Raw genomic sequence first — 72089 nt, 5'->3', positions numbered from 1 at the left:
TTGATTGCATTCCACTAATGACACTTGGAATTTCGCTTTACATTGCATTTGATTACAACAGTTACGACTCATAGTAGTGAGGTGGAGAAGACAACTCATAACACAACTCAACATGATACTATTGACATGTACTAGCTGACTGTGGTGTCCATGTCAAGTTTTTGTGTTGTTAAGTGATGGATGTGTCTTTGAATATACTTTGTCTTCATCTCCACATAGCTTGGTGTTGTGGGATCTTCAATGGTCTCGGTCTTTAAAAGGTGGTTCCATGCATGCGTTTCTTCTCCTTGCTACTTTATGTGCTTCGTGTGTATGTTCAACTGTGACAAAGTATTTTAGCATGTGCTCCTTCTTTGTTATAGGACAAATTGACCTCTTAATCAACTTAGAGGAGAAGGACAAGATGACTGAAAGATTGACCACAGTTGTAGGCCCATAATCCACACTAATGCTCTATGTACATTGATAACCTGTGTTATAAAGCTTGTTTACAAGCATAAAGGAGCGTTAGTTAACCTGCTAACTCATGTTGTTAGACCAGAGGGAGCGTTGATGAACTTTAGTGATGCTCAAGTGGTTATGCCAATGGATTTGCCATAAAATATCTAGATATCATTTCCCTAAATTTGTGCAAGGAAAGCAAGGAAACTCCAAAAATCAATATATTTGGAGAAATTCTATTCTGGAAACAGTGGCAAATGGGAAAAAGCTGGTAAAAGAGGCAGGTTCATGGTTTTTACCCAAATGAACTACAGGTGGAGTTGGGAAGCCCTAGTTTGATTTCTATTTAAGCAATGAGAGGGCCATTGCAAAAGGGTCGGAGCATTTAGAAGGATAGTACATGGTGCTGTTGTGATATTTTCATATCCTTCAAGGAGCTAGCTGAAAGAAGGAGAGAGAGATAGGAAGAATGGATAAGGAAGGTTGATGCAGCAGGGTTGTTGTAATCACTCTTCTATTTTGAATATAGGACTGTGGTTGTGTTCCACTACTCGAAGTGTCGGTGATATTGTGCATTTATTTGTCCATTCTGATGCTTGTTGTGTTGAGTAGATAAGTTACACATTTATACATGTTTGTTACAAATTCTTTCATTAATTGTCAGAAGTATATGCTATGATTGGTTTGCTTCATTCTTTTGTGTAAGAATCGTCTTGGAGCCGGTCAGGAGGAGTTCTTCTTATTGCACGAAGATCCTCAAGCGAATCTAGAAAAGACCAAAGGTGATCCTTTCTCCATATCCTGTCAATATATGTCAGATAGATGAACATGTGTGTAATAGGTACCTTTTGCAGATAACCTTACGGTCTGTCAGAATTCTCGGGAAGACTTTCAAGGGTAGTTTTCATCTCGTGCATTTTACCCCATAGCAGAATTGGCGACTCCGCTGGGGACTATGCATTTAGTTCCCAGTTATCTGGACTCCTCTCAGATCTCTTCTCTCTTCTATGAGCTTCTCGCTTCTTCATATCCTTCTCTGATCCACCATCTAACTTGTTGCACCCTACAAAGTTGCTTTCTCTTCAAAAACCAATCCTAAAAGCCCACTTTTTGAGCTCTTTCCCTCACTAACGCAGGTTGCTGGTCTACACAGAGCTTTATAAAGCTATTTGACTGTGCACAGGGAGCGTTAGTGGCCAAAATAAAGCTCTGCTTACACATAGATAGAGCGTTAGTGACCCATTTCCATGTTTTTCAGGAGATTTTGTGGACCAAAAGGGGGGGGTGGGGAACTTGTCCTAAGGGCTAAATTAACATCTACAACAGTATCATGCTAACAAATTTGGTGTCTTAAAATTTATTTTTTAAGAAAATGATTTAGTTTTTCTGTCATAAAAGAAATTTTTGTTGAAAGAAAAGCTAATGAACTGTACATCTCCTTCTGTCGAAATAGTTGTAGGCTGCTTTGCTTTGGTTCAATAGTTGTTAGGGAATATTGAGAAAAGGAACTTTCGGTTATGCAAAGTGTTGAATGAATTTAGATGCACTGGCGAATACATGAATATGTGAAAGGATACATGTGTAGAATAAGACTTTTTTGCATAAGAAATTGAATTTTTTTTCAAGGCATAGTTCTGCACAGTTTATCGAGTCGATTGTCTCATCATGTTCATACATCAACACCCCCTCCGAAGACAAATAAAAAAGTACACTAAAATTTACACTAAAATCAATCAGATACTCTCTTTTAGAGCAAATAAACATTAGATAGATTAGGACCTTGGGATAAGAGAGTGAGTCAACTACCCAAGGTTGAAAATCAAACTAGTGTCATTGAAAAGTGAAAAAAATTTCTGCACTCATATTACCAGGACCACTCCACTCACACTGGAGCGAAATACGAGACAACATCGGATTATAATCGAAGGTAGCTTGCCTTCTTTTACAAATCCTTTGAGCATTCTGTGTAACGGGGGTCCCTTCAGGGATGTCGGAACTGAGTTGGGGACTCAGGTATCTTGCCCACATAGCGTACTGTCTATGACTATGTCCCCCCTGGTAATGCCTGTGATTTGAGATATCTCTAGTGGCCAACATTTCTAGGTACTTACCTAAGGTGACTAGGACAGGCTAACCTGGTATCTCAAATGGACGGATCTACTTTATCTTCATTTTTTGGGAGGGTGCTTGTCCTCACGACAGTACTTGGCCCCTCAATCTGAGGTTCGGGCGAAGCTCAAAAGTAACTGTAACCGTACATTTTTCCATCCTTCTATGTTACTCATTGAGAGACTGGGTTTCATCTCCAGTAATCGGTGTTTATCAAACAAGGTAATTTCACTTTATTTGTTGATTGTCATTTTTAGTGTATTTTTTCTTTTTAGGTACTTGAGTGCTATCGTTTTTGAGACTTAAAGAATATCACCTTAAAATTTATCTGATAAAATTTACCAGTCATTGTGGCTACATCTGGCCCTCACCATCAATCTAGATGGTTATTAGGACTTCCTCCACTCACTGTGGAGGATCTGCCGAGATCCATTGACTCGGATTCCTCATCTTCGAGGAATCAATCTCCTAAATCGTACACGGGATCATTCTAGATGACTGACGATTCTGATTTACCGGAGGATTTCTTCATGTAAGGATTTATTCTTCACTTTAAAAATCTGCTTACAAATCAGTCAGATCCTATTATTGCTCTCGTTGTACTAGTACTTCACTCTTCACTAGGAGGAACTCTCCCATCTATTCAATTGACACCTTAAGGGTTGTGGAATTATAGAGACACTGTGAGTCCTCTACCACTTCCCCAGTCGACGGTCATCACAACACTGGTAATGTGGAACCCCGCAATCCCGTTTTTCCCAGGTACTGCAACTCACACAACACCCTCTATCAGTGGAACCCAGCAGATGCCAGGTTCCACTCCTATGGTGCGCCAAAGCATACCTTCGACTAGTGCCACATATAGTGCTACATATAACACTCAATGTGGCACTATGGGTGCGGTCCCATTTTACCAAAACCATGGTCAACCACCAATGTATGGTTCTAACCCCCAGATTCAGATATCTGGGGCGGTCCCCAATATGCACATGGCGGTGGGGAATGTCACAGTTCCCCCACTATTCTCAGGCATGCATGGACAATCGTTGATTGACATGAGTTTTCCCTCTATCAATCAAAGCCATATGGTCAGTTCAGTGTTGATTGGGAATCCACAAGGGATCCCCACCCAATCCATGGGGGCACCCTACTCACAAGCTTAGATGAGTCAAGGGGGCTCCGCTTATACTAGGGGCAACTTCATACCCCAGTATCAAAATCCTCATGGTAATCCACTTTATAACACTGTACCACAAAGCAATTGCTACACCTCGCAGCCCATGTACAACATAGGGAACCAAACGATGGGCGAAGTGCAGAGCTCCTCAGGTCATCCGTCATCACAATGGTCCGAGTCGAGGGCACCCAACAATTTTCCTTTTTTGGCAACATTGGATATCCCCAACTTATACAAGTTGACTAATGACCCCATCTACCATAACCTACAGTGGCCGCTGATCTCGCATAAAATACTGACTGATATTCCTAAGTTCGACGGAAACCAAGGGGAGGATCTAGGCACTCACGTCACCACCTACCATCTATGGTGTGCTTCTAACTCCATGGTGGATGATAGTGTCCGGTTACGTCTATTTCCCCGCACCCTCACTGACAATGCTGCAAAGTGGTATATTGAGTTACCACGTGCATCAATGAATACCTTTGACTCTTTAGTGATGGAGATCCTTACTTTGTTTCATCAGGATACTGCCACCCACATCTCCAATCATATCCATGAATGGAGACGTCAGCGGAGGTTAGTCAAAGCTCCCATCCATGACTTCCTCTTAACAGACTGGTTCTGTAAGTAATTGCTCCCGCAAATCGCTAGAGATGTCACGTTAGGTGGTGCAGTCACGGAGGGCCAATCCATACATCCTACCCAGCACTTGGATTTAATTTATTCACAGTCTGGCACTCTCTACGACATTATCCCCTATGCTCCCGGTAACCCCAATCCCCCCACCACTCAGTACCCTGGAGCGCATGCCGACAGGATTGTCGGCGCAACCTCCACGGGCGCTGTAAGACAATTCAGTGGGTACATTGCCAACATGGCAGTGGACCCCTCTACCAAAACGACTACTCTTCCTGCCACTACGATTAACTCTGTGCAGCCTACATAGAAGTCTGGTGGAAAGAAAAAGAAGAATAAGAAAAAGGACTGCTCCTTCTGAGGAGCAATCATCTAAGCAACCCAACCCAAAACAGAAGGCTACTGTGCCTGCTGATGCAGAAAAGGATAAAGGCACCAACTATTCGTGTAAACTTTGTCTTGAAGACCACGAAACCTGGTGTTGTCCGCGGCTTCAAGAATGCATGGAGTACCTTGCCAAGAGAGATTCTGGTAAGGCACCTGTTGTCCTTAGAAATCCTTTTCCTACTCAACAGCAGAAAAATCTCATTGCCAACCAACCGCAACCCACGTTAGGGGGTAGTGACAGTTCGCAACATCCTTCAGCTAGAGAAGGATCTTCTGCCATTTACACATTTGGAACGGTAGATCTCACCACAAGAGCCAAATCTTATGGAGCTCCTATCGCTTTGGCAGCAGAACCATCCGCAGGTCAAAACCCATCGCCACCCAACGATTTGCGAATCAAAAGGCCAGTTGAGGACTTTGTAATTCGACCCCCCAAGGGGGCACTTCGACGCACAATGCACAACACATCTGCACGTGCCGCCCAACACTACAACATTGTAGAGGATTTGGCGCAAGCACTGTTGGCTATGTCGGTGCTTGAAGTATTACAAACATGCCCCAACCAAAGGAAAGCTTTGCTTTCGGCTATCGGGGGTATTGACCTTGTAGATTCCATGCCTGCCATTTTCGACATGGACAAGTGTAAACCTCCCCTTTCCCACCAGCTTGCATTTCATTACATATCACTTCGAAAGGTAAAGGTATACACCAAATTGTCATCGACGAAGGTGCTTCAACTTGTGTCATGTCGACTTCATGTTGGCTCGCCTTGGGTTCCCCAACCCTATCCCCGTCGTTAAACTCCCTTAAAGATTTTGACGGCCACACCTTTTTCCCAAAAGGATACTTAGCCAATTTTCCCATCACTTTGGCTGGGAAAACCGTAACGGTGGACGTAGAAGTCGTAGACAACAAACTCGACTATAATCTGTTGCTGGGTCGCAGTTGGACATATGCCATGACAGTTGTCGTATCTACTGTCATTCACATCTTCCAATTTCCATTGTATGGAAAGGTTATTACAGTAGATCAGTTGTCTTTCTGTACCCCTGATTATTCACCATTACCAAGTAGCTCTGTACCCCTAGTAGGAGGTGGAACTGACAGTTACGTCAGTTTAGGTATCGGTCTACTGAAGGCTTCTTCCTTCATGGGTTGTTTCCCTCTTCAGTCGCTGAAGGTTTCACAATCGATCAACATGCTTTCATCTTTTCCTCGTGAACAGACTGATCCATGGATCCTACCAGCTCCTTCAGAAACTGACACTTACGGAGAACAAATGCCGTTGTCACTAGCTGAATTTGCCTACGAAGCCATTCAAATTGCACCCAAATCTCCGGTCACTTTGGTTTTGCCCAACGGTACCACTGCCCCTCCCATAATCGCTCCTTCTTTCAATCCACTCAATCAAGTCCTATCGGTGGACGAAGCTATTAGAGAGATCACTAGATTAGAAGAGCAACCTTGGGAGGATTCACACCATCATGTTTCGATATCTGATTTGGACATATTGCCTCTTCAAATCCTGTCACCTGACATGCATGAAATCGTTTCCTCACTGTATATGACTATCCAACTTTTGGACTCGGAAGGAAACAGGGGTAATATTTCACAAACATTGATCCCCGATATTTTTTTCATGACAGGCATTGTGGAAAACATACAGAGTGGAGCCAATCACAATCCTAAGGAAATTGTGAGCTTCACCTACCCGTTTAGGGTCTTCTGTGATGCTTTTCCTTGGTCTTATGAGGAAATGCATGGCATAGACCCTTCTAATGTCAAGCATGAGATTGAGAAAGATCGAGCATTCTTTTTATGGTATTTTTCTTGCTTTTTAATCCGAAAAACCTTGAGTCTTCTTCTTTGGGCTCGTTAAACTACAATGAAGATAATAGAGAACTTTTAGGGATATTTTATTGCTCTTTAAAAAATACAAACATCCCCGAGTTTTCATCATTAAGCTCGTTAAACACTTTCTAACTATGGTAGAGCACTGTTAGGGATATTTACTCTTTAAAAAATATAAACATCCCTAAGCTTTTGTCCTTGTGCTCGTTAAATCTATGCAATGATAAATAGAGCACTTTTGGAGACATTTTATCGCTCTTTCAAAAATATAAACACCTCCGAGCTTTTGTAGTAGAGCTCGTTAAACATATATACCATAATCCGTAAAGAACTTTTGTGGGATATTTTATCGCTCTTTAAACAATATAAAAATCCCCGAGTTTTTCATCATTTGCACTCGTTAAATATATGCAAACGATGCTCTGAGCACTTCTTTTTTGATCTAGTTCCAGCTCACGAACTGAAAAAGACCAATGGAGCATCCTTTTTAGGCACTTTTTTCTCGCTCTTTAAACTGAAAAAATCTCGAGCTGTGTCTTGCTGCTCGTTAAACATGCTAAAGATGACCCGAGCATTCTTTCAGGTACTTTTTTCAAGCTCGTTAAAAAATGAAAAATCTTGAGTTTTTGTTACTGAGCTCATTAAAGTGTCACGACAAAACACGAGTTTAGTCCGCCGCCTTCTACTTGTAACAAAATGAGGTCGACATCTATTGGAAAAAGGTTTCTCTTTATACGGGTCTAGTAGATTAAATACAGAAAAGTAACCGATATAGGTATATTATTAACCTTTTGTCACACCCGTTTAACAACTATGACAAAGGGACCACCATGGAGTCTCTGTTTACGATCTTTTTAGACTCTCTAAAGATGAAAAGATCACCAAGTTGTCTAGTTTGGACTCTTTAAATACGCAGACAAGATATAGAGTCGTTCTTTTTACGATACTTTTCAGACTCTTAGAAGATGAAAAAATCGACAAGTTTTCTTGTCTGGACTCATTAAACTAATTAGATAGGGCAAAGAGTCATTCGTTTTTCAATCCTTTTCAGACTCTCTAAACATGAAAAGATCGATGAGTTTACCCGTCTGGACTCATTAAAAATCAGATGGGGAAAAGAGGAAATACAACCGTATTCTAAAGCGTGGTTTGGCAGCAAAAGTTCCCTTGAACATGGCACTCCCTTAGATAAACCATCATTTTGATAGTCTCTCAATATGAACCCTACCAACCTATGACTTTTTAGCCTATATACCCTGATGCCATTGCATCTCTGTATCTTAAAAACTCTATAGTGTTCATGAGTCTAGTGCTGTCTGGTTAAAACTGTTGTCGTGCCTTCTATTGTTCAAGGGTCCCTACTTTTTTCCTCGATCAACTGACCCTACATATCCTTTCATCATGCCCGCCTTTGTTTAGACTCAAAAGCTCAAAAGTTTCTTCAGAAAAAAAAAATATCATCCTTGTCCGATTTCGTGTCAACTGATATAGGACACGTCATTGCCTACCTTTCAACAGGTTCCTTCCTATCGACTTCAACACTCTATCTAGGAAGATAACCCAGAAACACATTCAGTGCCTTGGTGCTTGCAGACATTAGTGGCAGGTTACCTCGTGCTTGATCACAGGTTTTCATCATTGGCTCCTGGTTAAGCGATTCTACGAGTGTTCGACGACAAAAAATCTTTCACACTCACTAGTTTGCACTGTGCATCTTGGAGACCATCACCATTATCGATGGCCTTCCTCGCATCTGTTAACAGTCTCCATTATTGGATGGTAATCAGATGATTTCGTGCATGTTTGACGTCAACTCACTTTATCACATGTACCGATCTATGTTGTTCGGTGAAGCAGGAATCAAGACCTTGGGTAGAGGCTTGCATCATTCAGCCTTGTTTCCTCTCCCAAGTTGTGATATTTTTCTTTGAAGACAGCCATTTCAGGATAATCTATTATGACACTGGATCTGCTCTGTGCCATATTGATGGCCTGAACTATTATATCTCTGAGGAGAAAGTTACTTTGACATAGCTACTGAGCATGGGAATGCTTGAATCAGGACATGATTTTAGCAGTTCATATATATGTACTTTTGTTGTATCAAGTTTTCCTTATCACCGGAAACTTCTCTCTCTCTCTACAAAGATTTTGACAGGAAACTACAGTATTTTCATAAAGTATTTCGGCCATCATATCTGCCTTTGATCTCATACTTTATGGGGGATCTGTTATAGGACAAATTAACCTCCTAATCAACTTAGAGGAGAAGGACAAGATGACTGAAAGATTGACCACAGTTGCAAGCCCAGAATCCAAACTAATGCCGTCTATACATTGATAACCTGCTTTATAAAGCTTGTTTACAAGCATAAAGGAGCATTAGTCAACCTGCTAACTCATGTTGTTAGACTAGAGGGAGCGTTAGTGAACTTTAGTGATGCTCAAGTGGTTATGCCAACGAATCTACCATAAAATATCTAGATATCATTTCCCTAAATTTGTGCAAGAAAAGCAAGGAAACTCCAAAAATCAAGATATTTGGAGAAATTCTATTGTGGAAATAAAGGCAAATGGGAAAAAGCTGGTAAAAGAGGGAGGTTCATGGTTTTTACCCAAATGAACTACAGGTGGAGTTGGGAAGCCCTAGTTTGATTGCTATTTAAGCAACGAGAAGGCCATTGCACAAGGGTCAGAGCATTTATAAGGATAGTACATGGTGCTGTTGTGATATTGTCATATTCTTGAAGGAGCTAGCTGAAAGAAGGAGAGAGAGAGAGAGGAAGAAGGGACAAGGAAGGTTGATGCAATAGGGTTGTTGTAATCACTCTTCTGTTCTGAATATAAGACTGCTGTTGTGTTCCACTACTCGAAGTGTTGGTGATATTGTGCATTTATTTTTCCATTCTAATGCTTGTTGTGTTGAGTAGATAATTTACAAATTTATACATGTTTGTTACGGATTCTTTCATTAATTGTCAGCAGTATATGTTGTGAATGGTTTGTTTCGTTCTTTTGTGTAGGAATTGTCTTGGAGCTGATCAGAAGGAGTTCTTCTTACCGCACGGAGATTCCCAAATGAATCTAGAAAGAACCAAAGGTGAACCTTTCTCCATATACTGTCAATATATGTTAGATAGATGAACATGTGTGTAACAGGTACCTTTTGTAGATAACCTTACGGTCTGTCGGAAGTCCTAGGAAGACTTTCAAGCGTAGTTTTCATCCCGTGCATTTTACCCCATAGCATTCTCCGTCCCATTCATCATCCTATTAATGTACCTATTCCTGCAATCACTCATGACGAGATGACATCAAATTTGAAATCTCCTAAGCTACCATGATGCGTTGCCTTTCGGTTCGTGCTGTAGGTGACCGGGAGAGATGATAAGGCTCTAAAACCACACAGAGCACATTTTAGGTCTGGATTAGAAGCTCCAGGGAATTGTTAGGGAATTTTTAGGAAAAAAATGCATAAATGTCACTGGGGGGAAGATTTGTGCAATCTGGGAAAAAGTGACAGTTGCAAGAGAGAACCCAACTAAAAGGTAGAACTACGCAGTTCCTGGGAGGAATACATGGTAGGGTGTCTAGGGGACTGCTAGATAGTTCTGGGTAGTTTTCAAGATGAGGACTGGGCATGTCATCATGGTCCAACTAGGAATCGGCGTAGATTCTCTATGGAAGATAGTGCAGGTAGAAGGAAGCACTAGCAGGAAAATCTGCACAGCTTTGTAGAGGAAGGCAAGATTAGGCTGTGGGGAGCTGTTGGTCAAAACTGTGTAATTCTGGGAGATAGTTCAGGACAAGCAGCAGGGCCTCTCGAACATAACTGCGTAGTTTCTGTGCTGAGTGCAAAGCGGGGACGCAGGGCAAGTGCTAGTCAAAACTATGCAATTTCTGGAGGGAGAGTAGAGCAAGCCAACAAGGGGCGATCTAGTCAGATCTACGCAATTTCTTGGGATAGTTCAGTGATAGGAAACAGAGGCCTGTATCAACATGTATGGGTAGTTTTTGTAGGTAGTGCAGGGTTGGTAGTTGGGAAACTTATGTGAAGTTTTGGGATGTAGTGTAACCTCTGGTAACATTACAGTTCATGTTTTTTGGCTAACCAGAGGGAGGCTTGATGGGTGATCTTGCGGGAAGTATAGACTAGACTGGACTTTGGGGACAACTTCTGTGTAGTTCTATGAGACAGTCAATTGGATCACTTCCAGGATTGTGAAGTGCAAACTACCTTGGAGGATAGCCTCAAATCCTGCACAGGTCTGGACAGCAGTGCAGGATCACTGAGAGCTGATACTGTGTAGTGCAACTCAGTCAGGGTCCAGTTGAAGGAGGGTTGTCCGTCGATAGATTTTCAAGAAAATGGCTACATGTGGGAGCAAGTGAACTTGTGCATACATGACATTATGATCACACACTTAGCATAATTCAATGATAAGACACCTCAAACCAACAAGACAAACATGGAAAAGCATGACCCTCTCCGGGACCGCCTAATGGTGAAAGCAACAAGTATGACACTTGGGAGAGACCTTTGGACAACCATCATGACACTTGCAAGAAAATGCTTACAACTTTGTGTGTGAGTGTGATGGGTGTTCACATATATAATAAAACCCAAACACATAAAGAAAAACCTTTGCAAACACTAGAACTAGATCACAATCATGACATAGCAATCAACATGCCAATGACGACAGTTGGCTCAACAAGAAAAAATGAAGCAAGACAGGTAGGGGAAACACATGGAATGACTCTCAATGCTTGTAAAGATGGTGTCATTGAAGACAAAATGATATGATGATGATCAACAGTACTTCAAGTTACACTAAGAGATGTACTTCAGAAATATGTACTTTACTTACCATACTTACCCTCCAGATGGTTATGCATCCGACGGAGTTTTCATGCAGTCCCGATCTCATCATAACTCGGTTCCTTGGTTTTTCTCCTCAAATCCTTGAGATTCATCTGGCATGTAATATTTACTTGTGGTTACTGAGAGATAGATCTACACAGTTTCAATGGATAGCGACTATTGTCGGGATGATTTGCACAATTTTCCAAAGCAACGTTGGCTACCTTCTTTGTGTAATTTATGGGAGAAAGATTGTTGCCCTACTCTGTGCAGTTTTCCAGAGTAAGGCTGGGCCGCTCTATGCAATTTCTGGGAGAAAAGTTGTTGGCCTACTCTGGAAACTTTTCTAGAGCAAGGTTAGTCCCCTTCTCTCCATAGTTTCTGAATAAAGTGTAGCCTAGGTAGCTGAGAGGCAATATTTTGCAATGCTGCGGGATGGTTTTCAGGAGGACACATCTCTATAGTTTCTGAGTGTAGTGCAGCCTAGGCATCTGAGAGGCAATACTGTGTAGTTTTTGAATGAAAGGCGCTGTTGTAGGATGGGTCTCCAGAGGACACATCTCCACAGTTTCTAGTTGCAAGATAAAATGCACAGATGAGGGACAATACTATGCAGTTTTTGATGACAGTGGGTTCCATTTGGGAAAGGAAACTAGAGGAAACTACTACATAGTTTTGGATGTGAAGGGGGGCTGGGTTCCCTACATATTGTGTAGTTTTAGTAGGCAAGGGAAAAATCTTGAGGGTTGCAGAAGCAAAGTGTGTAGTTTCAGAAAGTTGGGTGAGGCTGGGTTGCTTAGGAAACCAACTAAAAGTAATATGAGTGAAACCAATGTAAACAATGGTAGAACTTGACTATGATCACACACGAACACTTATTTATACAACATAGACCATCCAGAACATATAAAACATACTTTGCTTGATGCAACAACCTTCGTGACAAGAGTGCGTGAAGTGAGTGTGAAACATGTCTATGTGATGAGAAAAACCCATACGCACGAATATTCCCCTTAAAGCATAACAACATCCCCTTTGCATGACAAACAATAATCCCTATGCCCAAAGATGAAACATACTACATAAAGATGAGAACGTGAATAAATATTAAGATTAAGGAGGGGGCTTGAGATCATCAACTTACCAATAAGTGACCAAGGAACAATCGATCTCAGGATCTGAGGTAGCCTCCGAAATTTGCATGCAAGCGAAAATTTTGGAGGGTTTGTAGCCGCTACAACATTGGTGACACACTGGTAGAACACCAGCTCTTTGTATGGACCTTCTCTCTAGGAAATTGAGTTTAACTCTTCTGGAAGTATTGTTCAATTCTTTGATCATCATCGATTCCTCACTAGCTTCTGTGAAAGAAGTAGTCCCTACCATTCTCTTGATCGGTTACCACACATTCCAAGCCAAGTCAACTAAACTATTTCAATTAGGGATGAGGGTTATATTTATGCACAAGTATTATAAATGGCAGTCTTAGTTTCATCTCTGGTGTTTCTCTGCTACCAGCAGGCCTAGACAGTACCACGGCAGAGTCACGCAGGGACACGAGCATCGCTCCGCTGCCAGCAAGCCTGGTCAGTACCCCGACGGAGTTACTTTCATCACCTCTCTACATAGGAATCCTTTCTCTTCTTTCACCTTATTCATTTTTCATTTTCATTTATTTTTTTTCATTTTCAAAGAACCGTGCATAGGAACTTATTTATTTTTCATGAGGTGAAAGAGGGATCCCAACTTATTGGGAGTAGAAGAGGTTGTCCCTTCAGGTAAGTATGTTATATATACCTCTGACATATTTTTTAAGGTTTTTCACCCTCACCTTACTCCTTTTGACTGAGCTAACAAGGGTTAGCCAAAAAAAATGATTAGAGTAGGTGGTACTAGTTAACATTGCAAGTGTTGTGTTTTCACCAAGACTCACTCTGAACAGAATGTATTTTTCCATTAGGGTATCATTGAATGAAGAAAAAAATGTATTCATAAAGAGAGAGGATAACGTATAACCAAGTGTTGATAGTTGTACAAGTCCTCTTATATTTTCCCAGCTTGTCTCAAGAGCCAAACACTGTTTCATGTGAGACTAAACATATGATTATAAACAAGAAAACAAACAAGAAAGAAAAGAGTAGAAGTAAAGTGAAATCAAATGAGTAAGAAAATAAAGAAAGAAAGAAAACGAAATCAAGTAAGAAATAAAACATGCAAACAAAAAAAAACAGGAAATCAAACACTACTGCTACTCCTAAACTAAACATCGCATGGGCATACTCATGTAAAATGATATTTCCAATGCAGCCATCAGCGCATTGGTTGACCCATGATAGTGAAGGAATGGTTCATGAGAAAAATAACTATGTACAATAGCAAACAAAAAGGATATAACAGTGAAGACCAATGCACTCTGAGTTTAAAAGCATACACAAAAAATAAAAAAGTAAAAGCACAGGATAAGAATTTTGCAGACATATCATGGTTATGTAACACAATGTGAGTAGACAATAAACATGCACACTCTTTAGACAATGAAAAATGAGAAAACATGACAAATAAAGAGAAATTGTGTTTTGCAAGTGTGCTCGTTATGTATGATTCCTCCAATGCGTGAGCGATGGGGTCGGTTGGTTCAAGTGGAGGAAGCGAAATCTATGAACTAGAATGATCTTCAATGCACACAGGAGAATGATGAGGAGCCTGCGGTGTTTCAAGAGATTTTTTATTAGGAGTGGAACTAACCTCAGGATAGTGATGGCCTGACATAACCATCAGCACAACCTGAAGTTCCTCGACAACTTGAGGGGTTTTCACTTCATTAGTGGGTAGATCATCAAACACCATTGGCTTATAAAGAATAATAGTGAGTGAATCAACATTGTGATCAAATGAAGGAGTACAGAGATCACAAAAACCGCGATCAGAAAATTTGTGATGTTCATCAACGTCCTAATGATCTAACAAATCATGAAGAGGGATTGATGAGAAACAATAATGTTCATCCTCTGCATTTCGAAAAATGACATATGAAAGATGGAATGGATTTTCAGAAAAATATGTGTCCTCTGCATAATGCAATGATAGGCTGACATCTGGTGTGTCCTGTGAATGGTCATAAGTAGAAACATTTGACGATAATTTTTTACACGGGAAAATCAGAAGTAGCAGAATCACAAGGGATGTCAAGATAATGCAGATGAGGCAAGGATAGAAGGAGTACATCCTTCACCATGGCTTATTCTCTAGATTCCCATGCACACTCGTCAGGAATGACAACGAAGGTTGGCTGCACAACACCAACTTTGTCATCAACTTGATCCACATGAACACAAGATGTGGAGTCTGGAACGGGAGAACACAACACAATACAATTCGGAGGATCAATAGAATGCAGGGACAGAGGTTGATGAAACAAGTCCATGTGACAACCAACAATATTGTAGGCCAAATATACACAGATATTAAGAGAAGGTGGGGTGGGAGGATGTGACAATTCAAAAAATGAGTGTGCCCCTTTTCCCACCTTGCACTATGGAGCTAGAGTTGTTTAATGAGAAAAGGATGAACACTCACTTGTGACAACAACCTTTTCTATCTTAGATTTGGCTACTCTAACTCCGAGTTATGGCGGGAGGGGTTCGAATGATTCTAATATTTTTGGATTTTTGAATATGTGAAGAAGATACTTAAATCATCCATCGAGAAATTCCCAATCAATTTCATCTTCAAGAAATTGAAATGTGAGATTACGAAAGTGTGTGTGAAATTATTCAATAGATTCATCAGGTGCTTTCTGTAATTTTAGAATTTCTTTATTCATTTCTTTACGGTCAAAATGATGGAAAGAATCATCTACCTCTCGAATGAACTGATGAAGAGAGTGAATGGATTATCAGGTAGTGTGACACACCATTGTAATTGGTGTCCTCGAAGCGTGAATGTGAACAACGTGTAGATCATGTAATCCTCAAGGATTCCATACCTTTGACAGAGGACTACAAATAAAGCTCTATGTACCATCCAGTCTACTTCGCATTTACGCTTATATTTTTTATATGAAAAGTAATTCTAAAGCTCCTTTGGGATTTTAAATTGATTTCCATAAGACATACATCTCTGAGGAAAAACTTTAACATAATTCATGATAGATGCACAAATATTCAACACAAATTTTGAGGACTCATCTTGTCATCTAGCCCTCCTTCTAGAGTGATAAATGTTAACGGTGCTGGACCCACCAACATGTCAGGAAATCTCTATAGTAAGAAGTCCCAACTAGACCTCAGTTCATTTGGAGTATGAGTCCCAATAGTGGGTAGTAAAGTTATGCCTTGACTGCAATAGTGCACAGATATAAGCAAGATATCCTTGTCAGAAGCAAGTGTGTGACCTTGCAGCAAGTTAAGAGAGATGCATGGGGAGGTTCTCACATAAGAAGGGGAAAACAAGTGTGTCCCTTAGAAGCCTGCAATAGTACGCAGCTTGGAAGGAACACACGAGCTGAAAGACATCACAAACTAGAAAGCAAAATAGTCAACAATCCAAAGTGATGATTTAAACCAAAAACATGCTTTGATAAGATTCATACAATCACTTACGGAATAGTCCATACATAAATGCATAAGTTAAAACTACATACATTGCTAAAGTAACCAGAATAGGCAAACTACAATAACAACATATGCATGAAACATGATGGCTCTCTTATATTGTATAAAGTGAAAGTTCCATCCATACATACAACCATGACAACCACTAGCCCCAATAATGGAACGTTATAGTCAACACTTTCTGCTCCTCTAAAGAGATGTACTCACTCTACACTGTGGAGAAGCCAAGGCTCGTCACAATACCCTCTAAGCCCTCTCTAAGAAATGCCTAGCAAAAGCTTGGCTCCTAAAAGCCCTTTCTATGAGTTATGAGGTTCTATATATATCAAAAGGTGGGGTGACCCTTTACATTCCCCTTTGTGACTCTTGGACTACCCTCATGACTCTTCAACTTCATTACATATAACTCTTCACATTAGATATGACTATTTTCATTCCACTAATTACACTTGGAATTTCACCTTACATTGCATCTATTTACAACAGTTACAGCTCATAGTAGTGAGGTTGTCATGACAACTCATAACATAACTCAACATGACACTATTGACATGTACTGGCAGATTATGGTGTCCATGTCAAGTTGTTGTGTTGTTAAGTGATGGTTGTGTCTTTGATTGTACTTTGTCTTCATCTCTGCATAGCTTGTCGTTGCGGGGTCTTCAATGGTCTTAGTCTTCACAAGGTGTTTCCATGCATGTGTTTCTTCTGCTTGATGCTTGATGTGCTTCGTGTGTACATTCAACTATGAGCAAGTATTTTAGCATTGACTCCTTCTCCATCTCATTCATCTTCGCACCTTGTTCTATTGATGTACCTATTTCTGCAATCACTCATGATGAGATGACATTAAATATGAAATCTCATAGTCTACCATGATGCATTGTCTTTCGGTTCTAGGTGTAGGTGATGAGGAGAGAGGACAAGGCTTTGAAACCACACAGAGCACATTTCAAGCTAGGATGAGAGGCTTCAAGGCACTATCGAGAAAAAATGTGAAGATGTCACTAGGGGGTAGATTTGCGCAATCCAGGCCAGTAGTGACAGTTGCAAGAGAGAACCCAACTGGAAGGCAGAACTACACAGTTCCTGGCAGGAAGACATAGCACGGTGTTCGGGGGACTATTGGACGGCTCTGCAAATTTTTCAAGAAAAGGACTGGGTAGGTCATCTGGGGGTCCAACTAGGAATCTGTAGAGTTTCTCTGGGGAAGACAATGTGGGAAACAAGAAGCACTGGCAAGAAAATCTATGGATTTTTCTAGAGGAAGGCAGGATTGGGCTGGGGGAGCTACTAATCAAAACTCAGCAATTTTGGGAGACAGTCTGGAACAAGCATCAAGGCCTCCCAAACATAACTGTGTAGTTTCTGGGCTAAGTGAAAAGTGGCGCATCAGGTCAAGTGCTAGTCAAAACTGTGCAATTTCTAGAGGGAGAGCAGAGCAAGCCAGCAGGGGACCTACCAGTCAAATCTGCACAATTTATTGGAACTGTGCAGTAACAGGCAGTAGAGGCGTGACTCAACATGTCTGCGCAATTTCTATAGGTAGTGCAAGGCATGAAACTAGGAAACTTTTCCCAGTTTTGGGAGGCAGTGTAGGCCCAAGTCACAGTACGGTTTTGGTTTTTCAGCCGACCAGAGGGAGGCTTGATGGGTGATCTTGCGGGAAGCGCAAACTGGATTTGACTTTGGGGACAAATTCTGTGTTGTTCTGGAAGACAGACAGTTGGCTCCCTTCTAAAATTTTGTAGTGCAGGATACCTTGAAGGACACCCTCAAGCCCTATGTAGTTTTGGGTAGCAATGTAGGGTCATTGAGAGCTCAGACTGCATAATGTAGCTCAGTCAGGGTTCAGTTGAAGGAGGGTTGTCCAGTCGATAGATTTTTGAGAAAATGGCTAAGTGTGCGAGAAAGTGAACTTGTGCATACATGACATTGTGATAACACACTTAGCATAACTCAACAATAAGACACCTCAAACCAACAAGACAAACATGGCAAAGCATGACCCTCTGCAAAATTGCCTAATGGTGAAAGTGACAAGTGTGACACTTGGGATAGACCTTTAGACGATCGTGACGACACTTTCACAACAGTTCTTACAACTTTGTGTGTGAGTGTGATCGATGTTCACATATCTAAGACAAAGCAAACACACAAAGGCAAACTGTTGAAATCTCCAGAACTAGATCACAAGCATGACATACCAATCAACATGCCAAAGGCAATAGTTGTTTCAACAAGCGAAAATGAATCAAGACATGTAGGGGAAACACACGGAATGACTTTTAGTGCTTGAAAAGATGAATGTCATTGAATATATAATGATATGATTATGATCAATAATACTTCAAGCTACAATAAGAGACATACTTCAAAAATATGTACTTTAATTACCATACTTACCCTCCAGATGGTTATGCATCCAACGGAGTTTGCATGTGGTCCCGATCTCTTGTCATAACTCAGTTCCTTGGTTTTTCTCCACAACTCCTTGAGTGTCATCTGGAATGTCATCTTTCCTTGTGTTCACTAAGAGATAGCTCTACACAGTTTTAGTGGATAGTGACTGTTGTCAGGATGATCTGTGTAGTTTTCTAGAGCAAGGTTGGGTGCCTTCTCTACGTAATTTCTCAGAGCAAGGTTGCTGGCCTGCTTTGTAGTTTTCCATAGCAAGGTTTGGATTCTCCACACAATTTCTAGGAGCAATGTTTGTGGCTTGATTTGCGCAGTTCTCCATAGCAAAGTTAGCTACCTTCTATGCGCAGTTTCTGAGTGTAGTGCAGCTTATGTAGCTGAGAGGAAATACTATGTAGTTTCTTAGTGCAAGGCACTACTGCAGGATGGGTACTGAGAGGACACATTTTCGTAGTTTTGTAGTGCAATGTAGCCTGGGCATTTGAGAGGAAATACTGCATAGTTTCTGAATGTAAGGAACTATTGAGGGATGGGTCCCAGGAGGACACATCTACGTACTTTCTGGTTGCAAGACAGACTGAGCAGATAAGGGACAATACTGCGCAGTTTCTTATGACAGTGTGTTCTGGTTGGGAAAGGAAATTGGAGGAAACAACTATACAGTTTTGGATGTGAAGGGAGGCTAGTGTCCCTGCGCATTGCACATTTCCAATAGGAAAGAGAAAAAGCTTTAGGGTTGTAGAAGCAAAGTGTGCAGTTTCAAAAATCTAGGTAAGGTTGGGTTGCTCGTGAAACCATCTAAGTCTGATATCAATGAAACCGATGTAAACAGTGATATAACTTGACTATGATCACGCACGAATACTTAGTTATACAACATAGACCATCCATAACATATAAAACATACTTTTCTTGATGCAACAACCTTTGCGACAAGAGTGCGTGGAGTGAGTGTGAAACATGTCTATGTGATGAGAACAACCCATACACACAAAGATTCCCTTTCAAGCATAACAACATCCCCTTTGCATGAAAAATAATAATCCCTATGCCCAAGGATGGCACATATTGCATAAAGATGAGAACATGAAAAAATATTAAGATCAAGGAGGGGGATTGAGATCATCAGCTTACCAATAAGTGACCAAAGAATGATTGATCACAAGATCCGAGGTAGGCTCTGAAATTTGCATGCGAGCCAAAATTTTGGAGGGTGGTTGTAGCCACAACAACATGTGTCAGTTCTCATAATATCTATGATTTGTGCCCACTAACAGATAATTCCCATTCGATTCACATTTCAAGTGAACAACTCTTTAATCTAATCAATTGGTTGAGTCATCATTTATTTTTTAAACAAAATGAAATATAACAAAATTTTATAATAACTACACTATCAGGATATTAATGTACATGAGCAGCTAGAGGAAATCAAAGTATTATTTATCCTCGAAATAAGTTTTCACCTAATTCACTAAATACAACCTTAAAAATTCATTTCAAATGTATAGATCCATTTGCTAAAGTATACTTTCATTTTAGGTGCATAGATCCATGTCTGATGTTAGATCAAATTCAAACACTTGACAATGGTGTATGGAGGATTGTTCGAGTTGTACCTCTTGCCCATGTGTTGTACTTTGATATCCTCTGCTCATGTTTCTCTCGAAGAGTGATTCAACAATGGATGGGAAAATCATTGGGTGATATTCAATTGGAAGAAGGATGAGGGTGAAGCAAGGGAATGGCTTCACACTGCTAGAAAATGGAACAGGGTCACCCCAATGACAAAGGGATTTAAACTTATCTAGATGCATGTTTCTTCTCCATTTTAGTTGAGTTGACAAAGTTTAAAAACAACGATATATAAGACACTTGTTCTTCAATTTTTTGTCATGAATGAGCATAAACTTGACAGCGGTGGTGGATATGGGAAGCTATTGAGTGGTGATGTTGATCAAAAGAAATTTGGCGAAGATGCACCTTACAACATCATGTTTGGTCCAGACTTATGTGGTTATAGTACAAATAAGGTTCATGCAATTCTTAGCCATCTTGGAAGGAACCATCCTATTAAGGAGGAGATATACTGTGAAACAGATCAGCTTACTCATGTTTATACTTTTATTATTCACCTTGATGCTACTTACATCATTCTCATTGATAACAAGGGGAAATATTCTGGAAGTTTATACACTAATAGGTATATTTCGCCACGAAAACAAATTAAGGATTTTGATGCCTAAACAAAACTTGGTCGTAAACGACACAAATTTGCACGAAAATCATGCAATCATATTATAAGTATAACATTCCAATGTGAGTTGATAATATTGATATTTTTGTGGAAGATCTTTGAGATTTAATTTGATTTTAATATTTTTTATAGTGGATTATATCCATATGAGGTGTAGAGCCCAATTATTATCTCTTCTTTTTTGTCTTATAAAAATCAAAATTAAAGTGGTTAGTACTTTTGATTTTAATATCTTTATATATGCAATTGAAATGTACATATTAATTGATTATTATGTTTGAATTCAAATTTCGATGCACTATAGTTTGGAAGATTGAATAGTAATTGGGGCCGGATCAAATTGAGTTTCCAGGATGTCCTTGCTTTGATTGTAAGGTCATTGAGGCTTGCATAGATTTAAATAAATCGATTCTAGGATATATTGATATTTTTTGACTTCTGGACGTCTTCTTATTATATGAAAATGGGTGACTTGATATTTGTGTGTAAATTAGTCTAATATGTTTCTAAAATGTATCTAAGGAAGCCTGGAAGAGATTGGAGCATTTGAATGTGCTAAATAGCATGTTGTTTGAATACAAATTTCAATAACTTTCAACTTTGAATGTAAGCGTACACCATTGTCATGCGATAGGATTGATGAAAGTTTAAAATTTTACAATGAACAAGAAAAAAAAAGCATGATCTGGTCCTCTTATTCATTCTAATTTCACAAGATTCATCTTGATGTAAGGAGCACATGTTGTTCAATTTTGGAGAAATCATTGCAGAGATAATTTCCTCGCTATTTCTAGGCCTAGTGGTGGTCCTTGAGCTTGAATTTCATTGACAAAGTTGATGATTGTTGAGGTGACTCTCATCTAATGCGTAGCAGTGCTGTTTAGATGACTCTCAAAAGGGCCACAGAAGGTGATGGCCTTAAGTTCACCGTAGACAATGTTGCAAGGTATGAGAATTTGTATGATTCATAAATTAGTTTGACGATGATGAGGATAGGTGTGGCTAGGGTGAATGCAATGATTTTGGATCATTTCTCAGTGAATTTCTTAACCTCGTCTCAGGTCAACGAGTTATATTTTGGTTGGACGAAGGAGGACAAAAAGAGAGCTCTGGGATTGGTTGGGCTGAATGGTGTTTACCTAGCCCAAGCCTCTTAGGTGTAAATATATATTTAAAGGAAAACCTTGTTGTGGTCCAAAGGCAAGGAACCCAAGTCAACCATGTGAAAACATTATGGCATTAAGTTACAACGATGAGAGTTAAAACATTGAAAAGTTACTGAGCTTATGAACTAAGTAATTTCCATTTCTTTTACTACTATGGTAGTAATTTTTTTTTTAAAAGGGAGATGTTACAGGACACTTGTCTATCTCACATTAGGAGAGAGAAGAAAATTATGCGTGTCTTGTATGTTATAGATTTGCATGCAACACCCTATTAAATGTTTCAACATGTTGTTTTGACACCCATAAAATGTATATGGATTAGCATTCTCTTAGGAAGGGTATGATGTCTTAGATCCTTATAGGCATCCATGTTTTCATTGGAATGTGGCTACGGAAATGGAACAATCTTCTACTTTTTAGAATTCCTCTTCTTCCAACTTCTACTTTGTAGAAGTCCTTTTCCCAAGCCTATTGGACTCATATGCATTATATAAGTTCCAAACTTTAGTGATACCATATTTGACTAGTATTCTCTACAAATTATTGATGCCAACATTATCACTTATTGATCCTTGGACCTCTTCACCTAGTATTCTATAAATGTACTCATTTATTAACCTCACCATTATTGAAAGTGAAATTTGACATCACTCTTTTTTATTTTTTTCATGCAAATTTCACTAGATTCCAAGGGAGGTGCCTGTAAAAGGATGAAAAGGACTAGACAAGGATTTCTTCATGTTAGAAACACCCAATTATGTTCATAATATTAGTTTTTCAATGAAATTTTATTCCATATTGCTTCACATGGGTTCATATGATAGCAGAATAGATGCAAGAGTTCTCATTCTAGTAAAGGGAATTATATGGACTTGATCCATAAAAGAAATTTGAAATGTAAAAAAGCATCTATAAGCTTGTTAGAGTCAGTATGAATCTTTACTATAAGTTGAGTGGTCTTCACATCACCAACTGTATCCAATAGAAAGGTACCAACCCCTATAATAAAAATGATGTCTCCAAATAAGGTGTTTTCAATACCGATAATATCATCTTCTTAATCTATTACAATATGATTTTCAAATTACGTTTCCATACGTGTGTTAAAGAAACAATCCATATGTATAGCAAAAGATGGTAGTTTTGAAGACCTCAAGAAACCTACTTGAAGGAAACAATTAGGGTTTGAAACCATAGAATACACGTTGACCTATGAACCCTAGTTCTATAGCCCTTAGGGGAAATGCTACTAGTCAATAATCTATAGATAAATTAAATGACCTAGAAACTTTTCTTGTCAAGTAATCCCCCATATCTAATATCAGAAGAAAGCCCCTCTAGAGGTGATAAAGAAGAGATCCAATTTCTTCTCAATAAATTGGTATGTGGAAACTGTAGATTAGGTTGTCTGAAGACTATTTAAGTAGCTTCCATTGCAACAAGAGTTTCTCCTGCAAGATTTGATTCAGGATTGTTAGTGTTAATCTTGTAGGATTTTCTTAATGGTGTTGTAATATCTTTTGGCCTTTGCCAAGAGTAATGGTTTGAGTTACCATCACCAACCTAAGAAAAAATATAGGACTGGAGATGCTCGAAAAAAAGAATAAATTATTGGACCATTGAGAGCTTTGACTAGAGAAGTAAATACATGACCTGGTAGTTTAAGAAGGGGTTTATGATGTTTAACAAAACATGCGAGTAGGGAAGGGATATATCTCTCTCTTGCTTGAGAGTTGTATCAACTGCTATACAAAGGCACAATACAGTAACGAAATAAATGGTAAGTATCGACCCAAATGTATGGAAGGAAATAACCAAAAGTAGTTAAATGAAAGTGGTGTTAGATAATACCCCCACCCATCAGAGGTAAATTGTAGGAGAAGCCTCGATCTGGCTCAGATTATGCCTATGATAATACTTCTCCTAGTGCCTTCAAAAGGAACAATTTAATTAATTAAGAATGGTGAATTAGGTTGTTTTCAATAATTGGTAGCTGATCCAAGGGCCAATAGATAGATGATGGGGAACTGTGAGGTGCACCAATTGAGAAAATGTATTTGTGATACAACTACTGAGTTATGAACTATTGTAGCTAAGGTAAGAGCCATGCTACAAAGATAAGAGAAAGTAGTTATGAAATCATGAAATTTAGGCAAATAGAACATATCTAACACAAAACCACACATAATTGTAAAATTTGATGAAGAGAAAAATATAACCTTTGTTGTGTTTCTTATTACTAGCTCAGATGCTTCTCATGCCTTTGTTGTTGTCTTTCTTCTAGCTCAAATGCTTCCCATGCCACTATTGCTTTGATCAAACCAAGGATAGTATAAGCCCTAATTACAAAAATACCAATTGGAAGCAACCTACATATATAGACACTATGAAAATTTGGCGTTCCCCTGTGTCCTATTCCCCATATAACAAATTTCAGTTGGTTAGTTTGCTCCATTGTTGCGTAGTAAATGAACAAGTGGCTAGTGTTGGGCTGTGGAAAAGGTATGTTTTATCCTCATATTAGCTTAATTAATCATTCAGCTTTATGTGTTTATAATTTTTTTAGGAATACATATAGAAGCAGTAATTGCAAAAGCTGGATAAAATCGATCATTAACGAATTGGGTAAATCTGGGCATGAAAAACTAACTTTCGCTATCTTTATATGCAGGAACATGAATTGAATGATTTTTGTTCAAATGACAGAACAACAATGACCAAGAAAGGAAAAGGACAACATATCGATTATGAAGGGCAGCAGAAGACTAGGAGAACCAAGTCTATTCTATGATGAAATCAGATTGTTGGTTGCGAAATCCTCAAGATCTTCGGATCCTGAGGATTCACTTTTATCCATTTGTCTTTCCTAGGTTATATAAAGCCACCAGGTGAAATGAATAGCTAGTTAGAAATTTCAAAATTGTAACTATTCATTTTTGACACATAGTACTTTCATTACTATGACGTTGTAACTCTATTATGAAGTTTAATGAAGAATACTGTGTTTTGCCTATAATCACATTCTGAGTGTCTTTCGGCAGTGACTTCTGGAGACTTTGGGCCCGGTCGATAGGAGATTTACTGCTTTAATTGTGTCATATTTATTTCTTCTTATTCTTACAATTTTTTATTACGCCGTAAGGCGTTTCCCTTTGGGATTAACTTCTCTGTATGCCACCGTGTAATGTTTTGAGCAGTTGATCCATTGTGTTAGACGATTAGATGATTGTTAATCGTTCGATCAATGGAAGGTAGTTGGAACGGTTCAGGATATTCACTTGATCAGCGTTCGAGCGCGGATGATGGAACATGGGAGTGGGAAATGCAGCGGCGTGGGAGAGTAGTCGCTCTCTACTTCTAGGTGTGCAGTTGGCAAAGATACAATCCTGTTTGCAGAGGGTATAAGCCGAGTCAGCTCTGGCTGAGCAGTCCAGGTTCGTGGTGTTCATCATGGCGGATGCAATTCTGAGATCAGTGTGGATGGAAATAACAAAGGAACAACAGCCTGGGCTGTAGCCAGACCTGCTGGCTCTAATGTGGCTGTGGATGCTCAATGCTGAAGCCTAGAGTTGAGGAGAGGGATGTATACTGGGTTTTCAAAGAGGAGTTCAGGGCTGAATTGAGCTATTCCTGTTTTGTCAATAAATGATCTGCTTGCTTATTCATTTTGAAAAGCATTTCATAAGCTTGCGAGGTAATCAGAATTTAATGACTAATGACTGTTTGTTTGGCTTTGGCCACTCAGCGAGGCAAGACTGGAAGTAAATCTCCATCCATTCTTGTCCGCTCAAACCAAGAACTATGATACTGTCAAATTTTTGTCTGCTCAAAGCAAAACTATGTTACTGCCAATTTCTATGAGAGATGGTATCACTTTAGAAAGAAAATTAAACTGGATATGGATCTTTTAGTTTATCTGGATAAACTTTAAATCCCAATATGTTTCAAGCATGCTCTTAAGGTTTTGCTTGCGCTGGTGGGTGCCCTGTTAGTATTCAAACTTTAAATCTGAATATGTTGCAGGCATGGTCTTAACGTTTTGCTTGTGCTGGTGGGCGCTCTGTACTGATAGGTTACATAACAGGTATTATTGCTGAAATTCCCTGCTCGATTCTATTAACCGGATTGGTTTGCATGTATTTACTTACCATTTACTTCTTCAGGAGAAGCTTGAATTATAAATTCGAATTCCTATACAATGTCTTTTAAATTCGAATGACTAGCTATGACTTGTGCCGTCACAGGCAATCCTGAAATGAAATGCAAATACGCTGAGAGCCATGAGAAATAAATTCCAGCAGCGAGTTCATGAGAAATAGTCTGAACTATTTCACTGCAGATCCTGATGGAATCAAGGCTATGGTCTATTCTAAGACAAAACAGGAATAGCTCAATTCAGCTATTGTGAACGCGGCTATGGTCTATTCTAAGACAATAGCTATGGTCTATTCTAAGACAATTTCAGGAAACCGATGAGGGAAAAACAAATTAGGTATGTTGTAGTTCTACATTTGGAATTTGGTTTGGAGGTTTTGGGTTTCTGATCATTATTTTCAGTCTTTCCGTCCACGAATTCCAAGTTGGTTTTTGTTTTCAACCTTGCTATTGGTATTGACGCTGTCTTGTTAAGTTCAGATAAAGTTCTTACTTGGGTATTCATATTACTTGTTAAGGCCAACAGTGTAACGCTCAGATTTAAATCTCGAATTTGGTTGAAGTTTTGGATTTTCTGTCATTATTTTCGGTCCCCGAATTCCAAGTTGTATTGTTTTCAACCCTCCAATCGCTATGTGAACTGGCTTGTTACGTCCAGATAATGTTCTTACTTGGGTAATCAAATTATTTGTGAAGGCAAATTGGGTAATGTTCAGATTTATACTTGGAATTTGTTTTGGGTTTTCTATCACTTTTTTCAGGCTTCGAATTCCAAGTGTTTTATTTTCAACCCTGTAATCGGTATCTAGACTGACTTGTTACGTTCAGACCAAGATCTTAATTGGTAATCAAATTACTTGTCAAGGAAAATTGGGTAATGCTCAGATTTACATCTCTCAATTGTTTTGGAGAGTTTTCTATCATCATTGTCAGCCCCCATATTCCAAGTTGGTTTGCTTTCAGCCCTGTAGTTGGCATATAGACCGAGTTGTCATGTTCAGACAAATTTTCTTACTTGGGTAATCAAATTACTTGTTAAGGCAATTTGAGTAATGCTAAGATTTACATATCGAATTTGGTTGGGAGGGTTTGGGTTGTTTATCATTATTTTCAGCTTCCCTAATTACAAGTGTGTTCGTTTTCAAACCCGCAATCAGTATGTAGACCGACTTGACACGTTAAGACAAAGTTGTTCTCATTTGGGTAATCAAATTACTTGTTAAGGAAATTCGGTAATGCTCAGATTCACATTTGGAATTAGTTTTGGAGGTTTTGAGTTTCGTATCATGATTTTCAGGCCCTGAGTTCCAAGTAGGTTTTTTTTCAACCCTTGAATTAGCGTGCACACTGGCTTGTTAAGTTCAGTCGAACTTCTCGGGTATTAGAATTAGCAAATTGGGTAATGCTTAGATTCGCATCTGGAATTTGGTTTGGTTTTGAATTGTATATCATTAATTTTCAGGCTCCAAATCCCGAGATGGTTTAGTACCATCCCGGTAATCGTTATGTACATTGACTTGTTCATTTTAGAATTTTCTTACAAGGAACCCAAAATTCAAAATTGTAAAGGTTGCAATTTTAACCCTTTTCAGCAATCTGCATTTCTAATTGTGTCTACATTTTATTGCCAAGAATGTGCTACTTCTCGGTTGCTGTGCTTTATGCAGAATAACTGTAAGCCGATTTGGTTCACTTCTAAAGAACTGTTAACTGTGACGAGGAACATATATTTTATCGCATTTCTGGTCAGTTCTGGACATCGCAGAGCTGCTTTACTTCCAAGGATGACCTTGTAAAAGAAAGGATATTGTCCTTGAGTGGAGAATTGATCTTCATATATGTAAAGGTCATTCAAGTTACATTCTTCCATTTCCACACAGTGTTAGTTTAAGTATATCAAATTCCCCTGATCTTAATGGTGAAAGTAGTTGTATTTACTGGATAACATACAATGTTCTAGCTTTTAATTGGATGGCAGTAGGTTACCCCCAAATTCCATCGAACTTCGTTTGCATATGTAGCATAAACCATACAGCAGCAACAATGAAGCAATGCTATTTCTCTGATGGAGTACAAAATGGCTGAAGGTTCCATGGAGTTTTTTGTTGCACCAAGATAAGAGAGATGCTCTGGTGGGCAGTGTGGAAGGGATGTCAACTGTCCATTGGTGAAATTCTAATAAAATGAAATGGTAGTGTAAACCAAAAAAGGGACTACAAGTGAAAAGACGGCTGACCAAGACAATAAAAAAAACAGCCCGGGGTGGAAGGGATTGGTGCTGCCCAAAGTGCAAGGTTTGTCAGTTCTTTGTTGCTGTAACCTTAATAATATTAAATGGGAAAAAATTGACATCTAAAGTAAACTGAAAGAAAGTGACTTGAAAGGTTAAAAACATTGACCTAAGAAAATAAACTAGTATAAATCCATCTTAAGCGTAGATCTTTTAAGCATGGGAGGTTTGCACTTTGGTTTTTAAAACCTCTTTTAGTGCTTAAGATGAATTAATGCCAGTGTTATACAGTAAAATTCATCTTATTAACTTCAAAAAGCTGGCTTTTTTTTCATCAATTTCTTAAATAAGGATGACATTATTGCCTTTTATCCTTTCTGCAGTATTTGCATTTCTATGATGGCATTGTTAAGATGGAACGATCCAAATTGTCCTTTGATCTGGTTTATTGATTTATTGGATAAGAAGGATATTATTACCTATTAAATGCTCTATGTGACATTTGTATTCTTCTCTGATGGCATTGTCAAAATGGAATCATACAAATTGGTATCCTGAAATGAAATGCAAATACGCTGAGAGCCATGAGAAATAAATTCCAGCAGCAAGTTCATGAGAAATAAATCCCCAACCCTTCCTAGAAACATAAGGAGTTACCATCAGAGACTCCATGCAGTAGCAATTGCGCAAGAAACAACTTAGGAGTCCTTGGAGCGACATGAGCAACTCCCAGCGCCAATCTAACCTGATGCCCTTGCAATAGAGCAACATGTCCTGGCCCCTATCCGACCTGATGCCCCTGCGACAGAGCAACATGTCCCAAGGTGCAGTTCCATTAACTCTAGGCCCAATCCAACTTAATGCCAGAGCAACATGCCCTAGGAATGCAGTTCCATTAACTCCAAACCCAATCCGATTAACATGTCCCAAAGGTGCGGCTCCATTAACTCCAACCCGATCCCAAAGCAACATTATTCTGTATTAAAGATCCTCTGCATACATGCCAATGAAGTCTTTGTTGCTATTTTGTTGAACACATATCTAACCTGTCCTTTGGTAGCAATTCTGCATGCACCATTGAAAGAAGCTTTTGGATGTAGGGAATTGGTGATGCAACATATATTCATTATGTGAGTAATAAGGAGCGGAACATAGAGTTTCCCCAAAGAAGTTGAGGAAGATGAAGCCCTAGAAGAAATGCTTATCAAGGCATTCATGGATTAGAGAAGCCTGTTAAAGATGGAAGCTTCTAGCTACTTAGGGTGTTTAAACTCCCATGAATGATTTATTGGATTAAACTCCCATGAATGATTTATTGGATTGGGGATGTCGTAACATTTTCTTGGAAAAATAATACAGTCAAAAATTTTGAGCTTTTCCAGAAATCCACCAGCTTTATTGGTTGTTCTTATTCTCATAACAATTGGTATATGGCCGGAAGATTTTTTCGCTATATTCTTTGCATCATAGTCGAGCTGTATTCAAGATATTATAGGGTTGTATTACTCAACGATTATCAATGGCATACCTTAGTGTTAGTACTATGATGGGCATTATCACCTTTTGTGATCCAAAAAACAGGTATGCTTATATAATTACTACTATTTCAGCTAGTGTTTTGGATTTCAGCTCCATTGATATTCTCCTAACACACCTTGAAAGGAGCCATTTGTGGTTATGGATAGCTGATAACTCCCCACCTGCTATTAGTTGGCTTTTAGGAGCTGGTTTGAATACAATCAACTGGGAAGGTGTTAAAGATGAGGTTCTTTCCTCTCATTGATGGCAGGCAAAAAATTCCTCGAATGCCCTTTTCTAATCTCTTCATATTGTAGACATAAAGTGGAAGCAAAAGCACATGATCCATGCCAGGCACTACACTTGGTCCAACAAGTAAAACAAAGTTAAATTTCTCAAATGAATGAAATTAAAATTCTACAAGGGTTTCTGAGACAATCCAACAAGTAAATCAAAATGGCCTTTTGACAGGAGATAACACTATCTGAAAAGCACAAACAGATTACGATTCAGCCATCAGTGAAGGTTTGCCTCCAGCTGTCCTCAGTCAAATTTTGAAAACAAATTTTTACACTTGTTCTTTCTCTCCAGTGTAGTAGCAAAAGAGTGATGAAAATTGGCCTTTGCAGGGCGATGACTGAGCTAATTCCGGTGAAGTGTTAGCTGTTGGTTTCTTCAATTTAAATTTTAGTTGGTCTTGTGCGTTGAGATTTGCTTCCACTTGGTATTAGTTTTTTTTATCTCCTTATTTTTCCTAAAAGTTGTAATAAGATGCAGTGTTTTGATGGAGTAGTGCATATAACAGAGCATGTGGGAAGAGAAGTTAAAAATTATTGGCATACTGTACATCTATACTATGAAAGTATTAAGTAATATTACAATATTCATAAGGACTATTAAAAGGACCACTTAATATAATTGTTTTTTTGCAAGATATGCTAGTGTGATAGAGGACAATCAGTTGAGAGACGGAAGAGATGTTGTAACCTGGGTTGGTTCCATTCTGAATTCTTTCCAAGAGTTATGGGTTCTTCTGCTAGACTGAAATTGTACTTACCTCTTTGGTCTTCTAGAGGGTTCTCAACCTTCATCTTGATTCGTGAGGTGATGATGGGAAAGCTCCCTTGTATTTTGTAATAGTTCTTATGCTACCTACCCACAACCTCGTATATCTGTTGTTTTTTTTTTCAAAAAGAAAAAACAGTACCATCACTATTCCTTTAGGAAATAAAATGGTACATATAGGAAAACAAGACAGAAATTGCTTAAAAAAACTTCACAGAGAAATCTTAATGGAAACTGCCAAGACCATATGGAACCAACAGTAGTATTTCATTCGTAATTCAGGATTACTTCAGCACTGTTCATCTTCAGTGCCCAAACAGTGAGGATGAATGTGTTTCAATTGGCACAAGTCTCTCCAATAGAGAGTAGGGTAATTTTTTATGAATCGGAGCAAAAATGGAACGAATAACTTATTCTGGAGTCAAAATGGCTTGAAGCTTACAAGAACATAGTAGATCCTATTTGGAAGGGCTCAAGCACCTGTCCTTTATTCAAAAATTTTGTAGTTAGTATAGCATTAGTCCCCAGTTGGGTGTTTTGTACATTTCATTTGGAAAAACATGCAGTGACTATAGGATTTCTGTATTTATTAAATTCTCTGCCTATCTGATGTTTTCTCTAAGTTGGTGACGGTCATTAATTTCTTTTTGAAGTTGAATCTCAGTTATCGTATTTTAGGTTTTCGGTGTTCAATTACATCGGCTGTAATATACACTATATTATTTATGAACAGTGGATGAAAGATGGCCAAGTGGTTGACAGAAAACCATGCCTCTTCTAATCAAGAAATTAAGAGACAAATTATAGAAGCTCTCAATTTAGTGTCTAGTCATTCATGGAAGCTCTCAATTTAGTGTCTACTCATTCATGGCTATATCATCAATACCTGGTATGCATGGAGGTCTTTAGTCAGTTTTTCAGTTCTTCTGTCGCAGTCAATATTTTTGTAAGGTTGAGAGTTGTAGCCACAAGCCATTGGAGTGCAGGAAAAATTACTTAGAAAATGTGTAACTTACTTCCCTGTTCTATTGGCTGTGTTGAGTGGAATTTGTGTTGGGAATGTGCACATCATGCAAGGAATGATGGTCTCCCTGTAAAATTCTATAAGGGTTTCTGAGACACCATTGGGAAACCTTTTAAATGTGTGCTTGGAAGCTCTTCATCTAGAACCACTTGCAGAACAAACTAATGCAGGCATCATCAATATAAACCACAACTCGGCCAACAGGAACTCAATTAATGATCCCAGGCTAATCATTCTACTTTACCTGGCTTACAAGACTCCTGCAGAAGCATTAACCACAAAAAAATTAAGCTTGAAAACTATCTAGTGGGCTGGAGAAATTCATCAAGAAGATCTACTCCTCAAGATTGATTTTGATAAAGTCATACACAGATTAAAATGGTATATTACTTCAGATATGATGACATGGATTGGTATCCTAAGGTCAAAAAGGCAATGAGGTACAACGTTGAGAAGCTAACCAATCAAGTTATTCTGCAATGGTTCATTCGGAAAGGGTTTTCTTTATCCAATAAAACATTTCATCGCAGCGAATGCTCTAGGTTAGCTAGAGTCAAGTGCAAATCGAAGGAATGATCATTATCAGGTGCCTACAAGATGTTTTAAAATCCACTTTGTAGATGACTCTGTGCTCTCTCTAGAATTAGCCCAATCTTTGAATATGATGATGTGTTGGATTTCGCCCAAGTTCGAGAAAGCAGTGAGCATTATGTTCACCAAAGCATCTGTTAAGTTTCAAGCTGGGCATCTAGTATTAAGAAACAAGTTACAACTAAATCATAATTAACAATTACATCTGAATCAGGTGATTTTTTATTCAAACATGGATGGCATAACAATGTTGACAATGTGAACGTGGAAGAACTTCTACAAGCTGGTGTTGAGACAACGGCCAGTCAACCCAATGGCAAACTGATTAGGTTCTGATGGATGTGCAGCAATCACAAGCGGATAGACATTACCACTGCACATATAAATCAACACAAATCCATGGTATAATTTTGCTTATGTATATTAGAGTTTTTCACAGCATCCATTCAGCAAGATTGGGCTACCAACATCCTAGGCATTTAACACACATTGCATCTATTTTGTATTTACATTGAGAAAAACAAAGGCTTTTCATGAAAGGACAAAAACGTGAAACCAAAATATTAAACAAAAGGGATGGGATGGAAAAGGCACTGGAAACTAACAACCCCATAATGCAAAACTGGGAGATATAAGTAAAACTAAAAGCCAAGTTGCATAGCACCATCTACGCAATACAACAAACAACCGTGACCGCATTGCAAGATGATCCTTGGCCAAGTTTGATTGATAAAACAGATTCCCCCCCGCCTCTGTGAGCTGCTAACTTCCTTAGTTGATTGATATAATACCTTAATATGGTTGCTCCTAGATCAAACTTACATTTGTATAGAAGCATTTGGAGGAATACAAATTGCAACTACTGACAAAAATTTATGCCCTATCAAGTTGCAAAAAATTGATTATTAAATTTCAAGATGCTCTTGAAAGATGGACAGCAGAGTCGAGGAGGTTCCATCCTCTTTCTTTCTGATGCTCACGATTTTCAAGTTAAAATGGGCTTTGGCCAAGGGACCAACAATCAGGAAGAGCTTCTGTCCTGTAAAAACTTGATGCTTTTCACTCTTGAAAAGGGATGCACTCAGATTCATGTTTTCAGGGACTCTATGTTCACAATCAATTGTCTCAACAAAACATAAGTATGCAGGAACATATTATTCATGCCTATTCTAGAGGAAACCATGCGTCTCATTGACTTTTTTATTTCTTTTACATGTTGTCGTATTTACAGGGAAAGGAACAGGGCAGCGGATCGCCTCCCAAAAGAGGGCCTTGATATGGACCAAGGACTGTGGGTATAATGGAGCAAAATAATGGACAGGCCTATGAATTCTTTCACAGGCCTTACAGGGACATTTCTTTTGGGGTAGCAAGAGCATAAATTCCCACAATTTTCATATCATTGTTCTCTTTCTATTTTTTTTCTCTTATTAGCCATACAGAAAGTAATTTTCTTGCTGGGTGAAGCAGCTTACTCACCTCACCTCGTATGTAATTAACAGTACTTATGTTTTTTGTTTTCAAGTTTCTTGTAAATGGTTGGATACTCCAATCAAAAGAGATCCTTTTATGAACTCAAACAATAGTCTTTTTTTACTCAAATGAATACACACAGGGTTTGTATATGCAGAATGTAATTTTGAATCATTTCTCAAATGAATGAAATTAAAATTCTACAAGGGTTTCTGAGACAGTCCAACAAGTAAAACAAAATGGCCTTTTGACAGAAGAGAGAACACTATCTGAAAAGCACAAACAGATTATGATTCAGCCATCAGTGAAGGTTTTCCTCCAGGTGTCCTCAGCCAAATTTTGAAAACAAATATTTACACTTGTTCTTTCTCTCCAGTGTAGCAGCAAAAGAGTGATGAAAATTGGCCTTTGCAGGTTGATGACTGAGCTAATTCCGGTGAAGTGTTGGTTGTTGGTTTCTTCAATTTAAATTGTAGTTGGGCATGTGCATTGAGATCTGCTTCCACTTGGTATTAGGTTTGTTTATCTCCTTATTTTTCCTAAAAGTTGTAATAAGATGCAGTGTTTTGATGGGGTAGTGCATATAGCAGAGCATGTGGGAAGAGAAGTTAAAAGTTATTGGCATACTGTACATCTATACTATGAAAGTATTAAGTAATATTACAATATTCATAAGGACTATTAAAAGGACCACTTAATATAAGTGAGTAATAAGAAGTGGAACATAGAGTTTCCCCAAAGAAGTTGAGGAAGATGAAGCCCTAGAAGAAATGCTAATCAAGGCATTCATGGATTGGAGAAGCAGGTCAAAGATGGAAGCTTCTAGCTACTTAGGGTGTTTAAACTCCCATGAATGATTTATTGGATTAGGGATGTCGTAACATTTTCTTGGAAAAATAATACAGTTGAAATTTTTGAACTTTTCCAGAAATCCACCAACTTTATTGGCTGTTCTTATTCTCATAACAATTGGTATATGGCCCAAAGATTTTTTCACTATAATCTTTGCATCATAGTCGAGCTGTATTCAAGATATTATAGGGTTGTATTACTCAACAATTATCAATGGCATACCTTAATGTTAGTACTATGATGGGCATTATCACCTTTTGTTGCATCTATCACACAATGTTTTTAATTGCACCAACAAAAGTCATTAAATTGTAGTCATAACAATGCGAGGGTTCTGTAATGAATGTGAGGCATATATGTTCATAGAAATGAGATTGAACAGTGAATGGATGGGCAAGCAATATTCTCTTTGCACTTCATTTTATGATTGTGATATTGTCAATGGAAACTAGATTAAACTTCCTCATTGGTCATATCAAAGATCTCCTAGGAATATGTTTTATTTCCAAATAGAAGTAGATATTCTATACTTTAATTAATTAGTCATTCACCAGTGGAGAGAACTCAAGGATGGATCTTCTTACAATCCTTAGTTTTGGTATTGAATTCACTGGTTGAAAGGGCATTTTCCAGAGGCCAATCATGATTCCGACTGCCATCTTAGTTACATTGCAAGGATTAAAGGATGACACATTTGTTATTTGTTTGTCTCAATTTGCTTAATTTTGAGAAGCTTGACAACAAGTTATAGAAAGGATCAAGAGATTTGCAGATCCACAAACCTTAGTAATTGTATATATGTTAATGTTGTATTGAAATATTGGGGTTCTGAAATTCAAGCTGGAGCTCACGTATATGGTACATTCTACCCAGCTTCCTTCTTATAGAATCTAGATCAATCAATATATCAAATGATGATACGCTTTTCCTATAGTGACTGCAAGTGTCTCTTTTATGTCAATGGATTTTACAATAAACTAGGACATTGACTTCAAATATTTGAATGCAGATGCAAAAAGTTTGCTTACAATGAACAATGACAGTGGGAGAAACATATCACCAGTGATATTTGATCAAACCAATAATGAAAATATGGCTAAGTTGTGAGCAAAGACAGATGTGTGGACAACCAGGGTCCAGTAAGATGAAATTAATGAAGGTTGAAAAAAATGTAATATGCAAAGTCAGAAAGATAATGTTAGAAATTTACAATTGCAGACAAGGTTGACAGAGCCAAGAGGTTCGTTTTTTCTGGGTGTTTAGGTGACCAAAATGCAGTATAAAAAGAGGATGAAGTCACTAGGATTAGATCCATGATTTTGCTGAGAATTTACCAACCAAGTCGCAACAAAAGGGAGCACATTTTTAGTTGGCAAGGCACCCATCAAATCGCTGTATTTAAGGGCCACGAAATGCCGTTGACAGAGGCACAATTTCCTTGGGGAAGAAGCAACCAAAACACAGTAAATTTTAGCACAAATTAGCCATGGAAATTGGTAGGATTTCGCTTGGTATAAGGTTCATTGAATCTGCTGTTTGAGGGGCCATTAAATGGTAGTGGTTTGTGCAATTTTTCGCGAGAAAACTGGAAGAGACACAAATAAAAACTATGTTCGAAAATAGCCAAGAAAATAATTAACCTAAGAGGATCACAAATGTGCCAGAAATATGAAATTTTGTTCAAGTCAATTTGGAGTATGGTTTATTTGGGTTTCAAGTCAACTAGGAGTAGATTATGAATTGGTGAAGCTCACCACCAGGGAACCACCCCCACGCAATTCCACTTTTGGTTTTTGTCATCCCACTTTTCAAATCTTAGCAGCAGACTGAGAGTGCCAACAAGCAAATATCCATGTGTTGAAAAAACCAAGCATGTCACCAAGAATCAAACACAAGTGTGTGCCATAAGTGCGCCCAGGAAAAGAACTTATGAATATCAAATGCCCTTTTGACAGAAGAGAGAACACTACCTGAAAAGCACAAATAGATTACGATTCAGCCATCAGTGAAGGTTTTCCTCCAGGTGTCCTCAGCCAAATTTTGAAAACAAATATTTACACTTGTTCTTTCTCTCCGGTGTAGCAGCAAAAGAGTGATGAATATTGGCCTTTGCAGGTTGATGACTGAGCTAATTCCAGTGAAGTGTTAGCTGTTGGTTTCTTCAATTTAAATTGTAGTTGGGCATGTGCATTGAGATCTGCTTCCACTTGGTATTAGGTTTGTTTATCTCCTTATTTTTCCTAAAAGTTGTAATAAGATGCAGTGTTTTGATCGGGTAGTGCATATAGCAAAGCATGTGGGAAGAGAAGTTAAAAATTATTGGCATACTGTACATCTATACTACGAAAGTATTAAGTAATATTACAATATTCATAAGGACTATTAAAAGGACCACTTAATATATGTGAGTAATAAGGAGTGGAACATAGAGTTTCCCCAAAGAAGTTGAGGAAGATGAAGCCCTAGAAGAAATTCTTATCAAGGCATTCATGGATTGGAGAAGCACGTCAAAGATGGAAGCTTCTAGCTACTTAGGGTGTTTAAACTCCCATGAATGATTTATTGGATTAGGGATGTCGTAACATTTTCTTGGAAAAATAATACAGTTGAAATTTTTGAGCTTTTCCAGAAATCCACTAGCTTTATTGGTTGTTCTTATTCTCATAACAATTGGTATATGGCCCAAAGATTTTTTTCACTATATTCTTTGCATCATAGTCGAGCTGTATTCAAGATATTATAGGGTTGTATTACTCAACGATTATCAATGGCATACCTTAATGTTAGTACTATGATGGGCATTATCACCTTTTGTTGCATCTATCACACAATGTTTTTAATTGCACCAACAAAAGTCATTGAATTGTAGTCATAACAATGCGAGGGTTCTGTAATGAATGTGAGGCATATATGTTCATAGAAATAAGATTGAAAAGTGAATGGATGGGCAAGCAATATTCTCTTTGCACTTCGTTTTATGATTGTGATATTGTCAATGGAAACTAGATTAAACTTCCTCATTGGTCATATCAAAGATCTCCTAGGAATATGTTTTATTGCCAAATAGAAGTAGATATTCTATACTTTAATTAATTAGTCATTCACCAGTGGAGAGAACTCAAGGATGGATCTTCTTACAATCCTTAGTTTTGGTATTGAATTCACTGGTTGAAAGGGAATTTTCCAGAGGCCAATCATGATTCCGACTGCCATCTTAGTTACATTGCAAGGATTAAAGGATGACACATTTGTTATTTGTTTGTCTCAATTTGCTTAATTTTGAGAAGCTTGACAACAAGTTATAGAAAGGATCAAGAGATTTGCAGATCCACAAACCTTAGTAATTGTATATATGTTAATGCTGTATTGAGATATTGGGGTTCTGAAATTCAAGCTGGAGCTCACGTATATGGTACATTCTACCCAGCTTCCTTCTTATAGAATCTAGATCAATCAATATATCAAATGATGATACGCTTTTCCTATAGTGACTGCAAGTGTCTCTTTTATGTCAATGGATTTTACAATAAACTAGGACATTGCCTTCAAATATTTGAATGCAGATGCAAAAAATTTGCTTACAATGAACAATGACAGTGGGAGAAACATATCACCAGTGATATTTGATCAAACCAATAATGAAAATATGGCTAAGTTGTGAGCAAAGACAGATGTGTGGACAACCAGGGTCCAGTAAGATGAAATTAGTGAAGGTTGAAAAAAATGTAATATGCAAAGTCAGAAAGATAATGTTAGAAATTTACAATTGCAGACAAGGTTGACAGAGCCAAGAGGTTCGCTTTTGTTGGGTGTTTAGGTGACCAAAATGCAGTATAAAAAGAGGATGAAGTCACTAGGATTAGATCCATGATTTTGCTGAGAATTTACCAACCAAGTCGCAACAAAAGGGAGCACATTTTTAGTTGGCAAGGCACCCATCAAATCGCTGTATTTAAGGGCCACGAAATGCTGTTGACAGAGGCATGATTTCCCTGGGGAAGCAGCAACCAAAACACAGTAAATTTTAGCACAAATTAGCCGTGGAAATTGGTAGGATTTCGCTTGGTAAAAGGTTCATTGAATCTGCTGTTTGAGGGGCCATTAAATGGTAGTGGTTTGTGCAATTTTTCGCGAGAAAACTGGAAGAGACACAAATAAAAAGTATGTTCGAAAATAGCCAAGAAAATGGTTAACCTAAGAGGATCACAAATGTGCCAGAAATATGAAATTTTGTTCAAGTCAATTTGGAGTATGGTTTATTTTGGTTTCAAGTCAACTAGGAGTAGATTGTGAATTGGTGAAGCTCACCACCAGGGAACCACCCCCACGCAATTCCACTTTTGGTTTTTGTCATCCCACTTTTCAAATCTCAGCAGCAGATTGAGAGTGCCAACAAGCAAATATCCATGTGTTGAAAAAACCAAGCATGTCACCAAGAATCAAACACAAGTGTGTGCCATAAGTGCGCCCAGGAAAAGAACTTATGAATATCAAATGCACAACGCATCCAATAAAGAGATGAACACATTTCCATATATATGTTTTAAAAAATATTTTAGTGTTGGAACTTGGCAGGTTCATGCTTCTTCGTGAGACTAATATAAATGTACTATTTCAACGTCATTGGTGGCAGATTTATGCAACATATTTGATCATTTAAGTTTAACAAATTTGCCTTTTCTTTTCCTACAAAGAATTTGCTCTTTATATGTGCTAGAGTTATTGGGATATTATTTAGGAACTAGCATGCATGCAAATCTATATTTTTAAATCCCTAATTCTCATCATTTGCAAATTGTTCATCTGCATCTATGCCAGAAGACAACTTAGCTTCAGAACGTTTGTAAGACAGAAAATGCAAATTTTAGCAAATATGGAGCTAATAATAAACGCCTTGTGGTGTCAGAACATTGTTTTCTTGGTTTCCTTTGAGCAATATCATTAGAGAGCCATATATTCTTCAAATTGGTGAGGGACCTTCAGCCCAACGCATCAGTGGCTTCATGGGATTAAATGTTCCTCTTCCAATGGTGGCAGATTTATTCAACATATTTGATCATTGAAATTTAACAGATTTGCCTTGCCACCACATTCATCTCCTCCAAATTTAACTGAATTTCTTAATGCTGTCTCATTTTCTTCTTGTAATCCTTCGGGAAAGCTTCCTATTTCCACCACAATCTAAGTGAAGATGGAATGGTAGCATTAAGAATTTCTGAAGTCAGTTTGCCCTTGTTTTCTTATTGCTTTGGGAAATAAATTGGGGTTTATTAACATATCCCTAATTATTCACTGCATATCTCTGTACACAAAGCAAGTTCGTTTGGAGGGGCATCAGTTTGAATACAAAGAGTAGTTTGCCCTTATTTATTAATTGTTCGGTTAGGTTGGATAAAGAACCATCTCGAAGATGGAAGCAGAATATTGAAGAAACCAGTTCTGTTTGTAGATTTTGGGAAATCCTCTAAAGACCCAGGATTCGGCATCGACTAGAGAGACAATTTATTTGATATGGTTTATAAACAAAAAGGAATGAGCTCATATAGAGACATAGCAATTGATTTTTAATTGAGTCACTCAAATTCATGTTTCTTTAGGTTGAAGGTAAAGCCACTAAAGTGGAAAAAATTGTGATGCCAATAATTAGAGGGATTGTGATAAGAAATTTAATATTCCAAGAAGAGGAGGTAGTAGTAGATTCTAAATAAATTAGCAATGCAACAACATAAATGTTTGCAACAAATTTAGAGAGATCCACCTTGTTGAATAATGCATACACTACATGGATAATGTATTTGCACACTTTATGCCTTACGGCGTTTACTTTGCAACATCTGGTGCAAATGCTAGTTATTTTTATTTCATGAAATTATAATTATTCTGATTGCTATGAGTATTGATTATTATGATTTTCTTTTTCCATTCAAACTAGATTCTAGATCTTGCTGTGTTTTACATCTGGGTGTTAATCTTTACCAAATTGATCAGTTTAGTTTAAGTATTTGATTGTTGTTCATTCTGATGTAGTATTACTAAATATCTTAAGCTTACAATCTATTTCTTTCTGTGAGATGTTTGAATAGTTACTTGATGTTCATTTACTGTAGCGTTTCTACATGTTGAATGAATTAGTCTCTACAAGTTAGATTTGCTAAGAGTAATTCCCTTTACTTGCATTTCAATTCAGTTCTTTACATAATAGATTAAAGTATATTTTAAAATTCTTTAAATATTTCTTTCAAAATTGTTTTGGATTGAACTTTGAGAATTAGATATTAATCATTGCAACAATTCTGAATCATTTCATTATGAATAGCCTCTGAATTCACTTACATAGACAATGATGCACACTCTTGAAATAAAGAGAATTGCCTTGGTTTGATAACTAATGTAGGTATTAAGGTTGATTTTAATAGTAATCATAATGCACCAAAACTTTGGCATCATTGTCGGGGAGAGTGTTTCAAAGTGATTTCTTTTTTATTTGTTGTAAAAGAATTGGATTTTAAAAACAGGAGGTAAGAACCTGTGTAACCAACAAGTAAAGTGCTTGCTCATCATCCCACCTTTCATCAAATGCATAGAAGTTAAATAGGAGTAGGGGTTTTTTATGAATGACTAGGAATAAAAATATAGAAAAAGATTAGAACCCCCCACCGAAATCCACAAAAACCAAAGGATTGGTGAACCTTGGGATATCAACTTTCATAGACGAAATCATAAGAAAATAAGAATCTCAGGCATCAGTAGGACCCCAGACTATATCTGAAAAAGCCCTACTATAATCCCTTAGGTAGCAGGCTCACCATCTATAGCCTATGTGAGATTCATAGGCAAATTGGAGGATATAAACAAAGATTTCATGTTACAGAAAATTTACATTATGATCCTTTACAAGAGGGAAAATCAGGCAATCTAAGAGAAGGAGAGGGAGAAACCAATGGAACTGGTAATGTAGAGCCACAATTGTCTGAACTAGGATCTCTTGTGATCCTAGGTCTGGGCGGTTTCGCAAAACCACCTCGGATTGAAAATACTCCATTTACTCAGCTAACATCCCCTGAAATCCCCAAAGGATATTAGCACATTTTTGACCAAATGGAAAAACAAGTACCTCAAGGTTAGACCTCAACATTGGAATACCCCATAGTCGACCTAGTAGGCAATGCCCCAATGAAAGCTATTCCCTTGCAAACCATCCGAACCTTTCATGGGACGACCACAGAGGATCCAGATGCTTTCTTATTTGAGCTTGACATCCTATGTAGAGGATACGATTATACCACTAGCCCTCAAAAACTGAAGATGTTCCCTTCTACCCTAAAAGGATCAGCTTTGAGGTGGTTCACGGGTTTATGTGGGTGCACTATTAACTCTTGGGATGACATGAAAACTTATTTTCTCACAAAATATCAGGACTATTGTAGGACTAGGGAACTAAAAGATGAAATACTTAAGATGTCTGCAAAGGATAATGAAACTCTAGAGGAATATGTCGAACGGTTTCACTACAATTTGTAGAGATCCCCTCAATCCACATTACCAAAGGAAGTCTTGAAAGCCATCTTAATTAAAGGAATGGAAGAAGAATGGAAGAAACTCAAAATTTGATGGGGAAGGGAGAAATTTCTCAAGAGGATTATGAATAAATTGTTCGCTTGTGTATCAAGTGTTCGGAAGGTAGCACACGCATCAAGTTAGGAAGCCAAGAACTTATGACTAGAGGAAGAAAACCACACAGTGGAGGCATAATAAGAATGGAAATCAGTAACCTCCTAGAGGACTTCAAGATGGACATCTTGAGCACCCTTACAACATAGTTAGATGTCTTGCAGGCCAAATAGAAATAAGCCTTAGCAGAACAGAATTTGGTTGTTTTTTTCCTAGACTATTGGAAGAAGCACAGTCAATGGGAGTGTCCATTGGACATGGTCCAGACATGCGTTATCTACACCAAGGACCATGCCACTAAGCAATGTTCATCACTTCCAGGGCTGAAAGAAGTTTCTAAAGAAGTAGAAGAAGATACTAACCATTATAGTTAATGAACCAGCTTTGACAATGGCAAGGTCGACCCACAAGTATGTCACTAGAGACATCTTAGTTCTTTCCTTCTTCACCATTTAATAAACAGCAGAATTCTAGAGCAGCATGGCAATGTCATTCAACTTTCTCAAATTGGCAGTCCCAACCATTTCCTATGTCAACTTGGCCAAATCAGTCCTTTCCAGGTAATGGTTGGCCGAATTCTCCTTTTACTACTTTTTGGCAAAGTAATCCATATCCATCCCAGTGGCCTGCCTCTACTTCATGAAATTCGAACTAGTCTCCAAATTGGTAGTGACCTCTAGGGATAAATAATATGCCTATGGGGACATGTCCTTAACCTCAACCTACATTGTCAGCCCCATATCCATTACAACAAAATCCTCAGCCCCTTCTACATCCCCATCTACTATCTCATCTGGTGCAAATTGTTGAAAACTTAGACTATGAAACTAAACAAAAAAAATGCAATTAACTTAGACTACGGTTGAGACACATTATCACTCCTAAGGAAGATAGAGACCAACCACCAATTGAGTTAGAAACCCCACCTATACATACACCATCGACTGTGATTGACACGTAAATAAAACAACGAGAAAATGCACTTGAGCATAAAGATCCAAAAAAACTCATAGTTACTTCTTCCCTGTTCCCTAAAAGATTAACAATACCTAGACCATTTATTTATCCAGACTTTGATCTCATAGGAAAACTGAAAAATATTTGCATTAAAATTCCTCTCCTCCAGGCCATCCAAGATATTCCTATTTATGCTAAAAAAATTAAAGAACTATGTGTGAAAAAGCCTGTGAGGAAGGTAAAAGCTCCACCCACTATTCATGTTGTAGGGACCTTGTATGATTTTCTCTTGGGCAGGGAAACACCGATAAAATATGAATATCCTGGGAATCCCATAGTTACAGTCCAAATATATGGTCGCTCCTTTCCAAACACACTAGTTGACTTGGGTGCAACCATTAACATCTTAACTGTGGAAACTTGTAAGACACTTGGTATCATAGCTCTGGAACCAACCACCACCCTGCTAGAACTTGCTGATCATTCGGTGGTAAGACCAAAGGGAAATTTACAGGATATTATGGTTTATGTTGATTCATGGGAGTACCCAGTGGACTTTCTCATCATAAACCCAAAAAGTCAATTAGATGTGCGCCCTTTAATTTTGGGCCAACCTTGGCTAGCAACAACTGATGTTTACATAGGTTGCCAAGAGGGCAGCATGACCATTTCTAAGGCAAACATTGTAAAAAATATTGTTTTATATCCTCCTCCCAAAACAAGTCTACCCATTGCGAAAATACATAAACAACCACCCTCATACCTGGAAGAAAGAATTTTTTTCACCACTTACAGTAGCACAGGCACTTGAGTTCAAGAATCAGACTGAAGATGATGTAATCAATAACTTTATTAATCAGCCAGCCACATTGAAAAATGTCAAATGTCAAATGATAAAATAAATTCTTGACAGTGAAGCCTTGGAGGACCCTTTGAAAGATATTGATGATCAGCATATCTAGACAAATGTTGTTCATAAAAGAAAGCCTATTGAAATTGAACCAGGCAATATTTGAACATTAATGATAGTCTAGATAGTGACAAACAGGAAAAGATGATTTAGCTTCTGCAAAAATATAAAGGGGCTTTTGCTTGGGACTATCCAGACATGAAGGGAATAGCCCCATAGTTTTGTATGCATCATATCTACAATGAAGAGGATGCTCCTCTTATCAAAAACCTCAACGGAGATTGAATCTGCATCTCAAAGATAATGTAAAAGAAGAGCTACATAAGTTGCTCGATGCAAATTTCATTTATCCCATTTCGGATAGCAAGTGGGTCTCTCCGCAGGTAGTTGTTCACAAGAAAAATGGGAAGTGGTGTATCTGCGTGGATTATCGAAAATTGAACAAGGCCACACAGAAACATCACCTCCCTCTTCTGTTTATTAATCAAGTCCTTGATAGACTGGCAGGAAAAAAATTCTTCTCCTTTCTGCATGGTTTCAATGGCTACAATCAGATCCAAATCACCCCTGAAGACCAAGACAAAACCACCTTTACCTTCCCATGGGGTACATTCACTTACAGAGTGTTACCATTTGGCTTATGCAATGCCCCAGCTACATTTTAGTGGGCCATAATTATTTTTGCTGATCTGATAAATGAAGGGCTTGAAACTTACATGGATGATTTTACCCCATATGGGGATAACTTTGATCAAGCCCTACAGACATTAGAGAAGGTTTTGGAACAATGCATCGCCACTAGGCTGTGTTTAAGTAATCCTAAGTGTCATATGATGATGAGGGAAGGTGTAATCCTAGGACACTACATTTTTGTAGTTGGGATACAGGTTGATCCAGCAAAGATACAGGTAATTCTCCTACTACCTACACCCTGTACTCAGATGGAGGTACGTAGATTCCTTGGATATGAAGGTTATTATCACAGGTTTATCAAAAAAAATTCACAAATTTTTCCACCTTTGTATGCTTTAACAAGAAATATTGACTTTAAATGGTCTGATAAATGTGACACAGCTTTTAAAAATTTGAAGAAATTAGTTTCGACAACACTAGTATTGCGTGGACCCAACTGGGAGTTTCCCTTTCACATCTCTATCGATGCATCAGATGTAGCAATAAGTGTTGTCCTCAGCCAAGAGGAGGAAAGAAAGCCTTATGCTATTTATTATATCATCAAAAATCTTATTGTTGTTGAAATTAATTATACAGTAACATAAAAGGAATTCTTAGTTGTCATTTAGGCCATAAAGAAATTTAGACATTATATAACTGGCTATCAAGTTTTTCTGTATACTGATCATTCTGCCATTAGATATTTTACCAACAAATCCATTACAAATGATCGAGTGACTCGTTGGTTGTTACTTTTGCAGGAGTTTGATATCACCATTAAAGACCGTCCAGGGAAGGAAAACCCAGTTGTGGATTTTCTCTCTCGGGCTCCAAAGATAAATGATTCGTTGGTAGTACATGACTAGTTTCCAGACAAACATTTACTTTTCGTAGCAGTTAAAACACCATCCTATGCTGATGTAGCAATCTATCTGACCATAGGAAGGTTGCCCATACACTTGAAAGTAAGGGAAATGAAATAGATTGTCCAGCACAGTGCCCGATTTTCTTGGATTGGCAGATACCTTTTTCATACATGGTCTGATATGTGCATACGTAGATGCATTCATGAAGATGAAATCTACGACATCCTAAAGGCTTTCCATGATGAGCCCTGCATAGGACACTTTGTAGATCACAGAACTGGCCATAAGGTACTATAGATGGGCTATTATTGGCCCACTATTTTTAAAGACGCTAAGAAATATATCTAGCCTTGTGATAGCTACCAAAGGATGGGTCATCCTAGTCAATCTGACGAAATGTTGTTGCTGCCCCAATTGGTAATAGAACCTTTTGAACGATGGGCATTGGATTTTGTTGACCCATTTCATCCACCATCAAACCAAGAGGCCTACATATTGCTTGCTATAGACTATGTAACAAAGTGGGTAGAAACAGTAGATTTTCCAAGAGCTACAGAAGAAGCTATAATCAATTTCCTTTTTGGGTTATTTCTATGGTATGGTTTACCTAGGGAAGTGGTAACAAATGGAAGGGGGCAATTTGTAGGACATAAGATTACAACCACTCTATGGAACCAGCACATCACACATATAGTCACTTTCCCATATCAAACATAGGTGAATGGGCAAGTTGAAATCACTAATAAGGTCATCAAAGAAAATTTGACCAAGATCGTTTCGACACATGAGTAGGACTAGGTTGCTAGACTGCCAGAGGCCTTGTGGGCCTATCACACAACTTGGCGAAATACTACTAGATATTCTCTGTACCAACTTGTATTTGGAAAAGAACCTGCCTTTCCCATTGAATTTGAAATAAAGACTCTCAGAACAGCCCAGGAAGTGGGATTGGATCTGACAGAGGCCCAAACTAAACGACTTCAAAAAATAAATGAATCAGATGAGGCTCGACTACTTTCTCTACAATGCACTACAATTATTCAGTGGCAAAGGGAAAAGTGGCACGACAGTATTATTAAAAGGAAGATGTTTTAGAAAGGAGACTGAGTGCTCCTCTATGATTCCAGATTCCAAAGACTTTTTGAGAAAGTTACAGACAAGGTGGCTTGGCCCTTATGAAATTCAAGTGGTACACAACATTGGCACTCTCACTCTGACTACCATTGATGAGTCTGCCTATTCTTTTAGGGTGAATGGACATTGGGTGCGTCTTTATCATAAACCACTCACCAAAGAGTCTTTTTTCCAAGAGGTATGTGATGATCCCACTGTGCAAATTTTAGCTATAGGGAGTGATGACCTAACAACTTTACTTTCATAAAAAATTATATTTCTTCAGCTGTAAATAATTTATATATGCTTTTTTCGGTTGGTTGCAATTTATTTTAGGCATCACTATGTAAATATAAGGATTTCTCTGAATTTATTGGGGGTGTGGTTAATAATTGTTTTTCAATCAATTGAACACCTCCAATTTTTCCCTTTTGCATATTTTGTTGTTTAATCAATTGAATAGTTGTTGTTCAATCAATTGAACAGCCTTGATTTCTTATTTTCTTTTATTTTGTTGTTCAATCAATTGAACAACACCAATTTCTTTTGTGCGTTTTGTTGTTCAATCAATTGAATAGCACAAATTTATTTTTGTGTGTTTTGTTGTTCAATCAATCGAACAACACTGATTTATTTTTGTTTGTTTTGATTTTCGATCAATTGAACATCACCGATTTCTTTTTGTGTGTTTTGTTGTTCAATCAATTGAACAACACTGATTTCTTTTTGTGCCTTTTACTATCCAATCAATTGAACAACACCGATTTCTTTTTGTGCCTTTTACTATTCAATCAATTGAACAACACCGATTTCTTTTTGTGTGTTTATTGTTCAATCAATTGAATAACCGCTGTTCAGTTGATTGAACATCTACAACTATGATTTCTTTTTGTTGTTCCATCGTCGATCATTCTTTTTTCCATTTTTCTCTCCCATTTTTTAGTAAAACCATCTCTTTGGATTTGGAATTTGTACCTAAGATAAAAGAAAAAAAGTAATATTAATACCATTATGACTTGTAAAAACTTTCATGGTTATCTTTATTCCAAAGCTGACCTGATTCATCTATATAATGACTGGTTGAATATCTTCTCTTTGGATACATCATAAAATGATTTACTATATTAATACCATGTTAGTTTATCTTTCACACTTTCAATTGATAATTCCCTTTGGTATGATGATATAGGGATAAAATCATAACTTTCATTGGCATTTTTTTACTTCTCACGCCATCCCTAACTCTTAAGGAGTAAATAAGCCTCCCTCTCTTTACAATAAAAATATTAAAATATTAAAATGCAACACACATCTTCTTAAAGATGATAGGGGGTCTCAGCACGAGCCAGCCTACCATGATCATAAGGGTGTAACAAGTGACATTCCATTATGGCCACCACACCAGGGTAATGACCTTCTTGATAGTCAAAACTATCAAAAGGATAGGAGGTCTCATCACGAGCCAGCCTGATCACTTTGTTATATCCTGGTGAATGGAACTATGATTATTTGGTTACCATGCCAGCATAGTGGTCTCTTTATAGCAATGAAAAGGAAAATCATCTAAATACTAAAAGGAGGACTCTAGCTCATTTTTGGGGTTAAAAAGCAACCCTGTCGAGGCTATGAACGCCTGCTGGCAGCAGTGGCTCTGCTTGTGGTATTGAAGTTCTATGTTACATTGCCAAATATTCCTTATCCTATTACTTCCTATTGACTCATTTCTAAAGGTGAATTTACCATTTGAACAACATTTATAACTAAATTAACCAACATGCATGGTAAACTATATCTTTATATGCATTATATCATTATTTTCCGATCAATCGATATGAATAGTAATTAACATTTATCGCGGGTCATGTGTTCATCACCTTTTCCACCTAAGGAAAATATCTCTTCACATAATGATCTAGTCTCTGTTTTATTCCTTTTACGGGCATTTCAAATCTTTTGACATGTACTACTCTGACTGTTTTTGTTGTATTTACACCACTTTGATTGTTGTCTAGCTGCATTTATGAATTCTCGATGCCCTTTCCCTTTTTCCCATGCTTTGTGGTCGTGAACGCCCTTTCCTGATTGGAGGGGGGACGATCTACATTATGGATAGCATGCGTAATGATTATTAAACTGCTTTCTAATTGGAGGGGGGAAGGAATGCATTATGAATGCGTGTGTGTAATAATTATTAAACTATTTTTTGATTGGAGGGGGGAAGGTAAGCATTATGGATAGCATGCGAATTAATTATTAATCTTCTCCAAAAATTGTTCATGAGACAAAGAACACAATTGCCTTTAATATTAATTCTAAAACAATGTCACTTCTCTATTAATAACTTTAACATTTGTATACGGTTTACGGTGTTGTTCCAAACTGTCAAATTGTGAGAAGAGCGCATGAAAAAGTGCAAGTGAGCCAGCTACTGAGAAACAACAACCATGGGAGGAAATGCCATCCGCAATGAACCTATAGTACTATGAGTATCAGAACAGGATCAAGAAATTATAGAGTGCGTTGGCTGGCTTCAATACCTGACCAAATTACAGGGATTCCATGAGGAAATAACACTTGAATTTTTGCAGAATCTACAGAATGGGTGCATGACAATGAAAGGCAGAAACATAACAGTTTCTAAAGTAGCTATAGCTGAATTCTCTGAACTTCCAGCAGAAGGCACAAGATGGATAGATAACCATATTCTTCTATAGGACGCAGTCGTAGTATTCCAAGACCCAAATGAACGATTGGTATGCAAAGGCAAAGGGATTCACCCCACAACTTTAAAGAAACCATGGAAGGAATTGGAGACCATTTTTCATAGGCATATCACTTATGACAGACATCAAGATGTGGTAAAACCTCAACAACTCAATTTGTTAGCTATTCTGAAGCATAAAATTACAGTTAATTTGCCATCTTATTTAAATTATTTAGTGCATGATGCTGCTAGTTGGGCTAGGAAGGCTAAGGACCCATATTTTGTCATCAGGCATCATGGTTTGATCAAATTAATCATCATTCATGGATTGGGCTAGCAACAATTAACCTGAGATAACCTTGTAAATCCTTCCTTAACCCCACCAGAAGAAAACCCAGAGACTAAATAGCAGGAGGTAAGGGTAACATGTCCAAAAAGGACAAGAAAAAGAAGGAATCCTTCTTTGGCCTCAAGCCTAGTAAAGCGTAGGTGCTCTATTATGATAAAATCACAGAAGCCCACCCCAATTCCAATAAAAGAAGTAGGGACATCTCACATGCCCTCACCAAGTCCACAAGATGACTTTTTGCAGGAATATGAGGAAGAAGTGGCTCGAGTATTGGAGAATATGGGGACATAGTGTGATGAAAGAGAGCCATATGGAAACTCAGAAGGGAAAAATCATGCCCTTAACTAGTCTGCCTCTAACAGTAGTTCTGGCCATGCTAAAACTTTTCCATTTGCTGATAATTTGGAGGGTCAAAGGGAATCAGTTCCCTCTATGAATGAGCCCTTTGAGAAAGAGGACCATGCAGAGGAAACCCTCAGGGATGGAAATCAAATAGAGGTTATTGTTCGATTAGAATGCCCAGTGAATTAAAACCCTACAGAAGAAACCCTGGACGATGAAAATAAACTAGGGTATATTGTCTTAATGAAGTCCCTAGAGGACAAGGCCCATGTAGAAGAAGACTTTGAAAATGATAATCAGTCAAGAGATACTATTCCATTCGAGTCCCTTGATAGAGAAGCCCATGAAGAAAAAGACTTGGAAGACAAGAATCCATTGGGAGACACTCTTCTAGTGGAACCTTATCTTGATATTGGCACAACTCCTGCTGAATCCGAAATAAACACAATTGTGCCACCGCCGATCAAAAACCCCATGATGAAGAAAACGTATAAGGATAGATTGAGGAAGTTTCTTAAGAAGTACAGGAAGCAAAAGAAAACAGTTAAGAAACCAAGAGAATCGTTAAAGGAAGTAGTTAGGGTCCGGAAACTGAAAGTGGAATTGGAAACTATAGGGACCCAAATAGAACACTGTTCTTTGGAGGATATTGAAACCCAAATTGAGAGTCATTGTTTTTGTTCAAAAGGGACCCAAACAAAACAATGTCCTTTGAAGAATAATGAGACTCGGACTAAAGGTCCTTGCCTTTTCTCAATGGAAACCCAAATGGACTTTATGAGGAGAATACTTAGGAAGATTGATGTATTCCCCAAGGAACAGTTGAAGTTGTTGTTCAAATTGATTTGAAGGAAATGCCCAAGTGGATTGTTGTATATCCTGAGAAGCGGCTGAAGCTGTTGTTCAAACTGATTCAATGGTAACACAGGATGATGAAACTCAGACAATGGAAACACCTCACTACGTTCCTATTGTAAGGGAAGTTGTTATCATAAAATTGCAAAATGAGCTAACCAAGATCCAATAGGAGTTGGCTGAACATAAGGAAGAAGTAGTGTCATTACAGGTACACTAGGAATTGTGGAAGAAATTTGTGGCACTTACTGTAACAGAAGATGAGACTTTCGCCAATTTCAAAGATGAGCAGAATAAAGTAGAGAAAGCACAAGCCAGGTTGCAGAAGGCCAATGAGAAAATTGAAACTATTTTTTCTCTTTACTCTGATGTGTTTCCTTGTCGATCACCTACCACCAATTTCGTACTATTCTTGTTAGAAATATACCTCTTACTGAAAGTTAAATCCATCAGGGCTGGTAAGTTAGCAGAATTCAAGACCACTCTAGACTTTGTCAAATGTTTCAAGAAAAAAAATGAATAGGTACAATGCCTTTTATGTGAATTATACTACATAATTTTTTCTTGGAGGATGAACTGGATAGTAATCCTAGCCCCTTCATTGGGGAAATGCAATTTCAAGTTTTTATCTCTTTGGCTACCAATCAGATTAAATGGGCTAAAGCCTATAACACTTTTCAAAAAAGGGAATATGGTATAGACTTATGGGTCACGGGAGAAGCCACAAAACCCCTACATATTTCTGTCTAGCATAAATAGTTCATGAAATGAACAGGAGTCATGGCTCAATTAGGACCACCCCATATAGATATCATACATGCAGGAAATGAATACTTTCAAGAAATTAAGGGGGAAGCTTTGTTAGCAGCAAGACAAAGATGGGAAGCTTGCAATAACAATGTTAGGAACAGGGAGCCATTTGGGTATAGAAATTTCAAAGCTACCTCTACTTGCCTACACAGATACAACAATATGGTCCTAAGTATGGGCCCTGACTGGATAGGATGCTGCTACAGATGTCCTATTATCTGGTACCCTCCTAACGGGTATTACAGTGATTATAATTTGCAAAATTATTGTGTAAATGAGGATTTTTCAATTCTTAAACAGAAAAAAGGTTTTAGGCTATATAAGGAAGAAGTTTATCCTACTTATTATTTGACACAACTTCACCTCAATCATCTTATTGCATGAGGACATGCAAAAAGGTAAGTAGGGGAGTATGTTGGGTCGTGGAAAAGGTATGTTTTATCCTCATATTAGCTTAATTAATCATTCATCTTTATGTGTTTATCTTTGTTTTAGGAATAAATATAGAAGAAACAATTGCATAAGCTAGATAAAATCGATCATTAATGAATTGGGTAAATCTGGGCATGAAAAACTAACTTTTGTTATCTTTATATGGAGGAACATGAATTGAACGATTGATGTTCAAACGGCAAAACAACGATGACCAAGAAAGGAAAAAAACAACGTCTCAATTATGAAGGCCAGCGGAAGACTAGGAGAACCAAGTCTATTCTGTGATGAAACCAGATTATCGGTTGCGAAATCCTTAGGATCTCCTGATCTTGAGGATTCACTTTTATCTATTTGTATTTCCTATGTTATATAAAGCCTCCAGGAGAAATGAACATCCGGTTAGAAATTTCAAGATTGTAACTATTCATTTTTGACACAAAGTACTTTCATTACTGTGACGTTGTAACTCTATTATCAAGTTTAATGAAGAAGATTGTGTTTTACCTATAATCGCATTCTGAGTGTCTTTTGATAGTGACTTCTGGAGACTTTGGGCCCGGTCGATAGGAGATTTATTGCTTTAATTGTGTCATATTTATTTTTGCTTATTCTTACAATTGTTTATTACTGTTAGTTCATGAAATTAGAATTATTTTGATTGCTGTGCGTATTGATTATTATGATTTTATTTTGTTGTTCAAACTAGATTCTAGATCTAGCTGTGAGTGTTGATTATTACGATTTTATTTTGTCGTTCAAACTAGATTCTAGATCTTGTTGTGTTTTACATCTGCGTGTTAATCTTTACCGAATTGATCAGGTTAGTTTAAGTATTTGATTGTTGTTCATTCTAAAGTAGTGTTACCAGAGATCTTAAGCTTACAATTGATTGCTTTTCGTGAGATGTTTGAATAGTTACTTGTTGTTCATTTGTTGTAGCTTTCCTTCATGTTGAACGAATTATTGTCTATACCAGTTAGATTTGTTAAGAGTGATTCCCTTTACTTGCCTTCCAATTCAGTTCTCTGCGTAATAGATTAAAGTAGATTTGAAAATGTTTTAAGATTTCTTTCAGAATTGTTTTGGATTGGACTTCTAGAATTAGATATTAATCATTGCAACGATTATAAATCATTTCATTATGAGTTAGCCTTTGAATTCACTTGCATAGACAATGTTGAACACTCTTGAAATAAATAGACTTGCCCTGGTTTGATAACTAATGCAGGTATTAAGGTTGCTTTTAATAGTCATATTAATGCACCAACAACTAGTTCGCTAGAGGAAATGTTAGACAATAGCTGTCTGCGGTGAATTCCTTCTGGTCAAGCTACATGATAGGGGATAGTTGTACCTTTCGGGTGAACCATTTTTCTTGGAAGATAGTTGTGCATGTGAACACGTGTCTTGCACACAGACCACTTATGGCATTCTCATACTAGTGTGGTCACTTTAGAAATATAGAATACTGTAGTTTTATTAAAAATAATGATGATTTTGTAATTAAGTCTTATTTATAACAAAATTTTATTAATTTTGAAATTCACTTGACATTTCATCTCGTTAATGTGAAAATGGGGTATTTTTATATAGAAGTTTAGTACAAATTATGAAAGTGATAGAGAAAGTAGAGACTATAAATAATGAAAGTGTTGGTATTTAATATACATGATGATAATTAATTTTGTAATTAATTAATACATATAATGATAATGATAAAGTCTAAACAAAAGTATTACAGTTATAAAGATAGTTATAGGTTTCTAAAGCTACTCAATAATCAGAGAAAATAACAAAATGTTAATTTTGAAAATATTATATAAGGGTCGGCAGGAGGAGGGGGATTTTGATTAATCCTGAGGGAATAATATAAGGTAGGTATGCTTGGGGCCTGGGAAGTAGATCCAATAATAAGGCAGAAACATATGGTTTTCTTCAAGGGTTAGTCATTGCCAAAGAAAAAGAGGTCAACAATATTCTTATCTTGGGAGACTCCTTGCTTACTATTCAATTTCTCATTAAGGGGTCCAATCCCAAAGAATTTTTTTTGGCTAGAATCCTTTCCAAAATTCAAGATATTTTGAACAACTTCTCCTCTAAGGAATACTTCCATATCCTCCATGATAATAATAAAGAGGAAAAAAACCTTGGCTAATGAGGCATCCTCCCTTGGGGAGGCAGAATTAATGTTAAATAATATTAAACAATGATGTATAATCCCCTAAGGTTCATTGGGGGTTGGAGGGGGCCTTTAGGGAGCGCACTTATAAGGAAATTAAGACAGGGTGTAAGGTGGATTGTGGGGCATAATGAAATGAAGGGACATGGAGTAATGTTGATTGACCTGCATCTCTCTCTATAGATGGCAGATGGTAGTGAGTTCTCCTTGTTGATCTTGGAGTGCTACAAGGTCGAGTGGCATTCATGCATAAAGCTACTAGTTTCACATGAATCAAAAATTAATTTATTATATTGGGAGGAGGAATTCACAGAATCCAAGATGGAAAATCTAAGTTTAATCCATAGGAAACTAAAAGAGTTTGTGTGGAGTGGAGGTGGATAGGATGAATTGATAAGGGATCTGCTGATATTAAGGGCATATATGGTTCAATTTTCCAATGTGATTCACTTCCAAGAGGCTCTAGTGTGGGGTTTTAAGAGCTTTAGTGTCATTGATGGTGATTGTAGTCAAGAGCGATGGAAGTTATGGTTGTTGGTATGGTAAGTGTGGGGATCCATAGGAACTTGTAGAAGAATTTGTTGTGCTTGAGACAAAGGTTGCAGTAGCAGTTTGGGGTGCTAAGAATGAGGACATCGAAAATAGTTGTTCGAAGGTAAGTTCTATTCCTTTCCACAGAAACATAGGCAGTGGTCTCATCTTCTTGTTTTTTTATCCATTAGTTCCTCTTAGTCCATCTAGAGTGTAAACATAACCCATAAAACGGATGGCAGACACAGTATGGGCTTGAAGTGATTTTTTCACGTAGGTTATAACCTTAGGGAAAAGGTAGAGAATGTGATTTATTTAAATTGGGAGTTCCTAGAGCTCAGTCAAAACCACTTATGGTTGGACATTGGAATTCTTGACATGTATTTTAAGCCCTTGATGGAGTTGGATATGGGCTTAACTTGGAATTACGACATTACAGTGGATTGCAAAATTATCATCTGCCAATGGTATTTGATTGTTGTGCCTTTTTTCTTTGTTCAACCTTTTATATGGCTCTGCCAGTTAATTCTCATACTTCTATGGAACTTGAGTCTATGTCGAAGACCTCATCATCCAGCATGTTTTTTCGATTTTAGACCTCCCATGATGCCCTCTATCAAATTTTAGTGTAGGTTCACCATCTCTCTCTCACTAAAATTAAACACTCAGATATGATCATTGCGATGCAAGTTCAAATCTCCAGGGTGTTGGATGAAGTTTTTGTACTACAAAATATATTAATGGATATAAAGTTTTATGTGGAAAAATCCTTAGCCAGGGATGATCAGGAGGAAGAGGCAGATCGCACAGAAATTAGCATCAACCATTCTTCTCCATACGTTGAGTAATCAAATCTTCAACTAGTTATTTATTTGCATTTTGGTCTTCTCACGAAACCCGACCAGACGTTTTCCACGGGCAAGTTGTTTTGGTACAACTATTTCTAATTCAAGGTGAATTTGGCATATGGGTTTTTGGTGTGTCAGTATTTTATCTTGTTTAGGTGGTATGGTTTTTGAGTCAGAAAGTCAAAAGTTGTATTTTGTTTTAATAGTCGGAACTACAGTTTGTGGTCAATTTTTCAAATTTAGAGGGCTAGTATTGTGTCTCTAAATTAGCAAGCCTTGAAAGACAGACATAATGATGTTTGAAAATGAAGTTGTATCTCTCTGGTATCACACTACGACTGAGTGCATATTTTAAGTAAAATTACTCATTTATGTTAAACAACACACACACACACACACACACACACAGATATACATATATATGCGTGTATGTGTCTGTGTGTGTGTGTGTGTTGGAAACAATGTTAATACTGACAAGGGCGTCAATCGGTATTAAGGCTAATTTTCAATTCTTTAATTTACTTTTCTTATTTGAACTTGGAAACCATTCATATAATAAAAAGCAACATATAATATGGTAGCAATATGAAATCAACATAGAAGCACGAACTCCCTCCTTTTGTAGACACTTGTCCAGCTTAACAGAATCACCATGTGAAGCACCAACTTCATGGATTTGTTGCAAGAACCAACTTGTAGGTCCTTGGATTTATACAAGCACTAATTTACAGGAGGCACCAATCTGCAAGTATTCTCAAGCACCTAGTAGATATGGAAACACCAACTTCCTATACCCAGGCTCCAACCCACACTCAACAAGGAACTCAATGTTCTTTGTAATTGGCAGCCACTTTATCTGATATCAGCTATGTTCTCTTCACAGCCCTTAGCCTACGCAACACTCTCTACACTCTTCTTGGTCTGCAGAATATCATTGTTCTTATCAACAACAGTCACTCATATCATCCCTTGCACCACTTTGTTTTTGTTCCTCATTGGCATACACTTAGCTCTTGGCCTTTTATTCGCTAGAATCTCTCGGCCTCTCAGGCCACAAAACCACACTTCTCACTACCTTCTTCACATAGCACAAGAACTTTTAGACATTCTCATGCAAAAAAACACTCTCTCAGGGTCTCTTTTCTTTGCTTAGGCACTCTCAGCCTTTCATAGAAGAAAAATCTCACTTCGCCTCATGCACAACAGTGCCCTCATAGCACAGAGATCTCAACACAACTCTCTCACAACAATGCTACTTCCCCCCAAAATTGTGCAACTGGGCTCTATTTTTTTGTTCCTCTGCTATTGACTACACAATGTTGCCTCTACTATCCTATATCCACACTACCCAAATGTCCCTCGACATGGCTTTTCTATTCTGTTCTTATGTCTGACTTGGTTTCTACCACTGCATTAAACATGAGAATGGGCACTTGACTATTTCTCCATACTCATAATTAATTCTCAGTTGAGCTGCACACTTCAACCAAGCATTGTCCTCTTTGTGAACAAATCTTCTATCACTGAGGCTCTCCATGCTTATTCATGGTTTTGCACAGCTTGACTGTAATTCAGCATGGATTCTTTGACCTTCACTTAATTCATTGAGGTCTGCATTAGAGAACAAAGATGGCTTGTATCATCTCAAGGCAGGCCCAACACTCTTTTATGTGAATCATGGTCCTTGCTTCCATGACCCAACAATATTTGACAGTCACTATTACTCCTTAGTTCAACTCCTCTACATGATCACGGTCCTTTCTCCTGACTCGTCCATCTACCATACACAATTTTACTATTATATCAGAGCCACAACATATCGTAACTCATACAAGAGGAACGTTATGATATCACTCAGTTCTTATACCCTTAGAACCCATTTTTTCTTTGCCTCTCATGTTCTTCCACCATGGAACTAGAACTGTGACTGGCGACTTCATATGCCAATGTAGTGTTATATCAGAACCCTTGCATATTGTAACTTACATTGAAAAGCCCTTACGAAATCACAAAATCATGATTGGCATTTAGCTCCTTCTGGTTACCCCTCATCACTTTTCACACCATAAGACCGATGTGTGTGACCACAAGTATAATACTTAGGTGCTAATCATTTAGGTTCCTGCCAGGGGTCTATCTCCTTCTGTTATAGCTCTCGCCCTTGGTTCTTTTGGGTCTCCATGTGACCAAGTGCTAGATAATATTGGAGCCCCCTTTATCATAACTTCTCAAACGCCATTTTTGGGTGTGGAACCTAATTATCTTCTTTATTCAGAGGTATCACTGCATTGGACCCCAATTCGTAATGTGGCAACAACTTCACTCATAATATTTGCATTGCAAGGGGGGTCCAAGGGGGGCGGCAACGATCTTTAGGAGCCCCCCCATGGTGGGGGATCGAGGGCAGCACCCTCAAAGCTAAAAATAGATGTAAAATTGCCTTGTAAAATGTTGTAATTTCATAGTCAATTTGGGTCATTCATTAGGCAGAGATCTGATGGTAGAAGTTATGTTTAATTTAGGGTTTTGTTCCCTAGAAGCCAACCCATCACTATATATGAGGGAATTGTATTGCGTCTATGTAGATCTGTATTCTGAGTGAGAAAGAGAGAGGAGATTGTGTGAGAGCGAAGAGGGAATTAAAATAGTTCTGTTGTAGGTTGTATCTCTTTAGTTTGCTGGATAATATAAAAGGAAGGATTGTTGTTTCCCATGGATGTAGCCCAAATTGGGTGAACCATGTATATTTGTGCCTCTCTTGTTTTATGTGTTTTCTGTGTTTATATTTCTGCAATATATTTTATGTGTTCCATTACTCTATAATATATAATTTTCTAACACCATTTGCACAAGAGTTATGATGTCCTCATCCTCGAATATACTGACCTCCGATATGCTGACATCACTTCTACATGTGTAGACTCTTGAGTGGTGACACATGTCACCTGAATTTTCCCTAGCGAGCCAATGAAAATGGAAAAATAAGATGCCACATGTCCACCGTATTGTCACGTCATGCTAATGTCAGTTGCCACTCCAGCTTCTCAGAGCCAATCACATGCCACCATGTGTCCTACCAGAAGAGAGATAAGGAGTCTCGATTAGTCTTGGTTTTGTAAAAAGGTCATTTTTTAATTCTTCTTAGCATCCTCGATGCTTTCAATAATATCAACAACACCAAATATTGTAACTTCTCAAAATTCTAGTGTTAAGAAGTTTTGAGGTTCTAATGGCTTCATCCTCCCCATATTCTCAATCCACCTGCTCTAACCTTCATTGTGTTAATGACCTCCAACTTCAAATATCTTGATATGACCTTCTCTAAGGTTTTGATATTCATCCTTCCGATATATCGATATCCTCCGACCTCTGATACAACTTGCTTTGATGTTTTGATATTACGTCTCGATGTGCTTCGACCTCTTATCTTCATCCTTCTACAATGCTCAGATCTGGCCTACTCCAATATTCACCCTTGTACTCTACTAACCTCTGATATTATGATATTACCTACTTAGAGGTCTCGATATTCTGATATCCCTATATGCTTTGACCTCTAATATTTCAACCTTCTTAGGACTTCAAGATCCTGACTTCGACAGACCATAACGTTTGATCCAAGAGGCTATTTTCAGACTTCCATGCACCGTTGGAAAGCTATTTCATATCACTTTCCAATAGAGAGGGTTTGATGTAGAATTTGGGCCCATATTATACCTGTAAAATGGCTGCAAACTCTCTGAAATTATATTCTCCTTGAATCTTCTTCTTGTGCCTGGAATCCTGAACTCCCAACCACCATAGTCATCATTTTATGGCTTCTACAGTAAGCCTGATACTATGATGATTCTCTACATATCATTGCAATAACCATGGGATTCCTCCTAAACTCCCAATCACCATAGTCATATTTTTATGGATTTTCCAATAAGCATACTACTCTGATGATTCTTGCAGTGCAAGAACCATGGGACTCCCCCTAAGCTCAACACATCAAGCATGACAATGCAAACCTAATTACCATCAAATCTAGGCTAGGGAACATCAAAGCCAACATCTTCTACGATAAGAATCCATGCTAGTTTGGTTGATATTACTGCCAACACTCCTACCATCTGCCCAACACATATCCGAGCATGATTGTTGACATCAATGCCACTCACCATCTAGACAATTCCAATTGTCCAACACATCTCCCAGCATGATTGCTAACATCAATACCAACACAATTACATCCACTAGCCATCCATACAGTCCCAAGTGTCCAAAAATCTCCTCTTTTAGCATTGATGACAAAACCCCAACCTCATCTTCACTTTGATGGTGACTCTACATGTTTCTTCCAAAATTCTTCTAGCATAATACACCAATGACTTTCTCTCTTCTTCATGGGCCATCATAAATTATCGACAAATTTTCTCCGCAGTTGACATCAATGGAAATGGGATACAAGCTACATTTTTCTCCCCATGCGATCACTGATTGTCAATACCAAGGTCTAGCTATTCAGATGTGCATTTTTCTTTGTAGACATCTCTTTAAGGATTGTCGTTGTTGCTTCTCCATAAACTAGGCATATGTGATATGATTCCCCTAAACATATACTACCTTTTCTTCTTTCATTCTTGGACACCTTATGGTTTTTGACTGAATACTCCTCATATCAATGCATCTTTTGTATCAGTTAAAAAGAAAATGGATACCAATCAATGATGATGCATTTCAGCTTGCTCTTCTTTGTTGTTGTTGCTTCATCTTCTATGTTCACTTATCCTTAGCATCTTTACAGTCAATATTGTTCCCCCTAAGTTCAAGCCTCAAAATATGGACTATTTCTTAAACAATACCAATTGTACCAAAGAAAAGATACAAATGGAACAGTGTACCAGGAAAACTCTAATACTATTGGGTTGTGTTATATTCTTTCCATGACTAGCCTCCCTAGTTAACCGGGGGGTTAGAGGGGGGCCGAAGCCTCCCTCATCGTTGCGCTGAATATGCAGTGAGGGGGTCACAGGGGGTTTGAGGTGGGCAGTTAGCCCCCTTATATGGGGTCTAGGGCAATGCCCCAGGGAAAAAAAATTGGACCCTATATTAGGTGGGAGGACCTACCTATGGTTTTGTGCATGGTTTTCGCACATGGTTTTGGGCGCGATGGTTTTCGGTCCATGGTATTGGATGCTTTGGCATGTATATATATGTATTGTAACATTGAGAGGAATATAATGAAAAATCAATCTGGTAGTCCTAGTTTTGGGATCCAGGGGAAAATCTATGTGTATATTTGTTTTATGTGTTATTCTCTTGCTATTGTTTATTTTATGTTTTTTAGAATTCATATGCAGGTAATTTCTGTATGGGGTTAAAACCTACATTTGGTATCGGAGCTATTTTGGCTTCAAGGGGACGCCTTTGTTGCTGAGGGGTTTCACTCGGGCCTGTGGTAGACCCTGTTCAGTGGGAGATTTGCAGGATCGATTCTTATGGTGAAAGAGGATGGCAAGTAGTGGAAAGATAGAGATCAAGAAATTTAATGGTCAGAGTTTTGAGTTGTGGAAACTCAAGATGGAGGATCTACTGGTGGACAAAGATTAGTGGATCATGGTAGATCCAGGTACTAAACTAACGGGAGTGTTTGATGAACAATGGAAGAAGTTGGATCAAAAGGCAAAGAGCACAATACGATTATGTGTCTCAGATTCAGTATTGATGAATGTACCAGGGGAAGCTACAGCGAAGGTTTTGTGGGACGAGTTAGGGACTTTGTACCAATCTAAGTCTCTGGTGAATAAACTATTCCTACAAAAAAAGTTGTATAACCTAAGGATGAAAGATGGAGACTCGGTGACAGAGAATCCGAATGCATTTAATACTACATTAAGCCAGTTATTGTCTTTTGATATTAAAATTTCAGATGAAGATAAGTGCATTACTTTGTTGTGTTCTCTACCAGATCCATGGGATAGTCTGGTTATTGCAATAGGTAGTAATGAAGTTGCCTTGCAGTTTGATGAAATAGTCTCATCCATGCTGATGGAGGAGATGAGACAGAAAAATATGGAGAGCCAGAATGGTGATGCCTTGTTTGTACGAGGATGGTCCCAGAACAGAAACAAAAATAAGTCATTGAGTGGGAGATCTAAATCTCTAGGAAAATTTGTAAAGGTGTGCTGGAAATGCAAAAAGGAAGGGCACTACAAAAGGGACTGTAAATCTAAATCTCCTGACAAAGGAAATGGATCTGATGATGCTCCATCTACAGAGGCGAAAACCACCTTAGATGAAGGTGGGGATGTGTACTTGGCTTCTTCAAGTACACATGTAGATCATGATACATGGTTGATTGACTTAGGTGCATCCTTTCACTTCATTCCCCATAGAGAATGGTTCTACAAGTATGATAAATATGATGGTGGTGATGTCTTCTTGGGGGATGATAGGAAGGCTAAAATCATTAGTCATAGAAAAGTTAAGCTGAATTTGCAAGGTGGAAGGATTAGAACAATTCCAAGTGTTCTGCATATTCCTACATTGGCCAAAAATCTGATTTCTGTAAGAAAAATGGATGATGCAGGTGTAAAAATAGTGTACGAGAAGGATACTTACAAGATGGTTCGGTGAGCATTAGTATTGATGTGGGGAGTTCAAATTGGAACTCTATACAAGCTGCAATGTAGCACTATTCTTGATGGGTACAACAGTTCTGTGGTTCCTAAAAGTGGAGCAGAAAATCTAGTGGTCTCTGGAGAAAAGACCATGTTATGGCATCAAAGGCTTAGACATATTGGATTAAAGGTATGGTAGAAGGTATGACTAATAGCTCTGTAGATTTTGATTTCCATGAAAATTTTGTATATGGGAAGCATAATTGGGTGAGTTTCCCCTCTAGTGGTAAGAGGGCAAAATAGATATTAGAGCTTGTGCATAGTGATGTGTTTGAACCTATGAAGGTTCCATCACTGGGTAAGCCTGTGTACTCTGTATCATTTATAGATGACTTTTGAAGGAATACATGGATATATTTACTTAAGAATAAATTTGATTTGACAGGTTTAAAGAATTTAAGGCCCTGGTGGAAAACTAGACAGAGAAGAAGATAACGGTGTTGAGGACAGATACTGGTGGAGAGTTTTGCAAGAAGGAATTTGAAGAATTCTATAAGAAGTGTGGTATAGCACGATAGAAGACTACTCCATACACACCTGAGGAAAATGGAGTTGCAGAAAGAATGAGAAAGATGTTGATGGATAAGGCAAGAAGCATGCTCAGTGGTGTCGGGTTAGGACAGGAATTCTGGGAAGAGGTGGTGGAGACTGTATGTTACCTGGTCAACAGATCACCTTCATCAGTGTTGGAAGATAAGACTCCACAAGAGGTATGGACTGGTAAGAAACCCTCTCTTTCACATCTAAGGGTATTTGGATGTGATGCATATGTACATTTTCCAAAGGAGAAAATAACAAAGTTGGATAGTAAATCTGAAAAGTGCATCTTTATTGGGTATAAGGATGGTTTAACAGGTTATAAGATTTGGAACCCAATAACAAGGAAGGTTGTGTACAGCCGAGATGTGGTGTTCAAAGGGGTGAAAGATGTTATTAAACATGAATTCCAACCAAAGGAACTTGAGAAGATAGAGTTTGAGCTAAAGGAGGAAGAATTAGACTCTACAACAAAAGAGGAATTAGAAGATGAACATCCACAAACTTCGGTTGTGCGAAGATTAGATCGAGAATGAAGGTAGCAAGAAAGGTATAGTCCATCTACTTTCTGTTCAAATTTTTATTTATCTAGTACTGATGATGATCCCAGAACTGTGAAGGAAGTAGTAGATTCAGAGAATGGAAAACTCTGGAAAGAGGCCATGGTTGATGAAATGACATCTTTACACAAAAATGAGGCTTGGGATCTGGTGAAGTTGTCGGCTAGAAGAAAACCCATTGGCAGCAAATGGGTGTTCAAGAAGAAGATAAATCTAGAAGGAAATGTGGAGAAATACAAAGCTTGGTTGGTAGAAAAAGGTTATTCCCAAGTGCCGGCAATTGATTTTGGTGGTATTCTTTTCTCCCGTTTCCAAGGTAGCTTCTATTAGATTACTTTTATCTGTTGCTGCTGCTTTTTATTTTGAGGTAGAACATATGGATGTGAAGACAACATTTCTTCATAGGGATTTGGGACAGGAGATCTACATGAAGCAACCTAAAGGCTTTGCGATGAAGGGTAAGAAAGAACTGGTATGCAAGTTAAAAAAGTCTCTATATTGTTATAGACATTTTTGGGCACTGCAACCCCAAGCATAAAATGTCCATAAACCAAGGGCTCCTAAGTCCCTAAAAGTGTTGTTCTAACCCCTAAAGGAACAAGGTCAACTGATTACAGCTCCTCCCAGAAGTTCTCCATGAAAAATTTCTCAGAATTGGTCAAAAGAGGATCATTTCACCTGCTCCATAGGCAAAGTGCGTTGCATTGCACCTAAATACACTGTGTGGGTGCATTGCATTTCAAAAAGCCCTTTTATGGGGTGCGATGGGCGAGAAATGACAAATGGCAGTGTCATTCCACGAGGTGGAGAGGCAATGGAAGCTTCCAGAAACTTCTCCTGTGACACTTGCCTCTCTAAATTCGACCAAGGATGAGTAAGAGATCATCAGTCTCCAAGTGGAAGAAAGAACTGTCAGAGGGAAGACACTAGTCAAATCACAAGCTGACTCATCCCCCTTACAGATATCTATATATGGATCCCTCATCCCAGAGATCCAGGGGCTGGAATTTTGCATATTGTAAGGAATTGTTGTTGGTTTCTTGAGACAAACATCAGATTGTTGGGTGATCTAAGCTTTGTATGACGTGAAGAGAGGCTTCCTTGCTGAGAGGTTGATGCTGGGTCAGAACAACTGGTTGTAACTCCTCTTGGCTCTTTCTTGTTTATCAATAAAAGCTATTCAAGTTTTCCTCCATACTCTTGTATCATTTATGTTTGTTGCATTTGTATGGTCAATTTACATCTGATCCTAGATTGTTTATGAATATAGATCCATGTTCTTGTATAGTGCTATGCTACTGTGATCTTACAGGTACTTTGTGAAGCTGGGCATGCAAGGGAACAAGTAGCGAAAGACTATCAAGGAGGAGAGGAATCGAACCAGGAGATTAGCGCAAGACAGAGGTTGGTCTTCTTTGTTCCTTTCTATCTATACTTCATAAAGGAAAAACGAAAGTAGCTTTACTTTGTTTGTTTCTAAGGTAGCTATCACACCTTAGTGGGATAGAGTAGTTCTGTATAGACACTTTTCCCTGTAACAAAATGGCGACTCCACTGGGGACGAATTAGTTTGTTTATTTATCTTCCTTGTTGTCTATTTTATAAACTTACAGACAGAGCCTGAAGTTGTGCCAGGTAGCTTTCGAACTGCATTTGCTCTGCAAATGCAAAGTAGATAAATGCCACTTCAGTCAATCTCCGGGATTTGTTTATAAATTAAACAACTGATTTACAAACTCTCTGATTGCCTCTTGTGATAGCTCTTAGACCCTCCTTGGATCTATCCCTGATTGTTGCATTACTAATTACCATTTGCTCGGCCAAAACCCATGAACTGAACTGCAAACTGTGACCCGGAACCCAAACAAAGTCTTGTCTCTGGCCCAGCGCAGGTACTGTTCTGTGAATCTGAAATTCAGCGCACTTCCCGAGTGTAGTAGGTGCGCTGCATTTCAAATTCTCTGTGTTACAGGTGCGCTGATCAGACTAAGCATTGTTCAGTTTTGGTTTCTGTGATTCATTCTTTCCAGTTCTATCCATGAATTTTGCTGCCTGTGATCAGTATATCTCTGTTTGAAACCACTTTTCCTTGTTGTTATTCTACCTCATTTGTACAAAAGAACTGTAAATGTTTTTGTGTGTTTGTTGAGTCATTTTCAATTCTCCTTTGCAAAAAGTAACATAATCGCACTGTCGTCCTTTGATTTGAAAGTGTCGCAAGTGTCGTTTTCAGTCATAGGAAAGAGTTTGATTGCTGTAGATAGTCGATTATCCTGTTACTATTGTTTTTGGTCTGAATTTGTGGTTTTTCTAGTGTCGAAAACAAGTATTCATTTCCAAATCGTAAAATGTTGTGATTGTCTCCATTTTTGATTTCGAAAAGAAACTTGTTGATAATTGTCGCTTGAAAAGAAATTCAGATTTGTGCATCAACTTTCTTTTTACCATTCATATACTAAGAAAGTCGAAAACAAATACATGCATGTGCATTTGCATTTAGGCAGTCTGATTGGTTTGATTTAGGAAAGTGCATTTAGAGCGTGCTCTTTGCTCTTTGTGAAAGATTTCTGTCTTTCTTTCCTTAGTAGCTAGGATTTTCATTGCACAAAGAAGATAAAAGATTGTTTATCATCTTAGATTGCATTTTAGGAATTGTGTATATACATCTCGCGGTGAACCTGAAAGGCAAACTTCATAAACAAGATCAACTATAAAATAAATTCAATGAATCTAACAACGCTTTGGAACCTAACGCACAACATCTAGAAGTCTAGGCTAGAGACGTATTCCGGCGTCGTAAAGCCTAGTAACTATTGTTCTCACTATTGGTTAGGTGATTCCTCCACTTTGAGGTGATAAGTGCCAGTACGGACTTGTGCTCCCACGTACCGTCGAGTATATTTTGGGAGACCACAATAGGCTTAATCCTTTATCCATAGGAAGCCGTGTTTGCCACCCTATCGATCGCAATGCACTGAACACAACATTCAGGAAGATTGACTGCCATACCGTAAAAAGTATTCTGCAGTTTTGCGATTGGTTTGGTAATCCCTCTACCTAGATTTCCATAGCAGTCCCTTTCGTTCCTTTTCAGACTCTTTAACAGAAAAGGTCCATCTGAGCACTTGTCACTTTAGGCTCATTAAAAATTGAAGGCGACTAGAGTCATCTTTTGTTTTTTCTCGACTCTTTAAAATTGAAGAAACAAGTTGTGTCAAAGCATCTACAATTTATTTTAAACGGAATATTCATCACCCTATCCTACGTTGATCTTGAGTTGAGAAAATGGAATCCACCAACCAAGGAATTCCCCTTGGAGGAAATCCTAGTCCCTTCTCCTCTTGGGGAGATGTTGGTGCACCCCATATGGCCACATTGTCGCTTCCAGGACTGATAATCGGCTTGCCTGTATGTCTCTTCTCAACCTCTGTCGCTCAGAACACCACAATTCCTGAACAATCGAATCAGCAACTAGACGAGTCCAGAGTTACCCACCGACCTTCTACTTCCTCCAATTCTTCCTCTCCTCCTTCCTCTTTGCTTGATGGGGCTGGTAAAGCCAAAAATCAAGTACCTGAGAAGAAGAAGGAAAAGAAGAAGAAAGATAAGAAGAAGAAGGAGCCAAAAGCGAAAGGGGGCAACCAAGCGTCGTCTAACGAAAATCCACACACTGCACCGACCAGGCCTAAATCGCCATGTGTCATTTGCAAAGGAGACCACTTTCATCGAGATTGTCCCTACATCCCTCGAATCTTAAGGGACTGGTCTCCTCGTTTGCACAACCTGGTGTCGTCAACCTCTGATGATCATGCTGAAAACACACCGTCGACTAGTGAAAGTGAAGCCAATGGACAAAAAGGAAAACACAGATTTCCTTGTAAACTGTGTGAAGGTGATCATGCCGTCCACTGTTGTCCCTTCTTAGACGAGGCTAAAAGAGTTTTGGATGATCGTCTGGTTTCACCGTTACGACTTCCTCCTGGATATAAAAAACTCTTGCCGAGTCCGTCACTAGTTGAAAATCCGGCTGGCCCGCTCAGGTGGTCGGCTGAAGCATCTATCATTGAGGAAAAACCATCTGAATCCACACCAGACGAAAGTCAAAAGGTCGAGATGGCAGTTGACCCGGTCTTGCCTTCAGAGGTTCCATCTTCAGATGATACAGTCACTGAGGAGAACAGGGATGACACCGTCCAAATTCTTTTCGTAAGCACAGACTCCGATGAACATGGGGGCAATTTACCCATTCCTTTACCGCAGGAAGGAAGTTCGTTAGAGTCGTACCCGATCGTCTACTCGGTCCCACCTCCAAGCAACCTAGTTGTCTCCTTTGACTAGAATCAACTAGGCAGACCCCGTTTACCGGCTAGTGTACCATTCCGAATCATTGTTCAAATATATAGAATGGTTATGGCCGGTACCATCATAGATGAAGGGGCTTCTGTGAGTATCCTTTCCTCGACTGCTTGGAAAGCGCTTGGTTTGCCATCGCTTTTGCCTGAGATGAGAAATCTAACAGGCTTTGATAAAGGAACCAGTCGACTGTTAGGGATCCTTCCCAATGTGCCCATAACATTGAGAGGGAAAACCATTCAAATGAACATAATGGTAGTCCAAGGACCCCTGGATTATAATCTACTCCTCGGACGAGACTATATTTATTGCATGGGAGCGATTGTCTCCTCACTCTTTAGAGTAATGTGTTTTTCGCACGAAGGAAGAGTGGTCAAGCTCGTAGACCAGCGTTCATTCCCCAGTTCACGCATAGAAAATAGTCATATACCATCCCTGAATGGTCTTTTCACACAAGAAATGTCTCAATCCCCAATCCGTCCACCTGATGAGCGCGAGTGATTCGGGGGACATGACTGAAACCCAGGGGGCATGCACCCTGGTCTGCTTCGGCAGGAAAACTTCGGGTATAGGGTAGGTTTCCGCGAGAGAATATGACCTCCGTACTCCCGTCCGTGATTGGAAGAGGGAGTTGGACTGGAATAAGATTCTCTTGTCAAAGTTATGTGAGTTGGCGGGCATCGCCACTCACCTTTGTCTATTTCGGTAGATATCGCCGAAGAAGTGATTTCTTTGGTAACCTGTAAGAGGTAGGCCTCTCTCGGTAAAACAAATGTTTTGGCGGAAAGAAGAAGGGGTAACCTTGAAACTCTATTTTATACCTGGGGGCATGCAAACCTTTTGGCGTGCAAGCAAAGAGCGATTATTTATCTTCTTTTTGGATTGGTCATTTCCTAACTTGCATAAAGAAAGGATGTGGGGCAAAGATTTGAAAAAATTGTCGTTTTTAAATGAGACATTCTTATTATACGACTGGAGTGATCGAGCAGTTTTAGGATATAGTTCAAGCTCGTTAAAAAATAAACATAAGTCATGAGCACATGTTCCTCCAGAGTTTAAGCTCATTAAAAAATGAACCAATTTCCGGTAAATAACCATCGTGAATGTAATATTTCAGCCTTTAAAGCCTTGGTCGTGTTCTGATCCATCACCTCCATTTTTGCATTGGCCGATCATTCACCTCCATTTGATTGTTTACGCATTTTGAGGAACAGCTGCGAAGGGTGATCATTTTAGCCATCCTTGTAACACTGCCGTGATTGGAAAATTCCAAGCCTTACTTGGAATCAACTGCTACCTAATTTTATCACTCGTTCCTCAAAAGACGAGTCTCCTTTAAGCTCTTTCCAATTGACTCGTAAAATATGAAAAGATTGCCGAGCCATTGGCCTCTCCAGCTCGTTAAAGGGACCGAAAGTGCTATCCCTCCTCTAAATTTTAATCTTTTTGGACCTGAGGGATTATTACACAAAAAGATTGAGCGCTTGTTTTGTTCAGCTCGTTAAAAGGATCGAAAATTCATCCCTTCTGTATTGTTTTATACTTTTTCGGACTTAAGGGATTATGATGATGAAAAATGATTTTTGGAGTTTCCTTTACGTTCCTTTTCAGACTCTCTAAAATTGAAAAGGACCGAGTTGTCTTTGTCGTTAAACTCATTAAAAACTTAATAGCGACAAACTTGTCTATAGACGAGAATGAGTTTCACTATCGCTAGGCTCATTAAAACATAGCGATGGGTTTTCCCGAAGGGAAAATTATAGAACAAGCATATGTTATCCTCCTCAAGCTTGACAAAAGTAAAGAGGTACTGGTCAGCAATGACTGGGGAAAAATTGGGAAGAAAACTTGAAGAAACTTTGTTGGTAGCAAGTCGCTCTTGAACATGACACTTTCACTCCGCATCCAAGTCGGGTTGGGTTGTTTCATTCACCGGTCACATCACCATGGTCACATCACACCATCCATATTTGGGGTTAATGCTACCAATCCATCATGTCAGTGTCGCCGGTATGTTCAAGAGAAGTCATTCAGAGAATTCACCTGTGTCTCACCCACTACAATACATCTTCTTTCATGACCGCCACCCTGAACATTATATCACCAGACTGTTTTCACCTCCATTAAAATCATTTTCTCCATTCCGTGTCATCGATGTGGGATTCATTAAGGCCCTCCTATGATGGATCGCTTCTTGTCGACATCAGCTCATTATCCAGGAAGTCGATCTAGGAACACCCCTTCAGTACTTTGAAGCTTGCATACCTCAATGGCAAGTTTCTCACTTCCGGCGACAGGTTTACATCATTGGCCTTCGACCGAAAGATTTTGCGTGGTGTTCGATGCCAAGTCCTTTATTCACACCACGTGAAATGTACTGTAGTACCTTGAGGGTCATTATCATTATCAGTGATTCCTCTCGTGCTTGTTAACAACTTACATGATTGGCTGGTAATCAGGCGATGTCTTTCCATGTTCGACTCCAGAACATCTCTCACATGGATCGACTTGTACTTTGAGTGAAGATCGAACGAGATTGAAGACCCTGGATCTAGTTTCATCCATCCGGGCTGCGATATATATTCAGGGAAATAAAGACATCAAATGTACATCATTGCTGCACAAATAATCATCCAATCAAAGGGATGATGGCTCTACCAGAATCATCAGTCTACACTCAGACGATTGTCTGTCGTATGTACATGAGAATGAATTTATAATGCTGAGCATGGGAATGCCCACCTCAGCTAGATCATGAAAATATTATGAAGATAATGTATTGTATTGTATCTTATTATAGGTCTCCTCTCAGCTTGAAAGAACTTCGGATCCTCATGATAAAGCATTTCACCCGACATCCAAAAAAGATTAACGACCTCATGCTTTAGGGGGCAACTGTTATAGACATTTTTGGGCACTGCAACCCCAAGCATAAAATGTCCATAAACCAAGGGCTCCTAAGTCCCTAAAAGTGTTGTTCTAACCCCTAAAGGAACAAGGTCAACTGATTACAGCTCCTCCCAGAAGTTCTCCATGAAAAACTGCTCAGAATTGGTCAAAACAGGATCATTTCACCTGCTCCATAGGCAAAGTGCGTTGCATTGCACCTAAATACACTGTGTGGGTGCATTGCATTTCAAAAAGCCCTTCTATGGGGTGCGATGGGTGAGAAATGACAAATGGCAGTGTCATTCCGCGAGGTGGAGAGGAAATGGAAGCTTCCAGAAACTTCTCCTGTGACACTTGCCTCTCTGAATTCGACCAAGGATGAGTAAGAGATCATCAGTCTCCAAGTGGAAGCAAGAACTATCAGAGGGAAGACACTAGTCAAATCACAAGCTGACTCATCCCCCTTACGGATATCTATATATGGATCCCTCATCCCAGAGATCCAGGGGCTGGAATTTTGCATATTGTAAGGAATTGTTGTTGGTTTCTTGAGACAAACATCAGATTGTTGGGTGATCTAAGCTTTGTATGAGGTGAAGAGAGGCTTCCTTGCTGAGAGGTTGATGCTGGGTCAGAACAACTGGTTGTAACTCCTCTTGGCTCTTTCTTGTTTATCAATAAAAGCTATTCAAGTTTTCCTCCATACTCTTGTATCATTTATGTTTGTTGCATTTGTATGGTCAATTTACATCTGATCCTAGATTGTTTATGAATATAGATCCATGTTCTTGTATAGTGCTATGCTACTGTGATCTTACAGGTACTTTGTGAAGCTGGGCGTGCAAGGGAACAAGTAGCGAAAGACTATCAAGGAGGAGAGGAATCGAACCAGGAGATTAGCGCAAGACAGAGGTTGGTCTTCTTTGTTCCTCTCTATCTATACTTCATAAAGGAAAAACGAAAGTAGCTTTACTTTGTTTGTTTCTAAGGTAGCTATCACACCTTAGTGGGAT

At 38.4% G+C, this 72089-nt stretch overlaps 1 long non-coding RNA gene across 1 annotated transcript; it reads left to right on the top strand.

Moving 5' to 3' along the window:
* Window positions 1-26359: 26359 nt before the first annotated feature.
* On the top strand, window positions 26360-27800 carry LOC149144002 (uncharacterized). The gene is made up of 2 exons (XR_016264894.1): window positions 26360-26414; window positions 27745-27800. It is a non-coding gene; the product is annotated as an uncharacterized LOC149144002 (long non-coding RNA).
* The last annotated feature ends 44289 nt before the right edge of the window (window positions 27801-72089 follow it).

This window comes from Pinus tabuliformis, chromosome X (assembly GCF_031772625.1).
Source record: "Pinus tabuliformis cultivar Carrire ecotype Pingquan chromosome X, CPIR1, whole genome shotgun sequence".
In the NCBI taxonomy this organism is placed as follows: Eukaryota; Viridiplantae; Streptophyta; class Pinopsida; order Pinales; family Pinaceae; genus Pinus; species Pinus tabuliformis.
This window is presented reverse-complemented; position numbering and strand designations above follow the sequence as displayed.